Below are 72089 nucleotides of genomic sequence, written 5' to 3' on the forward strand. Positions count from 1 at the left end.
AGAGATTCAGAGACGTGTAAGGTACCGCCAGATATAAAACAGCGTGCTCTCTAAACGTATACTGCACTGGCTTTTCAGTTTTAAGCTAGTGCATCTACGCCACACTGAACTCTGCTCTCTTTTGAAGGGGAGAGATTCTGCGACTGCTGCGGAAAATCATTGCATAGTAGTAACTACAGTCTTGGGATAGTCATGCCGAAAACTTATCTTTATCATAAGAGATGGCTTCGTAATTTCTTTAAGAGAGTGCGTGTTTTTAAAAATGTCAAAGCGTTTCTCTCAACTTTACTACGTTCAGACGCAGGATCACACCAACAGTATGTCAGTCTAGGCATAAAGCTTGCTTTAAAAAAAAGTCCAAAGTTCATAGCCTCTCAGGAAGACGATTAAATTGGTCGTTGAGATACCTCGCACAAAACAGGTTCCTCAACCGGAGTGGAAATCCGAACACACATCATTCATCAAGGACGCCTAGAAAACAAACGAAATCCTGATTCTGGCAGTTTTTAGTATGATCAGGAAAATATGTTTTTCTTGACGCTTCAAGCATGACAAAAGCTTAATAATTTACGTGCCACTAAGGACACCTTCCCAAAGAAACAATAATATTAGAGTGGCAGTTTTGGGGAACTATCGTCAATGAAGTCCTTGGTTGTTGTTGTTGTGGTCTTCGGTCCAGAGACTGGTTTGATGCAGCTCTCCATGCCAATCTATCCTGTGCAAGCTTCTTCATCTCCCAGTACCTACTGCAACCTACATCGTTCTGAATCTGCCTAGTGTATTCATCTCTTGGTCTCCTTCTACGATTTTTACCCTCCACGCTGCATTCCAATACTAAACTGGTGATCCCTCAATGTCTCAGAGCATGTCCTACCAACAGATCCCTTCTTCTTGTCAAGTTGTGCCACAAGCTCCTCTTCTCCCCAATTCTATTCAAAACCTCCTCATTAGTTATGTGATCTACCCATCTAATTCGCTCAGCATCGCCCGACTAAATTCGACTACATTCCATTACCCTCGTTTTGAATTTGTTGATGTTCATCTTATACCCTCCTTTCAAGACACTGTCCATTCCGTTCAGCTGCTCTTCCAAGTCCTTTGCTGTCTCTGACAGAATTACAATGTCATCTGCGAACATCAAAGTTTTTCTTTCTTCTCCACTGATTTTAATACCTACACCGAACGTTTCTTTTGTTTCCTTTATTGCTTGCTCAATATACAGATTGAATAATATCGGGGATAGGGTACAACCCTGTCTCACTTCCTTCCAAACCACTGCTTCCCTTTCATACCCCTTGGCAGGTTCTGAATTTTCTTTCCTTCCATCATGTGATCACGTAACCGGCTGGCGCAATGTTTAACGGAACTGCCTAGTAAGCAGGAGATCTCGGGTTCGAGTCTCAGTCTATCACCGATTATTTGGGCAAAGCTAAGATCTCACATTTCTCGAACAGAATCAGATGTTATGTTAATGGAGTGCAGTGGCGAATTTAATACAGTTTAATGATTGAGACGAGAAACGAGCTGGGTTTACACTAATTTTAAACATCGAAAGGATACTTCAACCTAATTCCAGGGAAACACCAACGCAAGCTATGTGCCGAACCTCGCTCACTTAAAACTACCATACTCCTTTATTCATAAGACAGAACAGCGATACAAGGCGAAGTTTGCTACAGATATAGTTTTATTTCTGGTACGATGGGGATATTTTTGTTGCATTGGAACAAACTGGTCGATGGTATAATGTACCAAAGAGTTTTCGCATTACTTTAACGTTATCAACAGGTATTTAAGTTAGTGTATCTACACTACGACAATTTATTTGCAAAAAGGAAATTGTTTAAAGCCCTTCGTCATAGAAAATTGGCCCACAAATAAAGTAAAAGCAAGATACAGTTAGTAAAAATGGTTCAAATGGCTCTGAGCACTATGGGACTCAACATCTGAGGTCATCAGTCCACTAGAATTTAGAACAACTTAAACCTACCTGCCTGAGGCAGGATTCGAACCTGCGACCGTAGCAGTCACGCGGTTCCAGACTGAAGCGCCTAGAACCGCATGGGCACCGCGGCCGGCTACAGTTAGTAAACACATATTTGAAGAATATGCACGCTAGAGAGATACGTCATCCCAGTCGACTCCTATGGATATATTTGACTGTGGTAGAATGTGTGCTGATACTGGACTTCACAACATATTATATGACATTACAAGTTTTTGTTCAACATTTCAGAAAAACATGTATGGACAGTGGCATCTTTTGGTATGGTCTCATAGTGCGAGATGCCCCTTTGTACGATCATAGTAGATTTACATTTATTATTACAAGACAATCGAACTGGTCAAGTCGCGCGGAGTGGCCGCGCGGTTAGAGGAGCCATGTCATGGACTGCGAGGCCCCTCGCGCCGGCGGTTCGAGTCCTCCTCCTGGCGTGTGTGTGTGTGTGTGTGTTCTTATCATAAGTTAGTTTAAGTAGTGTGTAAGTCTAGGGACTGATGACCTCAGCAGTTTGGTCCCTTAGGATTTCACACACTTTTTTCGAACTCGTCGAGAGCGTTTTGTTATTGGTTATCGGTGGTGAGGAACATGCCAGTCACAGCCTCTATCTGAATCATAAAACTTAATAACCTATAACGATATGACGTAGAATACGAGCAGATTATATTATTATACAGAATAATTAACTCATCAGGCCATCAGTAGTGTAGAGTTGAGGCTGAGACACATTCTGTCACATCCAGTCCCCACCCGAAACAAAATTTAACGATACGGTATTTATCACAGAAGCATTCCCAGCCTACAGAAAAGTCGTGATAGTTATACGAATACTGTATTGCCTGGTGAGACGCTCCACAGCTGCTTATTAAGTAATGACAAGTTATGTCTTGAATCATTAATTTACTTTAGTTAAAAAAATTAAAGTATAACGATAAAAATCACTGCTGAAACAATAGCCGTTTCCTTACATTTAATCAGTTTGTTCAAGAACTTACTAATAAAATGATCAGAGTTCCTAAGTATTGATTTAACAAACAGTATGTGAAGTAGTCTGCACAAAATTCGTAAGCAGTGTCGCTGATCACGTTTGATTAGTTGCTGGAAGATGTCTACTTTAAAATGGACGAACGCTTACCTGCAAGTTCAGCACGCAGTAGTGACGGTGCTATTCTCTAAGAAATCTCGTAGTGCAGTTCAAAACAAAATTTTGTTACATAACAAGTGCTGATTTCTGAAATTAGGTTTTTTCCATTCAAACCACAACTATGATTTAGTTTCTGGCTCTTATTCATTGATAATTAGGTTCATGTAGGTTAGTAAGGTGAATAAGGATCACGAACAATGATCAAGCAAAGAACTTTGGAATAACACACAATGCGATAATAATTGTAATCTGCACATTAATTTGATAAAGTATTGAACGTGAATTAAAGTCCGCGCATGTTTCTAAATTCGTACAATCACTCGTTGAGTGTCGAATAGTAGTCTATTATTAATCATAATAATACCAAAAACACATGGCTCAATGATAGCAGTATTGTCAGAAAGCGAAACCATACTCGGCAGACAACGTCGAAGCTAATCTTCTGATCCAGGCAACCTCTTAGGGAATCCATGTATGCAGTTTATCATCCCAAACTGAACATAAAAATAATTCCTACATTTATCTAGCTCTAAGTCCGCTTACCACAGCACCAAAGAATAGAGCTTAACAGCTACGACTTAGCTCTTCTTGTCCACCTCTATTATTGTAGGTTATCTTCAGTGTCAACTTTTCCTTACGATTTAACTGCTAACTCTCCGCTAGTGAAACTATATTCTGTAAAACATTTACAAACTTATCATTATTCTTCAGTTTCTCCCGGTGTATTAGTTGATTGAACAGTCCCTGTTTTGGCAATCAGACGTATCGCCATCGTCAGATGCGCTGACGAACTGATCGTCAGCAGCACGTGACTATGGTGACATATCTGATCACCGAATTACTTTACCAACTGGACACTGAAGCGACGGTCCTCCCACAGATACTTCGATTTAGAATTGACAATAAATATTTGTACAAAGTTTAGTGGTAAAGTAACATGAAAGTATAACACAAAGTACCTGGAAACATATACAGGTGTATGATTACTGATTTTCCAGGAAGTACACACATAAAAAAGTTTTGCATCACCCCGATTCCCAGAACTCCTGAAGACAGAAGTTGACTGTGGATATTTTATCACAGACACAGTCCCTTTGACTGTTCAGAGATGTCAGATGTCACTAAACCTGGTCAAAGATGTAAACAACCCTGCATGAACAGCGTCTTTTAGACGGAGGGGTTCCGACAGCCAATCAGTTCCAGTCATTCCACCAGGAAGGAGGAACACGGATCGTGTTGTCTACAATGCAACCATGCCTAACCGGTCAACGCCGCGGTTCGATCGCGTCCGCATTGTTACTTCGTGCCAGGAAGGGCTCTCAACAAGGGAACTATCCAGGCATCTTGAAGTGAACCAAAGCGATGTTGTTCTGACATCGAGGAGATACAGAGAGACAGGAACTGTCGATGACATGCCTCGCTCAGGCCGCCCCAGGGCTGCTACTGCGGTGGATAACCGCTACCTACTGATTATGGTTCGGAGGAACCCTGACAGCAACGCCACAAATGTCGAATAATGCTTTTCGTGCACCCACAGGACATCGTGTTATGACTCAAACTGTGCGCAAAGGGCTGCATGATGCGCAACTTGACTCCCGACGTCCATGGCGAGGTCCATCTTTGCAACCACGACAACATGCAGCGCGGTACAGATGGGCCCAGTAACATGCCGAATGGACAGCTCATGACTGGCTTCACGTTCTTTTAACCGATGAGTGTCGAAGATGTCTTCAACCAGGCAATCGTCGGAGACGTGTTTCGAGACAACCCGGTCAGGCTGAACGCCTTAGACGTACTGTCCAGCGAGTGCAGCATTGGGGAGGTTCCCTGCTGTTTTGGGATGGCATTATGTGGGGTCGACGTACGCCGCTGGTGGTCATGGAAGGCGCCGTAGCGGCTGTACGATACGTGAATGCCATCATCCGGCCGATAGTGCAACCATATCGACAGCATATTGGCGAGGCATTCGTCTTCATGGACGACAGTGCAAACGTTGTGAATGACTTCCTTCCGGATAACGACATCGCTCGCCTAGGCATGAATCCTATCAAACACACCTAGGATAAAGTACCTGTCTATTCCTTGTGAAAAAGGCTGTTTACGGACGACGTGACCCACCAACCACTCTGAGGGATCTACGCCGTATCGCCGTTGAGGAGTGGGGCAATCTGGACCAACAGTGCCTTGTGGATAGTATGTCATGACCAATACAGGCATGCATCAATGCTACTGGATATTAGAGGTATCGCTGTGTACTGCAATCTGGACCACCACCTCTGAAGGTCTCAGTGTATGGTGGTACAACAAGCAATGTGTTGTTTTCATGAGCAATAAAAAGGGCAGAAATGATGTTTATGTTGATCTCTATTCCAATTTTCCGCAAGGGTTCCGGAACTCTCGGAACCAAAGTGCTGCAAAACATTTTTATTTGTGTATATTAACAAATTCTGCATCAAATGCGCACATTGGTGCACTGAGCTATGAATAAATGCAAAAATTGGCAGTAGCAGTAATGTGTACCAGACAATGAAAAGTTTCATATGCCATGGAACACCAATCCTACTGCATTCTCTGCGCAGGTCCTGACACCTCATAAGGCCGGGGATGCCGACGTCACCGCAGACGATATCGCAGCCAGCGACGTCGATGATGCTTCTCCAGCTGGTGCACCAGTGACCCTCTCTCCAGGCACCATCATCTTGGGCGATACCCCCGTTTGTCCAGGAGCACAAGTAGCTGCTGCGTACTCATCACGAAGCAGAATCTACATCAGGCTAACGCGCTTTCTGTTATGGGCGTATTTGGGGCGGCGGTTTTGATAACACTTTAGGCTACAAGGGTCTGTAAATTACACTGTTGTGCATCCAGAAGTAGCCTACAACATTTCACCTCACCTGAACTGAAACATAATGTGACAATTTCTACTTTGAAATGGAGTAAGAAAATGTCGATGATAAATTGAATGTTCACTGTGTTCAATAATAACGTATATTTAAAAATCACACGCATAAATTCTTATATAAAGTACATCAACTGCTATCACTCTAACTGCCACTTAGCATAGTTTAGAGCCCAACTGCCCTAATTACAATTCTGAAACTAATAGTTGTAATAATTCAAACTGATATTTGTTACACGTCTGCAAGAAATAAATTTCCGCTCCAATTGCCACACGCATTTAGAGCACTACGCGCAGGCCACAAACAATATAAGACCTAAACAGGCATTACAGATATGGCAAGTTCCACCATTTCTATAAACGGGCGATCCTGAAGTCTCTCAGTACCACTCTAAGGTGACTGTATATAGGCTTCCGATAACTCGCGTTCCCGATTACAGCTTACATCAGAATGCATGTGACCAACAGTCAAAGGCCTGAATAACCACCTTTCGCAGCGCGGGCGTGCAGGAAGAGAATCAACAACGTTCTTGAAGATACAGGCATGAGTCTGGAGCCATGGTAACTCCAGTGCCGCGGTCAACTGCGGTAGGATGCTCAGCTGCGAATCCATTGCGCGAACTGACCAATCGAGATGGTCTCATTGATTCTCAATTGGTTGATTTTAATTCTAATTTTAATAATCTACAGCCTCAGGTGCGCCGTTTACCTAGAATTTACCTAGGTTTCAATCGGAATAACCCAACCTTCTTCAGAATAAAAGTAACTACCGTTTTCCATAGAGGACATCGTCAAGCTAAAACAACAAATCCATAAATTATCGTCAGACTGTAAAACCTATCTGAAGCTGCCTCTGCCCCACTTCGCGACCGTGATGTGGCAGCCATGAGTGCTGCACTGGAACCCAGTGGCCAAGTATGGTAAACTCATCCTGGTGTTCTTCGAACAACCCTCGTACATTCGAACTGTGTGACACGTAGCATTGTCCTGCTGGAAGATGCCACTTCATGTGAGGGTGGACAGAGTCTACAAGGATAGATGCATACATGTCTTGGTACAGGCTGACAGTTATTGAACTAAATAAAAACATGCAAATTAGTCACAAACTACGGCGTGCACACGCTTTATTCAGCATGTAAACGTCACTACCAATATTCGGACTTAGATTTTGATATGTTCGATATGCCAGCCGTCAATGGCGTGATGTGAGGCAAACGAGTAGTGAAGTTCCGCGTGACCTGCTGAAGTGTCGGAACATTAATGATGTCGATGACTCCTGAATCGCTCACCAATGGTTTTGGGGTTGTTGCTGTACACCTTGTCTTTAATATGGCCCCACAAAAAGGAGTCTCATGTGTTCAGATCTGGAGAATGTGGCGGCCAATCGAGGGCCATGCCAGTGGCCTCTGGGCACCAGAGCCAGGATGCAGTCCCCAAAGTGCTCCTCCAGGACATCAGACACTCTCCTGCTTCGATGGGGGTCGAGCTCCGTCTTGGGTGAGCCACATCTGGTCGAAATTAGGGTTACTGTGGATAATGGGGATGACATCACCTTCCAAAAACTTCACGTATTGTTCAGGAGTCGCCGTGCGTCAAGGAACGTCGCACCGATTATTCTGTGAATGGACACTGCACACCACATAGTCACCATTTGAGGGTGAAGAGACTTCTTAATCACGAAATGCGGATTCTCAGTCACCCAAAACTACCATGTACATTTCTTGGTCATTAAATTATGTGTTTGTGTACTAGATTAACCACCAGTTACATACACATGATCGTATACGCTTGAATGAAGCGTGAACGTCGTATTTCAAACTATGATATTGTCTTTTAGTTAAGCAAGTCGTGCTTGGTCAGATTAAGTAAACATGCTACAAGTTCAAAATGTATAAGTGTCGTGTAATTGCGATGGTCAGTCTGTAAAAGTAAATTTTTCACAAGACTGTCTTATGGACGTTGCGTGGAAGGAGACAAAAATGTTAAAACGAGAACATAAGACTATATTTTCTTCATACAATATCCTTTTATCACATAAATGATCGAGGAAACATATTTAAACTACAAACAAGAAGTTTTGATTCAGCGAAGCAGCAGAAGACAACATTTACAGCACAGATATTTTCTTGCAAGAAACTGTTATCAGGACAACTGACTTCGTGATCTAATGGATTGTTGTGCTCCTTATTCACAGGTCTTTAGTTCGATACTTGATCATCATGTTGCAATTTTGCATGTCGGCGGAAATTCTGCAACAGAGACCACACCGTCTCGAAAACCCACACAAGAAAAGACTAATTTTGCATCCGACCTTTTGTCAAACCAAAACACCGGCGACAGGCTGAGAGACAAGAAACGTTACCTAAGAATATAATAATATTAGTTCCACATGCGTTTTTCACGTCGCATAAATTGGATTAAATAAGCGCATAATATTCAGGGGCTGAAAAGTTTTGTTTTAAGTCCAATAAACGCATTTTCGTTCACTACATAATACCACAAACCTCGATTACACAAATAAATGGAGCGTAGCACGTGAGAAATAAAAAATGAATAAGCTCCAAAGTCAAAATTAGACATTTACAACAGAATGTGGAAGAACACAAGGTCCGCAGCTCGTGGTCGTGCGGTAGCGTTCTCGCTTCCCACGCCCGGGTTCCCGGGTTCGATTCCCGGCGGGGTCAGGGATTTTCTCTGCCTTGTGATGACTGGGTGTTGTGTGCTGCCCTTAAGTTAGTTAGGTTTAAGAAGTTCTAAGTTCTAGGGGACTGATGGCCATAGATGTTAAGTCCCATAGTGCTCAGAGCCATTTGAGCCATTTGAAGCTTCCGTGTAGGAAGCTGACGATCACATTGTCGGTTGAATAGTCCTTAGAGCTACGATGAACATACAGTGATGACCCATTCTACAATGACGCTGATAGTCATGCATCAGCAAGTGATTGTATCACCACCAAATTAACTGTGTAATCCTACTAATATATATCCACAATATTATGTGAACTTTAGCATAACCAAATATTCCACTTTTAATAAACAAAGTATCACCAGTTGTTGTTTTTGATGTTACACAGCTAATGATTGATTGTTAAAACATATTTAATGAAATCACGTGAACTAAAAATAACTGGTAGATTCATACTTAACAAAAATAATATAAATATTGTGTTTACCAGTTTGAACAGTGCATTAAGAAGATAAAATTTTAGCTGCGTGATGGAATAATACAATGGCGCAGTATTAAGTCCGGTCCAGTCAATAACACAAGCTTTCTCTTACAATACTTCAAGCTGGATTTGTACTTTATGTATATGAAATTACTTTATAGGCAGCTATCTCGAGAATAAACAGTAAACAACATTTTGTTACGTTATTAGCTTGTTCTCCCTAAATTTACGCTCCTTTAATTAAAAAAAAATTAGAAAATTTCCAGTTTTAAAAGATGTTGCAACTTCAACGATAAATGTAGAACATTACAACAGCCCTCGAACAGAGCAGAATGTTTGTAACCACGCACATAAATATCGACTTATAATTGAACTAGGAAGTACTCGTTTATTATTGATCATATGAACGGATCTGAAAGTGCGGTGCTCTGGCGCAGCTGTCATTTGTACTCACAAGGGGAACCCCCTGTCGAACCCCCCCCCCCCCCCCCCCGTCGAACCCCCCCGCCCCCCTCCAGCCTCAGGTTTAGTGTTAAGATTGCCCGTGAAAAACCGAACCACGGATCATGCATGAAGACAGAGAGGTGTACCGAACTGTGAAAAAAGAAGCAAAATAAAAAGTGAGTGGTCCAAGCTTAAGAAGTGCAACATCGAGCGAGTTGTAAGAATCACGATGTCGTGATTGTGTGGTCACTGTGTTGGACTACAACGAGAGAGATCCTCGATCAAGTGTCCCTCTTGCCCCTAATTTTGTTTTTCACCAAATTATGAACTTCCGTCCGGTCACTGAAGTGTCTGTATTCCTTCTGTAGTCTCGAGAACTGTCATGCTATGCACTGATTATAGAATATGAGTCATGTGGTAAGAATATATTACCACCGCAAGTAAATGTCATGAATAGTGAGAGCAGGCTGGACGCCGCATAGATCCCTCACAGAAATAAAAACAAAAAATAAATTAGTGCAAACTATGTTACAACAAAGGAATTCAAGAGTAAACTTCCAGAACGAAACGCTAAAGTCATAACACGTGGTACTTGTGTAGCTCAAATACGACAAACGTACGTCTCGAGGTTTCTTCCTTACAATAAATGTGGTAAACGGAACGTTACATCATGACACAGACACAAATTTAAATACAATGATCAAAGACGTGAATAACCGGACGGGCAGTTAAAAATTTGTGAAAATAAAATTGTGGTATGAGGGAGATTTGATCTCCCCTTCTGGAATAAAATTCTGTGACCATATAACCACACTACTGTGGCCAGTGAAGTTCGCTCGATGTTGCAGATCTGGACCGTTCATTGCTTCAAATTTGCTTTTTTTTATAGTTCAGTGCACCTTCTTCCTGTTTTCATGCATGATCTGTGTTCAGTTTTTGATGGACTATTCACTAGGCCATCTTAGCACTAAATCTGAGTAGGATGCGATGGGGAGTTTCCCTTTTCAGGTGATTCATGTCAAAAGGTATCTGACGTGATTATGGCTGCAAGTTGGGATCAGCAGACTTCGAACGCGGATTGGTTGTTGGCGCTAGACACATGTTACATCCCATTTCGGAAATCGTTAGGGAGTTTAATATTCCGAGATCCACAGGCATTACCTCTCACCACGGACAACGCAGTGACCGAAGGCCTTCCCCTCACGAGCGAGAGTAGCAGCGTTTGCGTAAGGTTGTCAGCGCTAACAGAAAAGCAACACTGCGTGAAGTAATCGCAGAAATCAATGTGGGGCATTCGACGAACGTATACGTTACGACAGCGAGGTAAAATTTCGCGGTAATGGCCTATGGTAGCAGACGATGGACCCTAGTGCCTATGCTAACAGCACGACATCGACTGCACAATCTCTCCTGAGCTCGTATCCATACCGGTTGGACCCTAGACGGCTGGAAAACCGTGGTCCCGTTAGATGAGTCCATGTTTCAATTGGTACGATCGTCCACTGGAAATGGTTATTTTTGTCCACTTGAAGACCATTTGCAGCCATTCAGGTCCCCAAAAGACATTACATGAGTCCATGTTTCAATTGGTACGATCATGCACTGGAAAGGGTTATTTTCGTCCACTTAAAGACCATTTGCAGCCATTCATAGACTTCAGGTCCCCAAAAGACAACGGAAGTTTTATGGATGACAATGCGCAATGCCACAATTGTCCGGTATTGGTTTGAAGAACATTCTAGACAATTCGAGCGAATCATTTGGCCACCCACATGCCCCCACATGAATCTCATCGAACATTTTGGGACATGAGCGAGAGATCAACATTTCTGCAGGAAACTTCCAACGATTTGTTGAGTCCATGCCACGTCGAGTTGCTGCACTACTCCGGGCAAAAGATGGTCCGACATGATATTAGGAAGTATGCGACGACTCACCTCAGTGTAAGTAATCCTTTATAACCTACTTCTAAGTTACAGTAATATTCACAACTAAAGCACATGAGAGAAATTTTCTTCTTTACTTACCACTGCAGTTACCCGTGGCTCGTCAAGCGTTCCTACACCCAGCGCAAAAAATAAATCTAGGCTTTACGCGTCCTCCGCAGTCATCGTACTTTTTTTTTTGACATAACAAATACGATGACATTGTAATTCTGTCAGAGACAGCAAAGGATTTGGAAGAGCAGTTGAAAGGAATGTATAGTGTCTTGAAAGGAGGGTATAAGATGAACATCAACAAAAGCAAAACGAGAATAATGGAACGTAGTCGAATTAAGTCGGGTGATGCTGAGGGAATTAGATTAGGAAATGAGACACTTAAAGTAGTAAAGGAGTTTTGCTATTTGGGGAGCCAAATAACTGATGATGGTCGAAGTAGAGAGGATATAAAATGTAGACTGGCGATGCGAAGGAAAGAGTTTCTGAAGAAGAGAAATTTGTTAACATCGAGTATAGATTTAAGTGTCAGGAAGTCGTTTCTGAAAGTATTTGTATGGAATGTAGCCATGTATGGAAGTGAAACATGGACGATAAATAGTTTAGACAAGAAGAGAATAGAAGCTTTCGAAATGTGGTGCTACAGAAGAATGCTGAAGATTAGATGGGTAGATCACGTAAGTAATGAGGAGGTGCTGAATAGGATTGTGGAGAAGAGAAATTTGTGGCACAACTTGACTAGAAGAAGGGATCGGTTGGTAGGACATGTTCTGAGGCATCAAGGAATCACCAATTTAGTATTGGAGGACAGCGTGGAGGGTAAAAATTGTAGAGGGAGACCAAGAGATGAATACACCAAGCAGATTCAGAAGGATGTAGGTTGCAGTAGGTACTGGGAGATGAAGAAGCTGGCACAGTATAGAGTGGCATGGAGAGCTGCATCAAACCAGTCTCAGGACTGAAGACCACAACAACAACAACAACAACAACAACAACAAATACTTTGTCGCCAGAGTAGTGGGACCAGTGTGAGAAGCGAAAAAGATGTCTCTGTTATTCTACTGGCATGACTGAGTGAAGCTAAGAACTATCAGAGAAAAGATTAGTGTTTAACGTTCCATCAAAGGCGAGGTCATTGGAGCCAGAGCCGTAGATACGAGATAATTCTCGCAGCTTGCAGTGCATAGGGTTTATGGACAGCTTAATGATACTATGTCATGTACACTTGAATGAGAAGAACCTTGAAGCCACCACGTACAAGGGCAGCGTATTTAAAAATGTTTGTGAAGCTCTCGCTTGCTGTGTCGGCATGCTGTTTATAAACTCCCTTGCTAAACTCCAAGGACGTACAATATTTGTTGATGTTTCTACACAACACGCGCAGTACAGAATTTCGTGGCCATATAATTTCTACGCAGTTGGTTAAGTAGCTATGCCTGGACGTAAGATTACAGCTAACAGAATTATTAACCTTGTATTACGTCGTTTCAGATAAAGGACCGACAGTAAACTTTTCTGCCTGAGTCATTTCGCGTAACATCTGTGACGACTCTTTAAGGGTCATTGTAACTTTTCTTGATTACACGTTCTCTTGCGGTTCTTGTTCTAAATCATCAAAAGTTAGAGTGTGGTTAAATTTAAGCCATCTGGTGATCACTGAATATCGCAAGGTCTCACAAACTATCCCCTCGTTATACTTGGTGATTTTTACGTATGTTGCTGTCTTCAATGATGTGACACACACATTCGGACAAACTTGATTAAATCATGGTATGCATGTGGTCTAGAAAGACATAGTCCAAACGGAACATTGCTTTACGATACTAGAGGACTCTATAGCTATTGTAGTAACATGTTTGCGAAGCAAACAACTGGCACTAGCTGAGAAAACATTTATAGCCTGTTCAGCGAATTAATAGTCTCTACACACATATTTGAACACACTTACTCACACACGCGCACCCTGCACAACACACACACACACAGACACACACACACACACACACATATACACACACACACACACACACATACACACACACCTACATATATACACTCCTGGAAATTGAAATAAGAACACCGTGAATTCATTGTCCCAGGAAGGGGAAACTTTATTGACACATTCCTGGGGTCAGATACATCACATGATCACACTGACAGAACCACAGGCACATAGACACAGGCAACAGAGCATGCACAATGTCGGCACTAGTACAGTGTATATCCACCTTTCGCAGCAACGCAGGCTGCTATTCTCCCATGGAGACGATCGAAGAGATGCTGGATGTAGTCCTGTGGAACGGCTTGCCATGCCATTTCCACCTGGCGCCTCAGTTGGACCAGCGTTCGTGCTGGATGTGCAGACCGCGTGAGACGATGCTTCATCCAGTCCCAAACATGCTCAACGGGGGGACAGATCCGGAGATCTTGCTGGCCAGGGTAGTTGACTTACACCTTCTAGAGCACGTTGGGTGGCACGGGATACATGCGGACGTGCATTGTCCTGTTGGAACAGCAAGTTCCCTTGCCGGTCTAGGAATGGTAGAACGATGGGTTCGATGACGGTTTGGATGTACCGTGCACTATTCAGTGTCCCCTCGACGATTACCAGTGGTGTACGGCCAGTGTAGGAGATCGCTCCCCACACCATGATGCCGGGTGTTGGCCCTGTGTGCCTCGGTCGTATGCAGTCCTGATTGTGGCGCTGACCTGCACGGCGCCAAACACGCATACGACCGTCATTGGCACCAAGGCAGAAGCGACTCTCATCGCTGAAGACGACACGTCTCCACTCGTCCCTCCATTCACGCCTGTCGCGACACCACTGGAGGCGGGCTGCACGATGTTGGGGCGTGAGCGGAAGACGGCCTAACGGTGTGCGGGACCGTAGCCCAGCTTCATGGAGACGGTTGCGAATGGTCCTCGCCGATACCCCAGGAGCAACAGTGTACCTAATTTGCTGGGAAGTGGCGGTGCGGTCCCCTACGGCACTGCGTAGGATCCTACGGTCTTGGCGTGCATCCGTGCGTCGCTGAGGTCCGGTCCCAGGTCGACGGGCACGTGCACCTTCCGCCGACCACTGGCGACAACATCGATGTACTGTGGAGACCTCACGCCCCACGTGTTGAGCAATTCGGCGGTACGTCCACCCGGCCTCCCGCATGCCCACTATACGCCCTCGCTCAAAGTCCGTCAACTGCACATACGGTTCACGTCCACGCTGTCGCGGCATGCTACCAGTGTTAAAGACTGCGATGGAGCTCCGTATGCCACGGCAAAGTGGCTGACACTGACGGCGGCGGTGCACAAATGCTGCGCAGCTAGCGCCATTCGACGGCCAACACCGCGGTTCCTGGTGTGTCCGCTGTGCCGTGCGTGTGATCATTGCTTGTACAGCCCTCTCGCAGTGTCCGGAGCAAGTATGGTGGGTCTGACACACCGGTGTCAATGTGTTCTTTTTTCCATTTCCAGGAGTGTACATCCTAAATCACGTGAAGAGAAAACTGTCACCCAGCCGTCACTCATCTAACAATTATTTCCGCTGCATCATGTTGGTGAAGTGCAAGTCAGCAGAGGATTACATAGGTACTCTATCACGGCCTTGTAGTGTTTCCGGGTAACACAGAAGGTATTGATTTAATTTAAAGGAGAAAATATAGAAATCCTGTAAATGAAACAGACGAAAGGGAATACAGACGTGACTGGCAGAGAATGCAAAATGGCTTAGCAGGAAGGGATATAGAACAAACGCATCGCTGTAGAAGCACGTATAATTAGGAGAAAGGTAGATGCTGCCCATTGCAACATTAAAGAAAACTTTTGCGAAAAGAGGAGCAGCTGCATGAAAATCAAGAGCTCTGGAGGCAAACCAGTACTAACCAAAGAAGGGAAAGCTGAATGGTGGAAGATTTATATAAAGGAAATAACCACAAGGGCATTATTATAGAAAGAGAATAGGAAGTCGGTGAAGATGAGATGGGGATACGATACTGCGAGACGAATCTGATACAGCGCTGAAAGACCAAAGTAACAACAAGGCCCCTGGAGAGCACGACATTCTCACAGAATTATTGGGATCCATGGAAAAGCTGGTTATGAATTACAGTTCATGGAGAATAAAAAATTTCTAATGTTTACTGATGACATTGTCATTCTCTCACAGACAGCAAAGGACTCGAAAGGGCAACAGTACAGAATGGATAGTGTCTGGAAAATAGATTATCAGATGAACAAAAATAAAAGATAAACATAAGAGCATGTAGTCCAATTAAATCACACGAGGTTGCGGTAATTACATTACGAAATGAGACACTAAATCTGGTAGATGGGTTTTTCTATTTGAGCAGCAAAATATCAGATGAGGCCCGAAATAGCGAGGGGATCAAACGCAGACTGTCAATAACAAGGAAAGCATACACGAGGAACAGAAATTTGTCAACTTCGAGTATAAATCTAAGTGTTAGGATGTCTTTTCCGAACGTATTTGTCGCAGTGTAGGCTTTGGTGGATTTGAAACGTTAGCGATATGCTTTTCAAATGGAAAGAACATAAAAATTTTTGAAACAAGGTGCTGTTGGAGACTACTGAACATTAAACGGGTAGAAGTATAACAGATGAAAAGGTACTGAATCTAAATGGAAAAAAATGAAATTTAGACCACAACTTGATTAAGAGAAAAAACTGGTTTCTAGTACATACTCTGAAGCAGAGAAAGAAGGCAGATTATGGTTTGTTATTGGGGACGGACAACCACAGACTTGTCAGTTTGGTAATGGAAGCAAGTGTAGGAAGTCAAAATTGTAGAGTCAGATAAAGGCTTCAATACAGTAAGAAGATTAAAATAGTTTTAGGTTGTAATAGTCAGGGAGAGATGAAGAGGCATATGATTGACTAGCATGGACAACTACGCAAATCAGTCTTAGGACTAAAGACCTCAAGGGCAACATCGTCCACTGGTGCGTGCCACACACATGTAATTGGCTTTCTCACCACTTACAAATGAGACCACTATCATTCTGTATTGGAATATGTTGTATTTATCAGTCACATATAAATACATCCGATTCCGCACTATATTTGAACGCACATTAACAAATGGTTCAAATGGCTCTGAGCACTATGGGACTTAATATCTGAGGTCATCAGTCCCCTAGAACTTAGAACTACTTAAACCTAACTAAAGTAAGGACATCACACGCATCCATGCCCGAGGCAGGACTCGAACCTGCGACCGTAGCCGTCGCGCGGTTCCAGACTGAAGAACCAAGAACCACTCGGCCACAGCGGCCGGCGCATATTAACAGCTTACTGTGAAACACAGTCGCTATGCTCTGTGAAGTGGGGTTATACATCTCAACAATAATTTCAGTTTAACTCACACACGAGCATTTGGCTTAAATAAACTTTTTTGTTGAAAGCAATGTACTAGCTGACGGTCTCTGTTAATAACATGGCAAATATGAATGAACACACCGAACTCATTCACTAACACACACACACACACACACACACACACACACACACACACACGCACACATGCACATGCTCTCTCTCTCTCTCTCTATATCACACACACACACACACACACACACACACACACACACACACACATACCAAGTACTGTAAATTAAGCGTTCTGAGCAAACAATTACGGAAACGAAATTTTTGTGCTCAGTAAAAGATGGGAAGAAATGCAAGAACTGTTGAATAGAATGAACAGTTTATCAAGCACGCACTATGTATGGAGACTAATCCAAAGACTAAGGAAAATAATTCAGAATTGCAAGTATGAAATTAGCTATAAAATTAATATCAAAAGGCGTGAGCACAAAGTGGATTAGGTTAAGAAATTCAGTGAGTCTATAAAGCGTTAGCGCTAGTCAAAAATGGTTCAAATGGCTCTGAGCACTATGGGACTTAACAGCTATGGTCATCAGTCCCCTAGAACTTAAAACTACTTAAACCTAACTAACCTAAGGACATCACACAACACCCAGCCATCACGAGGCAGAGAAAATCCCTGACCCCGCCGGGAATCGAACCCGGGAACCCGGGCGTGTAGCGCTAGTCAATGTAATTGTCTATGTTGGTCAGTATCATATATGTACTTTCGTAAAAATACAGCTTAACACATTTTGACCACTATCACCGTTAGAACCTGTAAGATAAATAGAACAATAAGAAGTAATATTTCCAGAATGATCACTGTAATTCAATGTACAGAAACTAATTAAAGACATACCACATTTGAAAAAAGTCGAAGCAGTGTGTCTCTTCAGTTTAGATGTACAATTGTACCATGACTAGTGCTAGTCAGTGAAGCAACATGTCTTACATAACCCTCTGCGGCCGTTAGGTGGCGTTAAGGCCAATAGGATTTGTCAATGTTATGTTTCGGCTCACGTCTGAAAAAAAGGATACAATTATTTCATAAAAGTAAAAGTAAAGGAAATTCCAATGAGATTTTTTTTTCTTTTTGGTTTAGTACATGTGAACTGACGAGATACAATATCGATTTTTAAAAAAATATGATGTAACTTCATTTTCTTTCTGTACAATGCGCTATTATAATTATTATAATAGGGATATTACTTCTCATTTGTTCTGTTTATCGAAGGGATTCTGTGGTGTCACCGCCAGACACCACACTTGCTAGGTGGTAGCCTTTAAATCGACCGCGGTCCGTTAGTATACGTCGGACCCGCGTGTCGCCACTATCAGTGATTGCAGACCGGACGCCGCCACACGGCAGGTCTAGAGACTTCCTAGCACTCGCCCCAGTTGTACAACCGACTTTGCTAGCGATGGTTCACTGACAAAATACGCTCTCATTTGCCGAGACGATAGTTAGCATAGCCTTCAGCTACGTCATTTGCTACGACCTAGCAAGACGCCAGTACCAGTTACTATTGATACAGTGAATAATGTACCGTCCCGAGCGACGTTCACCATTAATGGATTAAAGTTAAGTATTCCACCAGCAACTTCCGTTTTTTTCTAAAGTCTAATTTCCTTGTCCTGTTCCAGACCTCACGCCAGCCTTCGTGAGCTAAAACGCGTGCCTTTCGGCTTCCTCTAGTAACCCGGTGTTGGCTCTCCTGCCAACCACAACAGATTCCGATAGTAGATGTGGCCGAAACGCATTGAGGCGTATTTTTAAAAGAAATTTAGATACAACAGCGACAATTATATTCAGTTCCGTTAGCTTGGAAGCAAAATAAGCCTGACGAATGAAGCAAAGACGACATAAAATTCAGACTAGCACAGATCAAGGGGGCACTCCGGGCTAAGAGAAGTCTGCGAGTATCTAACATTGTGGGTCCTATGAGGACGAAATTTATGAGAATTTATACTCTTAGAGCACTGCGTTGTACGGCGGTGAATCATGGATTGTGGAAAAATCGGAAAAGAAGAAAAGCGTTTGCGATATGGAACTATAGAAGGATGTTGGAGTTTAGGTGAACTGATAAGGTAAGGAATGAGTAGGTTCTCCACAGAATGGGACAAGAAAGCAGCATATCGTAAACACTGACAAGAGGGGGACGTTGATAGGACATACATTAAGACTTCAGGAAAGGCTTCCATAACACTAGAGAGAGCTGTAGAAGGTAATAACTATAGGACAAGACAGGAACTAGAATATACAGGGTGGTCCATTGATCGTGACCGGGCCAAATATCTCACGAAACAAGCGTCAAACGAAAAAACTTCAAACAACGAAACTTGTCTACCTTGGAGGAGGAAACCAGATGGCGCTATGGTTGGCCCGCTAGATGGCGCTGCCATAGGTCAAACGGATATCAACAGCGTTTTTTTAAATAGGATACCCAATTTTTATTATATATTCGTTTAGTACGTAAAGAAATAGGAATGTTTTAGTTGGACCACTTTTTTCGCTTTGTGACAGATGGCGCTGTAATAGTCACAAACGTATGAGTTGAAACGTCCACTTAGAAAAATTGTACATGACTGTGCTTAAACTTAATTTCTTTGCATTTGCTTTACCATGTAGTTTTCTCCTTTTGTCTGATGCAAATTTTATATTTTTAATAGCCAAATAAATTATGTCTTTGTGTCGAAGTTTACGTGTATTCGGGAATGGTACAAGCTTTCTGATTCTGTTCGGTGGTTCTTCATTCTTCAGTACAAGAGTAGGTGGTAAAGCAGTGGAGTCATGAAGCATTTCATTAAGCACATTTTGAAATAAGTGTAAATATCTGTCCCAATGCTGATGCTTTCTGTGACAATAAAGTCTGCAAAGCTTATTGATTTCTTTCATCCGTTCAGACGGGTTACAATGTGGTGAGTTCAATGAAATAAAAACAGGTTTGGTTTTATGGTTCCGAAGCATGCGTGACCTAACAGCAAATCTGAATTGCGGTCCGTTATCTGAATTGACTTTAGCAACGTGGCCAATTTCACGTAAGAAATTTTTAACAAAGGCGTTGGATACAGGCCGTCCAGTTGCCTTACGTAACGAAGTGAAAGAAACAAATTTTGAAGTAAGTTCAACAGCAACTAGCACGTACGAAAATCTATTCGATGTTCTGACAAGGGGTCCCAAGAGATCAACAGCAGCAAATTCTTTTAATTTAGAAGGAATGATAGGAAACAACGGAGCACGATGTGCGATAGTACATGGTTTCGCCTTTTGACAAAGTTTACAAATAGCTAAGACTCTTCGAATTCTCTTTTCCATATTGTTAAAATAACAAGTCGTCCGAAGAATTTTCGTGGACCAAAATGTGCGTAGCTGAAATGAATGTACCAAATGAGCTTATTAACAAAATCATCTGGAATGTAAAGTACCCATAGCTTGTCATCAACAGTGCAGCGTTCGAAGAGTATGTTGTTTCTAACCAGATAATAATGCCGAATCTGAATGTGTGTCTTTTCATGCCATTTACTTTTGATGTCATTCCAAATCGAATCTTTATCTTGTTCATGAGCAATGTCCTTTAAAGATGTGGTGATGAAATTTTCAAAGGCGACTTTCTGAATGTAAAGAATACTGAAATTTTTCTCGAGGTTGCCTTCTGTGTTACTTTTCTGAAGCCCAGCCGGTGCGTGTGACAGTGTGTCCGCAACAATGTTCTCCTTGCCGGGAATGTAGACTATTGTGAAGCGGAATTCTTGCAGAAACATTGCCCAACCTTTTAACCTGTCATGATTTAATTTTGAAGATATAAGAAATTGTAATGCACGATGATCACTGTATACTTTTACGTGCTTACCAGAAAGAAAGAAACGGAATTTGTTAAATGCCCAAACGATAGCTAAAGCTTCTAATTCAGTAACGGAATAATTTTTTTCAGATTTTGTTAGCACTCGGCTAGCAAAAGCAATGGCTTTCTGAACAGTTGTGTCCTTTTCTGTGACTTCTTGAAATAAATGGGCACCAAGACCGACTTTAGAAGAATCCGTGCTAAGGCAGAAATCTTGTGACACATCTGGATGAGCTAGTATTGGCGCGTTAAGTAGCGATTCTTTCAAAGAATTTAATTCCAACTGTGCTTGTTCGTCCCAGTTCCAAATAGTATTTTTTTCCAGTGAGAGAACTAAGTCTTGGTGTAACTAGAATTTGCATATTCAGAAAACGACGGTAAAAATTTACGAGATCTAGAAAACTGCGGACTTGTTTTTTTGTGGATGGAACTGGAATGGCTCTGATTGCTTCTAACTTTTCAGGATCCGGCTGAATGCCTTCAGAACAAATAATATGTCTCAAAAACTTCACCTTTGTCCTACCTAATACAGACTTTTCCAAGTTAATTGTAATTCCAGATTCTGCAAAAATATGTAACACGCTGTTGAGGATGCGATTATGTTGTTCCCATGAGGCTTCTGCTATCAGAATATCGTCCACATATAAGGTGATGTGACGTTTTAAGAACTCAGGTAATATGGAATTTAGCCCGCGAATGAATGCTGTCGAAGAAATGTTCAAACCAAAAGGAAGTTTCCAAAACTGATAACAAACGCCGAAACAAAGGAAATCTGTGTATTTTCTACATTCTGGATGAAGTTCGATCTGATAAAAGCTGGATCTGAGATCAATAGAAGACAACACTTTTATACCACTAAAATTTTGAAGATGTTCTTCCGTTTGCGGCCTGTCTGTTTCAGGAATGATGATAGTATTGATTTGTCTCGAATCTAAGACAAGCCTGATCGATCCATTTTCTCTTCTCAACAACATGTAATGGATTGTTGTATGAGATAACTGCAGGCTCAATAATGTCCTCGTCAACCATAGATAGTATTTCTGTTCTAACACGGTCCCTATAATGTGCCGGAATTACGTATGGTCTAAAAGAAAATTTAGTATGCTCACGAACACGAAATTGGTATTGAAATCCCTTGATTGTTCCTGTTTTGTGAGTAAGAATTGTGGAATGGGGTTCTAAAATTTCAAAAAGGTCCTGCCTATCAGTGTCATTACAGTCCTCAATTGTTTGAATTTTATTCTGAATTAACTCATTAGTATCAAATATGCCATCGATATCATCCCTGTCAGTACTTGCAGAGTGATTGTTAGTGTCTAGTTCCGTCGAAAATTCCGAACTGTTGTCTAACAGAAGGTAAAGCCGATTAATTTAGTCGTCATGGTTTGATAGCCAATCTTCAAATTTCAAAGCTATTGACTTACCTTCTTTCTCTAAACTTATTTCAGCATTGTGAAAGATTAAGATTGCTTTGTATTCATCCAAAAAGTTTACTCCCAATATAATATCCGTCGACAATAATGGAACAATAAGAAAGTTCATAGAGAAGCTGTGGCTCTGACAAAAGAATTCTAAGTTGGTTTGTTGCCGTACATCTACATTTTTTCCCACGATTGCACCTTGTAATTTAATCTTACGTAGCGGAAGTGTGGGGCAATCGTTCGATTTCTTGCATTTGCTAAAGGCTGTTTCACTAATTACTGAAATGGGACTGCCAGAGCCAAGTACTGTCGTAAATTTTACGTCATTTACTGTAATGTGAATCACAGGATATGCAATGTTGTTACGTATTACGTCGTGTTCCTGGAGTAAGATGTCCCTAATGTCTTCCATTTTTACGTAATTACTAGCCACGGCAGCTACGTCGTCAGCTTCATAAGTACGTTTTGTGGCTGCCAGAGGTGTGAGTCTTTGCCTATTGCTCTTTGATGTTGTGCGTCGTTATTTGGATTTGGAGACCTAACTTCTACAAATTCACCTTGTCGAGAGGGCCCTGCCCTGTTTGAATTCCGCCAGCTCTGATGCAATTCAGGTCTGTCGTTACGATCATATCGTCTGTCGTCATGTCGGTAGATTCCATAGTTTCTTTCTTATCAGTCACGTAGTGGAGAATTTCTCCCTGAATCGTAACTGCTCGCTGGACCGTTGCGTCTAAAGTTATTCTGTCTCCCTTGATAATAATTATTTTGGTTCCCGTATTATCTGTTTCTCTGTTTATCTCTGTCATATTCATTACTACGGAAATGCGAGCTTTGTAATTATTATTCTGCCAGCGGTTGCCATATGGGTGGTGTCTGTTTTGGTCACGATTTACGTTGTAAGAATAGCCTTGTCGTGTTCAGTTATTATTTCTGTCATCGCGGAATTGTGACGGATGTGACCTGTAATTCTTGTGCTCCTGTTTCCGTGTGCCGCGAATGTCAGTGTCAATTTCTAATTCTTGTAAGAGTCCCTGAAAAGCTTCAATGTCGTCTTTGCAACGTCCTGCCAAAATAATATGTCGTAAATGTTCAGGTAATTTTATTAAGCAAATGCGAATGAGTTCTGATGGGCTATATGGGTTTGAAAGATACTGATTCTTATGTAACATGTCTTCGAAATATTTGACAAGACTAGAAAATTCCGATTGTTCGAAGAGTTTCATCTTTATGATTCTATGTTTTCCTCGGTCTTGTGTAGCTTGAGACCAATATGTTGAGAGGGAGGCATGATAAAATTCTCCTTCACTGTGGCAATCGTGAATGACCGATCGCATTCTCACAGCTGGTTCATTCTCTAAGTAGCCACACATAAATTCTAATCTATGCTCTAATGACCAGTTGGGAGGAAAACAATGAGAGAATTGATGAAGCCACGCTTGTGGATGAATGTCGTTGCCAGAATTCTTAAATGTTTTGAATTTACGTATAGTAATGAACAGTTTATAGTCAAAATCATCGTGTCGGCGAGTCGCATATCGGTCATTGTTACGTCGTGTCGGCGCTTCCATTTCAAAATTCGGTGCACCTTGCCAATTTCTTTCATAATTTCCGAAATGCCCTGTGTTATTATTTTGTGGCTGTTCCGTATTTCTATGTCCCTCTTCCCGTATTGGAGCGCGAGTGTCCTCTGAAGTATGTAATCTTGTATTACCTGTGTCAGCTGATCTTGTACTTCCCGGATTTCTCTTTGGTGTTGCGTATTAATTTGATTCTGATTTTGTTTGAATTTCCTAATTTGTTCGCACTCTTCTGTGTCGTTAAAGACTACCGGTTTTGTGTCATTCAGATTATCATCTACCTTCGTAGATACATTATTTAGCTGATCCGAAAGTTCAACTTCTTTCTCTGATAATGAACTAATTTCCTCCATGTGTCTTTCTGAACCAATTTTCAGAGTATCTACTGTGTCCTTTAAGTTTTCCTGAGGTTTTGCAAGTTGCATAACCGAATCGGCAGATGCAACTGAGTCAATTTTAGCTTGCAAGGTCTCATGATTTTCATGAACAATAGTTTGCAGTTCTTTTGTGGCTGCTTCGTGATTCTGTAATGCATTTTCATGCCGCAAAAAAATAGGTTGGAAATGATCACAAATATGTGTTTTTACGTCATTACAGACTTTTTGACATTTCGATTCGATTTTATGTAACTCAGTAGTTAAATCTTCACGTGATTGTTCAAGTGTGGTGTCTAACTTTTGAAGATTTTGTTCCATTGCGTCTAACTGTTGCTGTGTTTGTTTCTGGTGTTGTTCCATTGTGTCTAACTTTTGAAGATTTTGTTCCATTGTGTCTAACTTTTGAAGCTTTTGCTGTGTTTGTCTCTGATTTTGTTCCATTTGTTGCATTAATTGCAATAATAATGTATTAGTGTCTGGAACCTGTTTCTCTATGCTTTTTGCCAGTGCATTTTCACCGGCAACATTCACATTTTGACAAGCAGAAAATGTGTCTTGACTCATTTGAGAAAACGGTGAGGACCCACAACCTGAGTCTACAGGATTTGCAATATTGTATTCTGTCATTTCGGATTCCTGAGGCGAGCTATTGCCGACCAATCGATCGTTAATGCTTCCCTGTACACTATTTGTTTCACTGTCTACGCCGATATTTGCCGCCCGCTCCATTTCCCTATGCACAATTAGCAAATTACTACTTCGAATGTCTGTTAATTCATTACACAGTGGTGCTGATAAGCTACGCTCGTCGTCACTATTATTTCTCAGTTTACTTTGGAGCCTAGTGTTACGTTTTTCACACGCCATTATTGTCACAATATTTCACACGATAACACAGAAAAGCACAATTTGAAGAGCAAAAATAAGAGAACACATTAACATAGCACTGAAAATAATATCTAGTTAATTGCAAGCGCAGCTGCGAAATACTTGGTGCAAATCTACATGCATGCCACAACTGTTTTACTGTACAACAATGAAAGACTGCAACTGCAAAGGAGATTCTCTCTACAGTTACGCGCTAGCAATAAACAAAAGCTACACTAACTACACAAACTACAAGAAAAAATCAGAAGATCCCAGTAAGGTATCCTCGGCAAAGGGTCGACATATGAAACGTCCCCTTAGAAAAATTATACATGACTGTGCTTAAACTGACACACAATATTTTTTAGCGCAACGCAATCTGACTTTCAATAATCCCTACAAGAGAATGGCCCTGACTAAATTAACCTATACGTTTCACAGATCACTTACCTCACAAAAATCTTCGTTACTCTAACTACTGCAATACAGCGAGCGCCACTACTGCCAGCTAAATAAAAGATTCAAACTACTGAAGGCACTAACTACTGATAGGCATAGTTAGCAAATGAAAGATTTTGATAGAGAACAAACAATGTATTTACCTTAAGAATGTTCAAAAGTCATAATATATATAGCAGTTCATGACATCCAGTCTTACAAATGTACTGTCTCTGATGGACACACGTCCAGATCATCCGCTCTCAAAAATCTGCCATCTCACTTCCCCACATCCACTACTGCTGGCGGCTCACCACCAACTGCGCAACGATACGCGCTGTTAACATTCAGCTGCCCAACACTACAATGGTCAACAACAATGCAAACCAGCCACAGACTGCACGCAGCACAGCCAGTGATTTTCATATAGAGGGCTACGTGGTGTTACCAATAAGAAAACCTAAACAGTTTACTCACAAAGTACATGGTATCACCTGTGCGGACGGTATTTGCTTAGTGATACATTACCCGTGTTAAAATGGACCATTTACAAATTGCGGAAAAGGTCGATATCGTGTTGATGTATGGATATTGTGATCAAAATGCCCAACGGGCGTGTGCTATGTATGCTGCTCGGTATCCTGGACGACATCATCCAAGTGTCCGGACCGTTCGCCGCATAATATGCACTATTGGACAACGGAAAATCCACGATGGCTGCGACAAGTGGTACATCAACGACCTTGGCGAGTTAATGTATGATGCGGCATTATGGGAGGAAGGATAATTGGCCCCCATTTTATCGATGGCAATCTAAATGGTGGAATGTATGCTGATTTCCTACGTAATGTTCTACCGATATTACTACAAGCTGTTTCACTGAATGGCAGAATGACGATGTAATTGCAACGTGATGGATGTCCGGCACATAGCTCGTGTGTGGTTGAAGCAGTACTGAATAGCATATTTCATGACAGGTGGATTGGTCGTCGAAGCACCATACGATGGCTCGCACGTTCACCGGATCTGACGTCCTCGTATTTCTTTCTGTGGGGAAAGTTGAAGGATATTTGCTATCATGATCCACCGACAACGCCTGACAACATACGTCAGAGCATTGTCAATGCATGTGCGAACACTACGGAAGGCGAAATACTATTTGTTGAGAGGACTGTCGATACACGTATTGCCAAATGCATTGAGGTTGACGGACATCATTTTGAGCATTTATTGCATTAATGTGGTATTTACAGGTAATCACGCTGTAACAGCATGCGTTCTCAGAAATGGTAAGTTCACAAAGGTACATGTGTCACATGGGAACAACCGAAATTAAATGTTCAAATGTACCTACGTTCTGTATTTTAATTTTAAAAATCTGCCTGTTACCAACTGTTCGTGTGCCATATGTTTGTGACTATTACAGTGCCATCTATCACAAAGTGAAAAAAGTGGTCCAATTAAAACATTGATATTTCTTTACGTAATACACGAATATGTAATAAAAATGGGGGTTGCTATTTTAAAAAACGCTGTTGATATCCGTTTGACCTATGGCGGCGCCATCTAGCAAGTCAACCATAGCGCCATCTGGTTTCCCTCTTCAAGCTAAACAAGTTCCGTTCTTTGAAGTTTTTTCGTTTGACTCTTATTTCGTGAGATATTTGGCCCGGTCACGATCAATGGACCACCCTCTATACAACAGATGATTGAAGTATTGTGGAAGTGTTCCTTTGAGATGAAGGGTTTAGCACAGGACTGGAATTCATGACTGTCTGCATCAGACCAGACAGAGAGAAGAAGAAGGAGGACAAAGATGTGGTGCAGTGATACAAGACAGGAATGAGGAGACTCAAGAGGGAAAAGAGAGGGAAACGTAAACGGAAGACAACCAATCTTAACAGTGTGACAATGGAATTACGATAATTACGCTGCCCTGAATAGGATGTGTCTACGTACCTGACCTCGAGTACCTCGGGTAGATGGCACTGCAGTTGCCGTGTGTGATGGCACGGCACGGAGTCACTTGTGACGGGGAGGGGCGAGCGGCGGATGCGCGTCTAGTGTCGCCTATTTAAGCCCTCACTTCCCTCTCGGCGGACGCGGTGGGGCGCGAAGGACGAAACGAGCACCGGCAGCGGCAAGCAGTCCGGCCGCGGCCACAGCCACGGACAGCCATGAAGACGATACTGGTGAGTAGCCGCGGGCACGCTAGGGTGTCAGGAGTCGCCACTCAGCTCATCCATTGTTTCTGCCGCCCACCGGCGGTGTCAGCTTTCTCGGCGCAGCTCGCCTCTCAATACAGTTGACTCTCGCTAATTCGAACCTCGATAAATCGAACGTCTCGATAAATCGGAAAAGTTGCGTGGTCTCTTGAAAAAATCTCAACAGTAGGAATAAATCATATGCATTTTCGTACATGCGATATAAATCGAAGCAATAGTCATAATCTACCGTCCACGAACACTGTATAAGTCCAAGTTGGCCGCTATCTATCACCGGCTAATAAGAATCGTTTTCTTTTTTTTTTTTTTTCGTCGTTCGGTTCTTTGTGACACTTCTTTCAAAATGTTCAAATGTGTGTAAATTCCTAAGGGACCAAACTGCCGAGACTTACAAACTACTTAAACTAACTTTTGCTAAGAACAACACACGCCCATTAACTTTTGCTAAGAACAACACACACCCATGCCCGAGGGAGGACTCGAACATCCGGCGGGAGGGGCCGCGCAATCAATGACATGACGCCTCTAACCGTGCGGCCACCTCGCCTGGCGATACTTCTTTGGTTACGCAACTCGCCATTTTTTCATACGATATCTTACGAACCATGGATGAAGGCTATCAGACGGATGCCATATTCCTTGACTTTCGGAAAGCGTTTGACTCGGTGCCCCACTGCAGACTCCTAACTAAGGAACGAGCATATGGGATTGGTTCCCAAGTATGTGAGTGGCTCAAAGACTTCTTAAGTAATAGAACCCAGTACGTTGTCCTCGATGGTGAGTGTTCATCGGAGGTGTGGGTATCGTCTGGAGTGCCCCAGGGAAGTGTGGTAGGTCTACTGTTGTTTTCTATCTACATAAATGATCTTTTGGATAGGGTGGATAGCAATGTGCGGTTGTTTGCTGATGATGCTGTGGTGTACGAGAAGGTGTCGTCGTTGAGTGACTGTAGGAGGATAAAAGACGACTTGGACAGGATTTGTGATTGGTGTAAAGAATGGCAGCTAACTCTAAATGTAGATAAATGTAAATTAATGCAGATGAATAGGAAAAAGAATCCTGTAATGTTTGAATACTCCATTAGTAGTGTAGCGCTTGACACAGTCACGTGGATGAAATATTTGGGCGTAACATTGGAGAGCGATATGAAGTTGGACAAGCATGTAATGGCAGTTGTGGGGAAGGCGGATAGTCGTCTTCGGTTCATTGGTAGAATTTTGGGAAATGTGGTTCATCTGTAAAGGACACCACTTATAGAACGCTGGTGTGACCTATTCTTGAGTACTGCTCGAGCGTTTGGGATCCCTATCAGGTCGGATTGAGGGAGGACATAGAAGCAAATCAGAGGCGGGCTGCTAGATTTGTTACTGGTAGGTTTGATCATCACGCGAGTGTTACGGAAATGCTTCAGGAATTCGTGTGGGAGTCTCTAGAGGGAAGGATGCGCTCTTTTCGTGAATCGCTACTGAAGAAATTTAGAGAACCAGCATTTGAGGCTGACTGCAGTACAATTTTACTGCCGCCAACTTACATTTCGCGGAAAGACCACAACGATAAGAGAGATTAGGGCTCGTACAGAGGCATATAGGCAGTCTGTTTGGGAGTGGAACAGGGAGCGAAGATGCTAGTTGTGGTACGATGTACCCTCCGCTACGCACCGTATGGTGGATTTCGGAGTATGTATGTAGATGTAGATGTAAAAATGCACAATCTACGACTGTACGTACATAAAACAGTTGCAAAAATGTCTTCATCGAAACACACGTTCTTGACTCTCGCAGTAAAGAAAAAGGCTGTTGATGAACTGGAATGTGAGGTGAAAATGGAAAGGTGTTGCGAAAACTTTCATGATTTCGCCACCCGCGCTGCTAGCAGTGCTGAAGCAGAGATATCAAACTAATTAAAACGTATCATTGGAAGGGAGGAAACGGATCCGGCTCGATCGCTTTTACGATAAAGAGGTATAAGAGCTGATTCCATCTGTGACTGTAAAACAGCAAAGAGTTGTCATTGCAAAATCTGTGCATGTACAGTCATGGACAAGACGAGCAAGACCTCTCGCCTTTTCGTTATGCTGATCCGCACAGCTTTACAGTCTGCGACACAGCATAACAGGCAAGGCGACGAAGTGCTACCAACATACTGTGCACAGGCGTGAAATTGAAAAACTATCCGAAATTTGTCAGATTGTTTTAAATCATGTGCAACACTATATTAATGCTGATTAGTATGTTAAACACAGCACTTAAATATAAGATATAAATGAAAGAAGAAAAGCAATTTTAAGAAATTATCGCTCCCCCATTACGCTTTATTGCTACCTTTATTCTGTACCAGCGCCCTGTGGATGACAGTATGAAACTTGTAGAATTTCATACTTGTTACTGCCTACTTTTTCCACTTCTGTCAATTACTGAATTGACTTAAGTGTGGCAATGAATTATTTTTAACTGAATTTCGTTATGAATCGTCACGCGTTACTAAGTTTGCACTCTTTCATGTTATGTCAGCAACAGTTATCCAGTACGATTGGTCCGAACGTTGACAAAGGCCGTTTCGTGGCCGAATGCGCATGATGTTTTGGTAATCCGTAACGATCTGGGGTACTTTGTCTTACCTAAACAGTTATGTTATTTCGATAAGCTGAAATTAATTTTTATTAGTACAATTCATATTAATTAGCGTTTCTTCTTTCAGTTATGTCTTATATTTACATGTTGTTCAAAATGGCTCTGAGCACTATGGGACTTAACTTCTGAGGTCATCAGTCCCCTAGAACTTAGAACTATTTAACCCTAACTAAGCTATGGCCATCACACACATCCATGCCCGAGGCAGGATTCGAACCTGCGACCGTAGCGGTCGCGCGGTTCCGGACTGAAGCGCCTAGAACCGCTCAGCTTACGTGTTGTGTTTAACACAGTAATCAGCATTAATATAGTCTTACATATGATTGAAAACAGTCTGACAAAGTTCGGATAGTTCTTCAATTTCACTCCTGTGCTTAGTATGCTGGTACACTTCGTCGCCTGGCTTGTTATGCTGTGTAGCCGACTTTAAAGCTTTGCGGATCAACGTAACGAAAAGGCGAGGGGTCTCGCTCGTTTTGTCCACTACTGTACATCTTCGGAACGCAAGTAGAGGATGACGTATTTTCGGGTAAGGTCACAACAGAAAACGGGCTTGGATAAGAAAGCTGGAAGTTATTCAAGCAGAAATAGTTCACTGATTTCTTTGTAAAATAAAATTGACATTTTCTTCAGTATTTTCGCCAATTTTATGTCCCATTGCCTTTCAGTGTCAAAATACATTAAATTTCATTAAACAAAAAAAGGAAACTTTAACTTAAACGGTAGTTCCAGCCTTGTAAGAGAGTACGAATGATATTGAAACTACATTAACATTTTTAACTCTATTTCGCGAAAGGGTTCGCGTAGTTTGTCTTCTTGATTTATATTTGATCAGCCACACCTTTTTTTTTTTTTTTTTTTTTTCAAATCGAACTCTCGATGATTCAAACTTTTTCGGAGGTCACTTGAAATTCTACACAACTGTACGTACCCCTCTGAGGCCCCATCCCACATCATCGTACTGTTACAGTCATAGGTTTCATATTGTATCCCTTCTGCATGGCATTTCGTCAGTCATATACTACAGTGTTATTACAGTAAGGACGTATATAGCCGTCCACTGTGGCCGAGTGGTTCTAGGCGCTTCAGTCCGGAACAGCGCTGCTGCTACGGTCGCAGGTTCGAATCCTGCCTCGGGCATGGATGTGTGTGTTGTCCTTAGGTTAGTTAGGTTTAAGTAGTTCTAAGTTCTAGGGGACTGATGACCTCAGATGTTAAGTCCCATAGTGCTTAGAGCCATTTGAACCATTTTTTTTATGTATATATTTTCTGGAGTAGCATGTAAGACTTCCAAATCACCACACTCGTACCTTCTGAAAAGGTTTCGGTTGTGTGTTCTCCTCCGCCTGTTTAGTTTCTCCTTCTACTGATGTACAGCACCATTTCTGTGTCGCTACGTCATTTGAAACTGCCTCCCTACTGTTTTTTCTACTTAAAGTGTGTAAATAAACTTTCTATTCAAGACCAGCTTTTGCTAGCAGGCCTCCATTTTAAATTTTCTTTCTTTTGCACATTATTACCACTGTTCTTTAGTCTTAGTACGCTCCTTATACGATTACTCCGTTAGTACTTACTAAATTAAATTGTGTAATACCATCATCTCGACGTTATTATTGTTACATATTTTTCAAATACTCCTAGGTATTATTTTTTATACAAAGTCGTGCTGGAAAGAAAACCCAGAAAATTTTTTTTTATGTGAAACCTTTTAAAGTTTCCTAAATAAAAACTTTATTTACGTTCCACATCCTTATTATTCCTGTTTACACATTTACTTCTGAACATATTTACCCTGGCGACGAAGAAACTTTATTTACGTTCCACATCCCTATTTTTCCTATTTACACATTTACTTCTCAACATATTTACCCTGGTGACGAAGAAAGTTCTCTCAATGAGACGCCAGTTTGTTGAAACTATCACTGTAGAACGTTTGATTCCGTTGAGGGAGCCACAGAACCATCTCTGCTCGCAATGCTTTATCGCTGTCGAAGTGAAGTCCTCGGGGGTGTTCTTCAAGTTTGGTAAACAGGTTGCAGTTGCATGGGACCAAGTCGGGACTCTATGGAGGATGATCGATGACAGTGAACACAAAGCGTCGGATTGTTGCAGCGCTCGTGCGCGTTGTGACATTCTCATGCTGAAGGAGACGGTGCCCCATGCATGGACGAACTCTCCGAATTCGAAACTCAATTACTGCACTCTGTTTTGTACGCACCGACACAGTTACGTTACACGTCGCCGTATTACATGCTACAATTCGGAGCCCTCTAACCGAAAGTGCAGCTTGCTTCAGTGAAGCGAGAGGTCCAACCGACTCATACGTGTGACTTGTAACACCTCAACCGATATTGAGAACAAAATAAAAGATTAGGAGGCATTACTTTTCAGCATGCCCTCGTAACCTGCACAGACCTGTTAAATCTATGTTTAAAATGACAACGTCACATTTAATGTAATGGGTCAGTTGTATTCATGTCTTTTCAGCCACTTTTGCTGACGTTTCTTATACTCAAATACGTGTTCTAAGTGCCTCCTTTACCAATGTTACCTTTTGCTTGCTGTACAAGATATATTTAATAAACCAGATTTAGCCACTTACCTACGTATAATTATTTCAGTTAGGTACTTCAAATTTGCCTTTAATTCACACACAAGATTATATTCAGTATTGAATGTTCTTGGTGTTAGTTTTACGGGCCTTTTTCGCACCCTCAGTCCATTATACAGGCTGTTTCAAGAAGGACTTTACAACTTTGAAAATTCATATAAATTAATTTATAGTACCTTCAGAGGTGACTGTAGTCTCAATTTGTAGGAAAATACATAAAGTTTCGTCTCGAGTACTTCGCTAGTGCCGAATCGCACCGTAAGGAGCGCTAGCGATAGTTCCGTTACCGATAGCTGCCTTTACTGTCTATAAATTCCTAAGGGACCAAAGTGCTGAGGTCATCGGTCCCTAGACTTACACGCTAATTAAACTAGCTTATGCTAAGAACAACACAAACACACCCATGTCCGAGGAAGGACTCGAACATCCGGCGGGAGGGGCCGCGCAGTTAGTGACATGACGCCACTAACCGCACGGCGACACTTCTTTGCCTACGCAAAAAGGTGACTGCAATGTTCCATGAACTGTTGACTACAGCCGCCGCGGTTCCGCCATCATTTGTCGAAGGCGTTATCATCCCAGTTCACAAGCCATCACAGTGGAATCTTGTTGCCCTTTACTGCCCACTTACCTTACTCAATGCCGACTACAAGATATTTGCACGTTTTTGGCCACGCAATGCCGTCGGATCCTTCCGAGTATACTATCCAAGGAACAAAAGACGTCAGATGGACTCGTCAGTGCCAAGACAGCCACTGGTGAATGTCGAGGTGTCATTGTTATAGCATCTACGTTAGATCTCCATGCAGCTTTAGCGGCTGTCGATTTTGACAACGGTTTTATCGGATGCGACATGGTTACCTCTTTGCTGTCATGGAGCAGATGGGCTTCCAGGCCCCCATCATTGGCACCATGCGACGTCTCTATGACACCACACACTCCCTTCTCCAGGTTAATGGCTGTATCGCCGATCCGGTACAGATCTGCTTTTCCTTACGTCACGGATGCCCGTAATCAGTGCACCTCTACTTCTCGCCTTGGAGCCACTTACTGGGAGTCTCGTGACGTATTTGTCAGGACTCACCCTACAGCAATACACATTCCACTGTTGTGCCTATGCAGACGACCTGTTGCTGCTGGTACGGTCATGGGAAGAGACCACAAGTGTACTGGATCTGATATCTATGTACGGGATGTCATACAGAGTGCTCTGGGTGTTGGCAAATCTACTGTGGTGCCAACTGGTCAAAGACGCACTCCAGAAGAACTGACACGTCTATCCTTGCGTCCAGAGATTACTATACCTTGGCACTGTCTTTATCCATCAGTTGTCGCACCACAGCAGTCAACTTCTGGTGCGCCCTCAATGTCCCCAGGAGGACCGTTCGTCAACGACGCCTCTTTGCCTTGATGCTTTGCAGTGTGTGGGATATCTGAATGTGCACGTAGTTTTCAAGCTGGTGCATAATAGATCAGGTCCTCTCGAGGTCGCCAGCAATTGGTCGCAGTCCACTGGTCGCGTTGGGTACTTCCTGATGGCTGGAAATATTTTCAAGTTAAAATATGAAGCACTCACCCTCCCCGAGATAGACGCGAGACTTGGACTCACCAACGTCCAGTGTCATGTCGCGGCCTTCTATCTGCACAGCATGAACAAACAGTGGTCTGGTAAAGGGAATTAACTCACGTGACAACTCTTGGACATTTACACGTCAGCCTCCATCTCACCACCCTTGTTAGTAGAATATGCTGCACCTCTATTTGCGCATCTGTCTGTCGTTTTTGTGGACCTTAGCTATGTCCACGCTGGCGTCCCATATACGCATCCCCCATGTCCAAAAGATTTCTACATGCAGTTACTACGTGGTATACCTTGCAACGTTGAGATTAAGCATCTATTAAAGAGGTGGACGGCTGTGCGGCGCAACTTTCATCAGCCACGCCTCCCACCACAGTCTGAGCGACATGGTATCACGTCGTCTGTGGAAAATTCGTTTAAATGCGATTGGTTTAAAGCACAGTCCTTCATGCTCAACCTGTCATTTGCTGGATGATGACACCAGTCGCCTGACCTGCGCTAGTGTTCTTGAAGACTGGACACTGGGACGGCAAATGGTCGCCTGTTTCATTCACGCCCCTCCATCCATGGTCCTACCGTACGCTTTCATTCGCCTGGAGGACGTGTGTTCCCCTGCAGCCAAGACTCATGCGGTAGTCTGGGTCAGAGGATGGACAGTCACCTACCTTCATGGAGTCGGGGACAATTCGCGGCTTGGTCTTTGGACGGTCCCACAGAATGAGCATACAGTGATTGAACGACGTCCACACTACCGCGGCTATCTCGTCAGATACCTTCGTGGGGTATTGCGCTACCCCACGCTCATGTTATTTGAAGCCCCAAGCTGGCGCCTCACCTGACATTGTACTGTCCTTCTTTTCCATTCACGTCTCCCCTGCCTACCACTAGTGTGTCACATAATGAAATTTTATAGCTACAGTTAAGTATATCCTTTCCTGACTGTCCCTTCTCGTCGTTTTCTGGTTGGTAGGTGGTGCTGGGAACGCTGTGGCAAGGCCTTGTGAGGTCGACCACTGCCCAATCCATGCCCCTGCCCAGTCATTGGTCATGATGATGATGATGTTTGGTTTGTAGGGTGCTCAACTGTGCGGTTAGCAGCGCCTGCAGAAATTCCCAACCTTTGCTCGGTCCAATCTCGCCACTTACATGAATGATGATGAAATGATGAGGACAACACAAACACCCAGTCATCTCGAGGCAGGTGAAAATCCATGACCCCACTAGGAATAGAACCCGGGACCCCGTGCTCAGGAAGCGAGAACGCGACTGCGAGACCACGAGCTGCGAACCCTGCCATTGAGCCACAAGTGACCTCCATCTATTTATATCCCGTCATCCCAGCCTTCTATATCCTTAACAGGAACAGGCAGTATTCCCCAATGCATTTTCTGATGTTATGCTGATTTGGTGTGTTGTTTGCTTATAAACAAAGTTTGTATTACCTTCTCATTTTTCAAAAAAATAACTAAATAAATAAACAAAAAAGAGTAAAAAGTGGTCAGAGATAAAAAATGAGAGCAGGAGACCTGGGTTCGAATCATGGCCTAGGTAGAAATTTTTATTCGCCACTTTAGTTTGCATCTCATGCACGTCATGTTCTGTGGAGAGTAATGTAGTGACCTGTTCTTGTGCAGGTGCTCCTGAGTGCAGTGATCACAGCTGCAGTGGCCAGGCCTGGCTCGCTGGAGGCTGTCCAAGGAACCATTCCAGACGCTGCATCCTCAAAGGCGCCAACAGTGAAGACAAACAACAATGCCATCCAAGAGGCAAATGTTGATGGCAAGAACATAGTTCGAATCCTCAGAAGTCTCCACAACCCTGTACGAGGCACTTTCAAAACGTCCAGGCTCGCCAATCCCATGCCACCTGACAGTTTTCCCATCAGTGACAGTAGCAATGACTCCACCGGCACTCGGTTCGTTGACAATCCCCACATCGGTCTTCCTTTTGGAACCCTGTTGCCTCTACCTGATCCTCTAAGTCGGTATCAAGACTCACCAACTACTAACACTGCAGATGCTTCAACTACATTTAAAATACGAATAGACAGCCCTCATGTTGGCCTTCCTGCTGACAGTCCCATTTCTGATTCACCTGCCAGTGCCACTATTGTCAGCAGTCCTATAACTAATTTCCAGACTGATACCTCATCTGAAGGAGCCTTTGGCAGTTCCCTTTACAATATTCTTACTGAGGTTTCTTCGAAGGATGATGGTACTAACAAACTTTCGACTGGTAGTTCTCCTGCCAGCTTAACTGTCAACAGCGGTGCTGTCCATTCCAGCAGCCAGCCCAAAAGTCAGTCTGTTGACGTCAGTCCAGATCTCCCAGATGCTTCTACTCCCAACAGTTTCCCCACTCATAGTACCCTTGTTTTCTTCCCTGTCAGTATCCCCACTTCAAATGCTCCTAGCACTGCTGGTTTACCTTTGAAAAGCGGCTCTGCTAATTTTCCCACCAACAACGGCAATACTGATTTTCTTGTAAGTAATCCCTTCAGCGAATTCCTCGCCAAAACTGTCAGTCCCAAATTCTTCTCTAAAAACCCGTTTTCGACTTTACCCTCCACTAGCAGCCAAGTAAAATTTTTTCAGAGTCTCCCAGTCAACAGTGTCACAGGCAATCCTCAAAGCCATATTCCCATTAACACTGTCTCGTCTGGTTTCCTCAACAGTAGCCCCAAAACTTGTCCTCTGAAAAATATTGCTTTCCTTATGAACAACCCTCCTCACAGCGTTCCTGCAAACATTCCCACTTCCGTAGCTCCAGTAACTAGCCGCTCCAACAGTGTTCTAGTCAATAGTGCCAGTGTACTCCTGTATAGCGATACTGTGCCACTTGGAAATGTCGTCAACACGGCTCAAGGTCCTGTCCTCGTTGGCGGACCCTCGAATTTCGCCATTTTTCCACAACAGCCATCACTGGATGACATCAGTCAGGTATTGCACTAACCTCTCACCTACCATAGTCAAATTGTAATTGCTTTGTCTTCTGCAGAGAATACACACGTAATCTATTTTCGAAAATAGTCAAAGAAGTTAACTTGTGATCTTAATTAGTCAATCGATAACATACTTAACATTTCAAAGACGTCTTTCTCTCTTAGAAGTCGCTATATATGATGACATGCTATTATTGTACTTCATCATTACGCAATTTTCAAGTGCTTTAAATACTGATATCGTAGCTACCATATGATTTTACTTTGTTCAGCAGCATTTTAATTCTGTATGCATACGAGCGACCAAGAGTAGAGAAGTTATCTGCTTGGTTAGTTGTGTCGTTTGCTACTTCTTCAGAAAGCGTTCATTCCCTCACTTTAATTGCCAGTCGTTGTTCTGAGCTGCTGTATGAATTGATGGAATGTAACGTATTTACTTATATCTATGCAACAGGATTTTTTTAAAAATTGGAACATAATGTACCGGGTGACTCAGATACAAAAGAACAGATTTCAGTTGTTTGTTACAGACAAACTATAAAAGATAGAAAGATACTGCACATGTCCACGAATAGAGAAAGGTTCAAAGTTTTGTCATAGCTGCGCTGTTGGTTGCGTATAGTATAGTGTCTGAAACTTGGATCCTTCCTCTGTACAGTGACGTGCGCAGTGTGTTTGTATCTTTAATAGTCTGCCGGTAATAAACAACTGAAATCGGTTCTTTCTTTCTGAATTACCCCGTACTTTCGTTCCTATCAATAACAAATTGATTTATAAAGTGCAATGATGGGAAACGATTAAAAGTACCTGCACGTTACCACAGTTGTAGTTTATGGCCTGCTGTTGTTTCGTGCTTTACTTTCTCGTGTATTCCGTATACGTTTGTACATTCCTATCTGCTTAAGTATTGAAGACTGCCAAAACTGAAATTACACATAGAGAATGGTAAACGGGAATATCGTCTTTCAAACAATGTCTTCAGGCTACGGCCTCATTTCGCTACACTTAATTGCTTTCATATTTCTGAATTGGTTATTGTGAGCCAGCTCTTAGTTGTGTTTACAGCAATCGGGAATTTTCAGTCACGGTCCTTCAAGAAATTATCTTAATTGGAGACTACCGATGCAAACGAACACATAAAAGTAACGTAGAGGACAGTGGCTTCGTACATAAAGTAAGTAACGCACAGTGGTACAGACAAAGTCTTTCTGAGGATCAGCGATAAGTGAAGTGGAAAACCACGGATATGATTGGCTATAACAAAGGGTAGTTCCTTCTTAGGCGCTGAATTTTTTTAAGAAACTTATGATTCTTATTATCTGTCTCTTCAGTGTCCTTTTTTTTAGTAATGTCGGAGGTTCTGAAGTATATAGACTTTCAGACAGGGTCATTGACAGGTAATATCTTAGATTGTTCTTAATTCAAATTGTTTTTGCATTAAAGTGTTCCTCATTAGGTCGAGTTTCAGCCCCACTTTCCTTACTCTTCTAGAGTTCCTTCTTCTGTTTAGTTTGGTTTATGAAGATGTTGATGGTCTAAATAAATAAATAACATAAAATAAATAAGAAAAACATGGTTCAAATGGCTCTGAGCACTATGGGACTTACCATCTGAGGTCATCAGTCCCCTAGAACGTAGAAATACTTAAACCTACCTAACCTAAGGACATCACACACATCCATGCCCGTGGCAAGATTCGAACCTGCGACCGTAGCGGTCGCGCGGTTCCGGACTGAAGCGCCTAGAACCGCTCGGCCACTCCGGCCGGCAATAAATAAGAAGAAAATAAAAACTATGGTAGTAGGGGAGACAGAAGAAAATGGTAAAGTTAATATTAAACCACAAGCTGATGTTCTAGAGCAGGTTAAGAACTTCTGTTATATGGGGAACACAGTCACTGACGACAATAAATGTATGATAGATATAAAGATAAGAACAGCATTGGCAAAGCAAGCTTTTCGAAATAAAAGGCATTGACTAACAGACAAACATATAGGCCTAGAAAGTAGGAGAAAGTTTGCCAAAACTTTTGTCTGGAGTGTCTTAACATACGGATGTGAAGCGTGGACTCTGGGAAAGGCAGAGAAAAAGAGACTGGAAGCAATGGAAATGTGGATATGGATAAGAATGACGAAAACAAGCTGGGCAGATAGAAAAAGTAATGAACAGTTCTTAAGAGAAGTGAATGAGAACATAACGCTGCTAAATTATATAGGTAGAAGAAAAGCAAAAATTATAGGGCACACAATGAGACACAATCAGTTCCTAAAGAATGTATTTGAAGGAAAAGTTTTAGGGAAAAAACCAAGGGGCAGGCCAAGGGCAACTTATTTTAATAACATCGAAGAAAATATGGGGATAAAATCGTATAAAGAATTGAAGAGGATGAGAATGGAGAGAGGGACGTGGCTAAATCGACAAGGCATAGCCTTTAGTTTATGGTGATGATGATGATGATGATGATGATGATGATGGTGATGAGGTATTTGCTGTCATTTTCTTTGAGAACTGATACCGGATTTTCACGCAATTCCGTTGACGTACTTTGTTGACTAAACGGTACTTGCAGACCGAACTCTGAATCATCCAGGATGTCAGCTTGTACGATTGCCCAGTCACTGCCGTTGCGTGATATCAGATAATTACAGAGAGCTTGACATATGAGAGTAATGTTCTCTTTATACACTCCTGGAAATGGAAAAAAGAACACATTGACACCGGTGTGTCAGACCCACCATACTTGCTCCGGACACTGCGAGAGGGCTGTACAAGCAATGATCACACGCACGGCACAGCGGACACACCAGGAACCGCGGTGTTGGCCGTCGAATGGCGCTAGCTGCGCAGCATTTGTGCACCGCCGCCGTCAGTGTCAGCCAGTTTGCCGTGGCATACGGAGCTCCATCGCAGTCTGTAACACTGGTAGCATGCCGCGACAGCGTGGACGTGAACCGTATGTGTTGACGGACTTTGAGCGAGGGCGTATAGTGGGCATGCGGGAGGCCGGGTGGACGTACCGCCGACTTGCTCAACACGTGGGGCGTGAGGTCTCCACAGTACATCGATGTTGTCGCCAGTGGTCGGCGGAAGGTGCACGTGCCCGTCGACCTGGGACCGGACCGCAGCGACGCACGGATGCACGCCAAGACCGTAGGATCCTACGCAGTGCCGTAGGGGACCGCACCGCCACTTCCCAGCAAATTAGGGACACTGTTGCTCCTGGGGTATCGGCGAGGACCATTCGCAACCGTCTCCATGAAGCTGGGCTACGGTCCCGCACACCGTTAGGCCGTCTTCCGCTCACGCCCCAACATCGTGCAGCCCGCCTCCAGTGGTGTCGCGACAGGCGTGAATGGAGGGACGAATGGAGACGTGTCGTCTTCAGCGATGAGAGTCGCTTCTGCCTTGGTGCCAATGATGGTCGTATGCGTGTTTGGCGCCGTGCAGGTGAGCGCCACAATCAGGACTGCATACGACCGAGACACACAGGGCCAACACCCGGCATCATGGTGTGGGGAGCGATCTCCTACACTGGCCGTACACCACTGGTGATCGTCGAGGGGACACTGAATAGTGCACGGTACATCCAAACCGTCATCGAACCCATCGTTCTGCCATTCCTAGACCGGCAAGGGAACTTGCTGTTCCAACAGGATAATGCACGTCCGCATGTATCCCGTGCCACCCAACGTGCTCTAGAAGGTGTACGTCAACTACCCTGGCCAGCAAGATCTCCGGATCTGTCCCCCATTGAGCATGTTTGGGACTGGATGAAGCGTCGTCTCATGCGGTCTGCACGTCCAGCACGAACGCTGGTCCAACTGAGGCGCCAGGTGGAAATGGCATGGCAAGCCGTTCCACAGGACTACATCCAGCATCTCTACGATCGTCTCCATGGGAGAATAGCAGCCTGCATTGCTGCGAAAGGTGGATATACACTGTACTAGTGCCGACATTGTGCATGCTCTGTTGCCTGTGTCTATGTGCCTGTGGTTCTGTCAGTGTGATCATGTGATGTATCTGACCCCAGGAATGTGTCAATAAAGTTTCCCCTTCCTGGGACAATGAATTCACGGTGTTCTTATTTCAATTTCCAGGAGTGTAGTAGATTACTTCAGTTTCGTGTTTTAAAAACTAGTTCAAGCACTGGTTTTTCCCATTCTTTGTCGGTTTTGTCCACAACCTAGCTGAGATGTGAAGATTTCATAGGGCTCTCTTGTAACAATTATTAATTTACAGCCCGGTAACACGACATTATAATGGCAGTTCTTTCTTCGTCGTAAGGTAGTGTGTTACTGTCATCTTCAAATGTTTCTTCTCATCTGTCACCTCGGAGCCTTCGCAGAATGAGTCTGTGTCCCGTACTTGGCCATGGCCAAAGCCCATGCAGTCTTAGCACATTGCAGGGTGTGAGAGAAATATTAGTGGGAAAAATGGTTGACTGGGCAGCAGGTACATAGACACAGTTCCTTGGCTGTTGTGGATTCATAAACTCAGTGGTAACTGCAACGTATTCAGTCAGCAGAATACATACAGTCGAAGCAGGCAGTGCCCCTGAAGTGCTGACCCTGAATGGCGGTGCTTGGCCAGCTCAGCATGTGACACTGGGTGACAGCCACCACTGCAAGGACGCCAGACTGGAGTGGAGTGGTGTGGCGTCAGCACATCTGGAGCTACAGAAAAAGAAGCAACGATAAATACAGGGCCCGCAACGAACTTGTGACGTCACACTAGTCGCCTGGCCCGCCATACATCGCGATCGCTCGGCTCCACGCATAGCCCACTAAATTTCTTACCTTTGTATTGCGTCATCTAATGCTTGCATGTAATGCACAATTAAAAATTATTAAATTTTTCTGAAATAGTAACTCTCCCAGCCACAGAGGACCACTTGCACTCATAAGACCTCTAGTGTCACGTACTGTGGCACAAGCCACATTTCCCATATACCTCGTTGGCCGCATGCAGAAAACAGGAGCGCAGTTCCAAAAGTCAAGCAGGTAGACCGGCTACGCTGTTAGGCCTAAGTGTAGCGGCCATCCAGCAACTGACAGTGGGATAGATGCAAGAGGAACACCAGTGCAGGCTGCACACCAAAGACACCCTTTACAGGAATGGATTCTAGGCGGTAAGGATCGGCTTCTGGCATGAGGTAACCACGCTCGCTGTAGTTCCAGTCCAGAGGCTTTTGCTAAGCTGGCTCAGCTTTTCTCTGTCCCAAGCATCAGAATTACACAGACAGGACACTGGCCCATCTGGGCACGGATTGTGAAGTCCACTAGACAACAGTCCTTCTCCTTTCAGTAGATCCAGTCCATTGTATTGCAGACTGCTATTAACTCTGTTAATTACTTAAACATTGAATTCTATATTTTTACATTTATGTACTCTTTTCGTCCCAGCGGATCTTACACTAATCCAGTCCAGTTTCCCATGTCTGATGGCTAGTTTCCTCAATAAGTACTTGCTTTCTAGGGTGACCCACTCTTTCAATATTCGGTGGACAGGTAGCCTAAAAGGGTGGGAGGTTTTGTGCGATAGACAGGTATAAGCCGCACAAATCAGAATCAGAACCAAGATGATACTTGAAGTGGATGTGCTTGTTACTGTGATTTTATGCTTGTAGCTGCTGTGACACTGGTGTGGTGTATGTGTAGCAGCATTTCCTGCGCACTAACATGCCCCTCCAACTCTGCTACGGCTTGTCCAGAGGACTGTATAAGTCGGGATCCATGATATTCAGAAAGCTCAGGTTTTTAGCAGGAAGTAACTCCAAGCGTCTGTCTGGCAACTGCATTAGCTGATACGCCAGGTTCAGAATTTTAGTCTTGATACGGTTGCTGGCACCTGAAATTTGACCTCGAAATGTCACACGTACCTTTCATATACCGCTGCTTCCTGGCTTTAACCATTCTGCTCCATTAAGTGGCCCTTGCTCGTAAGTATGTTCCATGCCCATCCTTCTGCTTTTGTTCCTTCTAAAAATACTTTCATTTCACACGTCGCTATGGCTGTGTGGATCGCCTGGGACGGGCATACAGTGACTTGTACTTAGTGCCTGCGTTGCAGATCATCGGTAGACCAACCGAATTTCCAGTATCTCGAACAAGCCCTGTATTGAACTAAAATTTTGGTTCACAGAACTGGAGGTCGTTGTTACATAATTTGCCTGCTCTACTGTTAACCCCCGCAGCATTATGGTATTATTCAATATTCCCTGTTCCAGGTTGTCTAGCTGAGTCGTGTGCCATTACGTCAGGGTTCTGGTACCCTCCGTATTAACGTGTCGTTGAGTCCCATACATGTCATCAGCATCTAATGTGCTGAATAACAACTTCAACAATCTACCGCCAGCAACTATCTACCTCAGCTTGCTGTAATTGGTCCTGGAGGCATTCACAAGAGAGACGCTGCACCAGGTATTAATTGTGTACCTCTCTTGACATTCCATTCTTCCCGGATGTCAAGTATAATTCCGAGGAAACCTTCATCCAGGTTTCGCACATCGTTTCTTACTTCCCAAGCATTATACGTTAATCCCAATAGCCACTGGTGATTGGTCAACACAATGTCCTCCTGCCTGGATAAAAGCACCTCTCCCTTCGTAAGTCGTTTCTGCAAGATGTTCACACCCTCGCCTGCAGAGGTGCAGCACTGCCTTGTGAAGTTCCAAACTGGCTCACTATTTTCTCCCACCAAAGGTTTCATTATCTGCAAAAGCAATTACATTTTGCGTCATGCACTACTTTGTATAGCGATAGACCTTTACTCTCACGGACTATTGAATTGTATGGTACAACAACGAATTACAATAAAGCTTTCCAATCACTGTGGTGATTATTCGATTGGTAATTTAGCAATTTTCCTATCGTTCATCATACCTGGCTGGTATGGAGGGATTCCAGTGTAAGCAGCAGTCGATAACAGGTACTGCATGGGCGAAGTGGCCATTGTTTATACGGGCTCGTTCCAGTGTAACTATCAAATATGGCATGTATCTTCACGTAAGGAGTCAAGGCAGCAAGCGCAAGGGCCAGGCATGTGGTAACCACAGTCGCTATAGTGCTGGTGCGAACGCTTCTGCCATAGCGGCTCATCCAATTTGTGCCCCTTACATCAGAATCATGCTGGTAGCAAGCCGTCCCAACTGCCTACAAATTGTTAGGTCAGCCAGGAAAGTCATGGCGGAACACAGATCACATGAGGTATTGCTCTGCTGACTTGTTCCAAAAAGTCTGTTAGTGGAGCGAGATTATTTCTAGGAAAGTGTTGACGTAACACAGTTCACATGAGGTATTACTCTGCTGACTTGTTCCACAAAGTCTGTTGGTGGAGCGAGATAATTTCCATGAAAGTGTTGGCGTAATACAGATCACATGAGGTATTGCCCCGCGCCCGGGTTCCCGGGGTCGATTCCCGGCGGGGTCAGGGATTTTCCCTGCCTCGTGATGACTGGGTGTTGTGTGCTGTCCTTAGGTTAGTTAGGTTTAAGTAGTTTTAAGTTCTAGGGGACTGATGACCATAGATGTTCAGTCCCATAGTGCTCAGAGCCATTTGATCCATTTGAGCCAGGAATTGCTCTGCTGACTTGTTCCAAAAAGTTTGTTGATGGAGCGAGACAATTTCCAGATAACATGAGTAACGTAGAGGTAAATATCCTCGGAGTAGTGAAGCAACTTAAATCACTTAATAAAAGCAAGTCTTCTGGCCCAGACTGTATACCAATTACGTTCCTTTCGGAGTATGCTGATGCATTAGCTCTATACTTATCATATACAACCAATCGCTGGACGAAAGATCCGTACCCAAAGACTGGAAAGTGGGGCACGTCACACCAATATTCAATAAAGGTAGTAGGAGTAATCCACTACATTACATGACCATATCGTTAACGTCGATATGCAGCAGGATTTTAGAACATATATTCTGTTCGAACGTAATGAATTACCTCGAAGAAAATGGTCTATAGACACACAGTCAACATGGGTTTAGAAAACATCGTTCCCGTGAAACACAACGAGCTCTTTATTCACATGAAGTGCTGAGTGCTACTGACAAGGGATTGCAGATCGATTCCGTATTTCTGGATATCCGGAAGGCTTTTGACACTGTACCACACAAGCGGCTCGTAGTGAAATTGCGTGCTTATGGAATTTCGTCTCAGTTATGCGACTGGATCTGTGATTTCCTGTCAGACAAATCACAGTTCGTAGTAATTGACGGAAAGTCACTGAGTAAAACAGAAGTCATTTCAGGCGTTCCCCAAGGTAGTGTTATAGGACCTTTGCTGTTCCTTATGTATATAAACGATTTAGGAGACAATCTGAGCAGCCGTCTTCCGTTGTTTGCAGACGACGCTTTCGTTTATCGACTAATAAAGTCATCATATGATCAAAACAAACTGAAAACGATTTAGAAGAAATACCAAAATGGTGCGTACAGTGGCAGTTGACCTTAAATAACGAAAAGTGTGAGGTCATCCACATGAGTGCTAAAAATAACGCGTTAAACTTCGGTTACACGATAAATCAGTCTAATCTAAAAGCTGCAAATTCAACTAAATACCTAGCAATTACAATTACGAACAATTTAAATTGGAAGGACCACATAGAAATTGTTATATGGAAGGCTAACCAAAGACTGCATTTCCTTGGCAGGACACTTAGAAAATGTAACAGACCTACTAAGGAGACTGCCTACATTACGCTTGTCCGTCCTCTTTCAGAATACTGTTGCGCGGTGTGGGATCCTTACCAGATAGGACTGACGGAGTACATGGAAAAAGTTCAAAGAAAGGCTGCATGTTTTGTATTATCGCGAAATATGGGAGAGAGTGTCACAAAAATGATACAGTATTTGGGGTGAACATCATTAAAAGAAAGGCGCTTTTCGTTGCGACGGAATCTTCTCAGGAAATTCCAGTCACCAACTTTCTCCTCTGAATGCGAAAATATTTTGTTGACACCAATTTACATAGGGAGGAACGATCACAAAGATAAAATAAGGGAAATCAGAGCTCGTACGGAAAGATATAGGTGTTCGTTCTTTCCACTCGCTGTACGAGATTGGAATAATAGAGAATTGTGAAGGTGGTTCGATGAACCCTTTGCCAGGCACTTAAATGTGATTTTCAGAATATCCATGTAGATGTAGATGTAGACGTGGGTGAAAATGGCGCAACACAGAACACATAAGCTATTGCTCTGCTGACTTGTTCTAAAAAGTCTGTTGGTGGAGCGAGATAGTTTCCATGAATTCTGCAACATCATGCAGTGAAATGGTTGCGAACCTTACTCTGGCCATAAAGACAGGGGTAAGGCATTCGCTTCTTCTATATCACTAACCAGTGCCCTGTACCAATTGCACTGTTTTCAAAAGGCCCAGATCCGACGACTGGATTGCAAAACGAGCACTCCAAACTGTCACTACACCGTCTACAACTGATTTATAGCATCTCTTTGGTAAACAAAGTTTAATAAGTCTGTAGTTAAAAGGGATGACACACACAGAAATAAAGGAATTTTTTTGTGTAAGATATCTTGCCAACACCCCTCACTGTTATAAAACGCCAATTTCAACTAAGCTGATATCTCCGTCTTTTAATTAGAGATCTTTATCCACCTAAATAATTCTTGTTTAGTCAGTGACCCACATTCTTGCAAATACTGGTGATGGACTATCTGACCATTGAGAAGCCTACACTCATGGCTTCCTATATGCAAAGCCGGCCGCTGTGGCCGAGAGGTTCTAGGCTCTTCAGTCCGGAACCGCGCTGCTGCTACAGTCGCGGGCTCGAATTCTGCCTCGGGCATGGATGTGTGTGATGTCCTTAGGTTAATTAGGTTTAAGTAGTTCTAAGTCTAGGGGACTGATGACCTCAGATGTTAATTCCCACAGTGCATGGAGACATTTGAACCTATTCGCAATTTCTTTTATAATCTCGTCTCCGACCCCAGGAACCTTTCCTAGGAAATACTAACCCTGAATGTCTTTCTGGTATATAACCCTCAGGTGTTCCAGGCAAAACGGAGAAAGACAAATACTTGTTACCTAGGCAATGAAACCCGAGATCACCTGACAGTAATCTCGAGTGATGGTCTCGCGCTTCTCAAACGACGACGGCATAGTACTTGTGTTGCGTTTTCCAACGCCGTACTCTGTAGAGAAACGTGCACCGTCTTGAACTTCCTAGCGGAGATTAAATCTTCAAGTTGTACCAGATCATTGTTCGCGAAAGACAGGAAGGCGGGTTGAGTTACTGGTCTGGCACACAGTTTTAAAGTACCCAAGATACTTCTTAGATCGTCGGGGCAACAACATATTAGGCATTTCCTAGTCCTGTTTCCATTCCGTTGTCTTAAACAATTTCGAATACGACTTATTGGGACATACTGTTTCTAATAACACTTCATTGTCTACTTTACATGGTCGATGTATGATATGTGACACAATACGATGCTATCACTGCAGATTATTAGAATGAATAGTTGTCTGTCCAGTATGTTGCGTTTTCTCTGTTCTCTTCCCGAGCGTTGTCATCGAGATGTTGTTTGAGTACTAAAGTCACCAACTAGTTGACTTGCGATTAGCGTTAGTGACTATTCCGAGGCCCCTGGCTCATTTCCGGCCGTGCCGGGAATCCTCTCCGCTCGGGACTGCGTGTGTGTGGTGTTTTCATCATCAAGTTGCCGAAGCGGGGTGAAATAAAAAAAGGGTGCACCAGGCGGTCGAAGTCCCTGGAAAAGGACTCCCGGCGGAAAACGACATACGCACTTTTTTTATGTACTGCACTACCAAAAAACCCCAAACCGATTGGGTAAGACGTTACGAATCGTTTTTAGTTGCACTGATCTGTAATAGTATCAGCCACGGAAGTAGCAAGTTCTCTGTTGTGTCTACTCAGCACACGATAGTTGACTATTAATGATTTGCAACTGTTTTCACAAAGAAAATTATTTGTTAGTCTCGTGCTCACTATGCAGTCCTTTCTGGTTCCAAGGCCCTGAAGATAATGTAGCCATTATCCAATCACGGCTCATTGTCGGACTCGCTGTGCTTGCGCTGTTGCCGTCGTGTGCTCACTTGATATAATGTTCGCTGGTGACAGCGCCGCTCTCTCCGTGTCACACTTGTCGACCATTAAATAATTATTTCAACCACTCTGCTTTCAGACCCACCCGTATAGTCGTGCGTGATAAAGTGCTGCTTCTGGGAGGGCAGTTGCGCCGGCGACAGGAGAGCATGCGGATGGCCTTTAAACTAATGTTTAAAAATCTGTAGTTAATAAAACCGACTCTGTAAGAGAGTTGTGTCTGTCTCTATGTTGGAACACGCTGATATCCAAAACTACTATAGCCTACAAATTTTCGTTGAGCTTTCCTAGGTTACTTGAGCTTAACTTGGGGAATCCTATACGTTTTCGTCATCAAAATCGTCATGTCTGTCTGTTTGTTTGAACACATTAATCTCAAAAATTACTAGACGAACTTGAGCGTATCTTGGGGCAACATACTGCCTTGATTTCATTCGACTCACGGAAAAAAGTTTTATCTTGTTAAAGTGCTAGGCAAGGTCCTAGTGGTGGTAGTTTGCCATTGCCTTCCTCCGACCGTAATGCGGATGAATAATGACGTCGGAAGTTCACTGAGGCTTTTTGCGGAATATGCTGTGGTATATCGAGAAGTAGTAACAACGGAAAATTGTACTGAAATGCGGGAGGATCTACAGCGAATTGGCGCATGGTGCACGGAATGGCAATTGAATCTCAATGTAGACAAGTGTAATGTGCTGCGAATACATAGAAAGAAAGATCCCTTATTATTTAGCTACAATATAGTAGGTCAGCAACTGGAAGCAGTTAATTCCATAAATTATATGGGAGTATGCATTAGGAGTGATTTAAAAAGGAATGATCATATAAAGTTGATCGTCGGTAAAGCAGATGCCAGACTGAGATTCATTGGAAGAATCCTAAGGAAATGCAATCCGAAAAAAAAGGAAGTAGGTTACAGTACGCTTGTTCGCCCACTGCTTGGATATTGCTCAACAGTGTGGGATCCGTACCAGATAGGGTTGATAGAAGAGGTAGAGAGCAGCAGGATCATTTAGTAATCGCGAAAGCGTTACAGAGATGATAGATAAACTCCAGAGGAAGACTCGGCAGGAGAGACGATCACTAGCCCAGTACGGGCTTTTGTTGAGGTTTCGCGAACGTACCTTCACCGAGGAGTCGAGCAGTGTATTGCTCCCTCCTACGTATATCTCGCGAAGAGACCATGAGGATAAAATCAGAGATATTAGAGCCCACACAGAGGCATACCGACAATCCTTCCTTCCACGAACAATACGAGACTGGAATAGAAGGGAGAACCGATAGAGGTACTCACGGTACCCTCTGCCACACACCGTCTGGTGGCTTGCGGAGTATGGACGTAGATGTAGATGTAGATGTAGATGACGTGATGATAATGAGGTCCCATACACCGAGGAGCGTAGGGGACGATGCGGGAGACTCGCACCGCCGTACTAGGCAAGGTCCTAGTGGAGGTGGTTTGACATTGCCTTCCTCCGACCGTAATGGGGATGAATGATGGTGATGAAGACGACACAACAACACCCAGTCATTCCCCGCCGGGAATCGAACCCGGGACCCCGTGCTCGCGAAGCGAGAACGCTACTTCAAGACCAAGAGCTGTGGACTAAAGTGCCATAGGGAAACACATTTACTATGTGGAAAAGCTGTTTGCTCTTTGACGTTGTGAAACTTCCCCTTTGTATGTAAAGAATGACAGTGCTGGAAAAAACCTTACGTTATTTGATACAGAAACAGCTGAGTAAAGCTCAAGTACTCAGACAGTCTTCTCTTTACTAATTCTGATCATCACTAAACTGACACACAATATTTTAGCGCAACGCAATCTGACTTTTCAATAATCCCTACACTGGAATGGCCCTGATTAATAACCTATACCTTTCATGAATCACTTACCTAACAAAAATCATCGTTACTCGAACTACGCCAAAACTGGTAGCTCAATAAAAATAAAAGATTCTAACTACTGAAGTTACTAACTACTCATAGGCATAGTTAGCAGGAAAGATTTTGATAGAGAACAAACAATGTTCAAAAGTCATTATATATATATTTTCATCCAGTCTTACAAATTTCCTTTTCCTGACGGACACACGTCAAGATCGTCCACTCATAGTAACCTCTCAAAACTCTGGCATCTCTCTCCCCACATCCACCACTGCTGGCGGCTCACCTCCAACTGCCCGACGCTACGCACTGTTTACATCCAGTATTTAGCTTCCAGTAGGTACTGGGAGATGAAGAAGCTTGCAGAGGATAGTGTAGCATGGAGAGCTGCATCAAACCAGTCTGTGGACTGAAGACCACAACAACAACAACGAGTCCAACCAGCCACAGACTGCACACAGCACAGTTAGTGATTTTCATACACAGTACTACGTGGCATTACCAACATAAAAACCTAAACAGCCTACTTATAGTTGGAACAGTATTACATTTGTGAAAATGCTTTTTCTGATTGATATGTTCTAGGTAATACGATTGTGTGTAATTGATACGATGTTTATGCACGGCCCAGTGATACTGAGCCTGAATAACCACAGTTTTCAGTGTGGACCTGCACGAAGAGAGTCAGTGAGGTTCGGGAAAGTTCGGGCAGGGATGTGGAGCGACGCCGATTATGGTGCCCTGGCCAGCTGTGGTATGTTTCTCGGTTGTGGATCCACGGCACGAACAGCCCGATCGAGGTGGTTCCACAGATTCACGATTGTGTTTAAATCCAGGGAGTCTGATAGGTAGGGGAGTACGATAAACTCACTGTGGTGCTCTTCAAAGCACGCACGTATATTGCGAACAGCGTGACACGTTGCGTTATCCTGCTCGTAGATGCCATCGCACTGAGAAAAAAAAATCAGAATGTAGAGGTGGACATGGTACCCAAGTGTAAATGCTTACGTGTGTCAAATGGTTCAAATGGCTCTGAGCACTATGGGACTTAACTTCTAAGGTCATCAGTCCCCTAGAACTTAGAACTACTGAAACCTAACTAACCTAAGGGCATCACACACATCCATGCCCGAGGCAGGATTCGAACCTGCGACCGTAGCGGTCGCGCGGTTCCAGACTGTAGCGCCTAGAACCGCTCGGTCACTCTGTCCGGCGCTTACATGTATCGATTCATTGTACCTTCCAGAACGACGAGACCACGAAAACATTCCCAAGACCATAAAGCTCCCTCCTCCAACGTGGACCATACCGCCGCTTGCTGCAGGCCAACACTCCAACGGCCTTCTGTACGATGGAGCAGAAATAGTGATTAATCTGGAAAAGCCGCCTGTGACCGCTCAGTTGACGTCCAATAGAGGTATTGTCGTGCAAATCGCAGCCTTCATCTCCGAACAGCAGTGAGCATGTGTTCATGACTGAGGCGCCTAGTGTGGAGGCCGATAAACGGCAACATTCGCCGAACTGTCGTTGAGGAGACACTGTTGCTAACCTCTTAGTCCATCTGGGTTGTCAGTTGCTCAATAGTTGGACGTCTATTCGCACGTACACATCTGCACACGTCGTCATTCACCCCTGTCGCCGTCGGCGCCATGTTTGTATTTCCCAGTTTTGCCGTGCACGGTACATTGTAACCACGGCGGCACGCGAATGGCTTACAAACCTAACCGTTGCGGAAACGCTTTCACCTTTTGCCCGAAAACCAAAGATCATGTCCTTTTCGACTTCAGGTAAAGCGCTCTGTTTCCGCATTACGACGACGACTGCGCTGTTTTCCGAGCCCCCGACAGGCTTTGTATACTCTTCTTGTTAGTGAATGTAATTCCATCCTCTGGTGGAATTTGGGACTACGGCTGTTCAATGTTCAATAAAAACAATACCAATCGCCATTATATAGCTTTATTTCTAGGCAGCCAGTTTATACGCTACACTACGTCATCTTCAGGCCAAAACCGCTGCAATCTAGTAACCTTCGTGTTACAAATATAGCAGTGACTGGTCTCGTAGGTTTGGAATGTATGGAGTGACAATTGCTGACTCTTGTCCAACGAGCACGTATGCCCCTAATAGCTATTACGAGACCAGTTAAAGGCACTGCTACATTTATAACACAAAGGTTACTGGCTTGGAGCAGTTTTGGCCTGAAGAAGACGTAGTGTAGCGTCGAAACTGGTTGTCTAGAAATAAACCCATATAACGGTAACTGGTGTTATTTTTATTGAACCTTCTTGTTAGTGTTGCCCACTTCCGTTTGTAAGGGGTTATTGCATGTTGACGTCCAAGAAAGTCCGTGGTGCCGCGCGGGATTAGCCGACCGGTCTCAGGCGCTGCAGTCATACACTGTGCGGCTGGTCCCGGCGGAGGTTCGAGTCCTCCCTCGGGCATGGGTGTATGTGTTTGCCCTTAGGATAATTTAGGTTAAGTAGTGTGTAAGCTTAGGGACTGATGACCTTAGCAGTTAAGTCCCATAAGATTTCACACATACACAAAGTCGGTGGTCAGATTAATATTACTGGACTGTGTGCAATCCTAAAATATTTAGTCCGCACTTCCATGCCAAAGTTACTCGTATTGAATGTGGAAGTAACTCATTCAGTGTAACGCTTTCTATGAAATTTGCTATAGAGATAGCTTGAACCATGAGGAAGGGCACAGGTTACATGTTAAAGAAAAAGAAAGAGAGGAATGGTGTTCATGCAGTTGCATCTTGCATTGGGGCAGTGGGGTAGCAGGGGGATGGGTGGTGTTCATGACTAGCCATACTTACCGGAACAGGCAGACTCATGAGGGCAGCTGACGTTATTGCAAGTACACCAGCTTTCTTACTCACCATCACTCATCATAAACTAGTGATATCAAAGCGCCGTCGTCAGTAACAGCTGGTCTAGTAGTAAGACTTGAAACACAGTAATGAGACGGTACATTATAATCACTGCCAATGGCGAGACTGGATGCTGCCTGGTGGCTGTGCAGGCATGTGACATAGTAAGGAAAGTATAAAGGCGAAACAGCACTACACTGACTAACTTTCAGTGCTTGTCCAGGGGTAACTTTTGTGTATTTGGATATAATGGACCCATAATCTCCGGCGGCTGTTTACAAGGTGATTGCATTTCGTTTGCGTTTTTGCTTGAATTACTTTGTGTCTGCACTGTACTGCAAATAATCAACTACAGCAAATGCTGACTGTATGAACTGTGTATCAGTTCTCGGACTAACCTTGTTCCATCCACTCACAATACTTGCTGTGCACAAAAATAATGTCCACTTTATTCTTCTCCATCAAGATTACATTGACTTCTGCTCGGTTATGTCACCGTTTGCTTTTTCATCTGTATTAGCTATTCGTTAACAGTGGTACATAGCAGAATGGTTCGGTTCACTGATAAAGAATTGGTCAATTTGCACGTCATAATAGAGTGCATTGAGTGCAACAGAAGACTTGTCGAAGGACGCTGCGCTAGCTTTTCCCAGAAGGGTAGAACAAATTAACATCTGACTGAGGTTTGTTGTGTTTTACATTTATGTTGCAAGTTTCGTTGATTGCGTATTATAGGATTTTTCACTATTTTGAACGTATTTTCACATAAACAAAGGTAGTTTGTTAACAAACAGGTAATTCCTTACACCAAATAAGGTTTTCCGTGAACAACATCTGAAAGTTTGTCAGTGGAGTTTTGGTTCACACTGCACAACGTACTGTCGATACGAGCAGCGTATGAGGAAATCCAGTGGTATAAGCGACTTTCAAAAAGTGCTGATTTTTATGGTGGGACACCTGAAAGCGAGAATCTCAGAAACGGTCGAGCTATCAAATGCTAGTGTTGTGAGCCTCTACGGAAAGTCGTATTAGAGTTGTGGTATCAAGAGTAGGCGAATAGGTCCAAGGTCCATCACAGAACGTGGAGTTCAGTGGCTTTCCCACTCTGAAAACGTGGTGTAGCTGCCGATCTCTGTCAGATCTGAACACAGAATATAATGGTGGTTCAGGTGTAAGAGTTGGCAGCACACTGTTCAGCCGTCATTGTTGAACGTGGGGATCCACAGAAGATGACCGCTAAGTGTTCATATGTTTACTAAACTACGTCCTCAGTTATGATTGTAGTGAGCACTAAATCATCGAGACTGGACCGTAGATCAAGGTAAACGTGCGGTCTGGTCGGGTTAATCACGTTTCTTGTTACACCAGGCCGATGGGCATGTCCAGATACACCGTCCAGGCATAGGGCTGCTCGAAACACGCACCACACCACGAGCGGACGCAAGTTGGGACTAGACCACAGTGTCAGTTACAACTATAGCACTGATCCAAGGCACCATGATGTGCGGAATGCAAAGATATCTTCTCCGACCACAATGATATCCTCCAGAAAGATAACAGTCCGTGTTACCAGGTCAAATGAGTGCGACAGTGTTTTCAGGAGCACAGTAGCCACCAAATTCGCTGATCTGATTCCTGCGAAATACATCTGATGTGCTGTTGATGACCGATCCGCGGCATATACCAAATAAGCTGACAGCGAATCTTACTCTGACACGAGTTTAAGTGCCTATGTTGTTAAGATACGATGCAATGTTCCCGCACAGATGCATGCAAGTCAGTTGGAGTATTGCATCATAAAGTGGGGACTCTCAGTTCGAGTCCCAGTCTGACACAAATTTTCATTGTAGTCATTCCATTATACAGATGTTGGTAGTCCGTATTTGTAACTGTGAATTTATTTTATGTAATTGATCAATCTTACTTCGATATAGACGGGGTTAACAGTGCACTCTCTGATGGCAGTCAGTGCGCCAACAGCAGTTGTTCCAAAGGCTGAGCCGTCCGCTGTGGCCGAGCGGTTCTAGGCGTTCCAGTCCGGAACCGCGCTGCTGCTACGGTCGGAGGTTCTTATCCTGCCTCGGCATGGATGTGTGTGTTGTCCTTAGGTTAGTTAGGTTTAAGTAGTTCTAAATCTAGGGGACGGATGACCTCAGATCTTAAGTCCCATAGTGCTTAGAGCCATTTGAACCATTTTTCCAAAGGCTGTATATAGGAACGAGCTATCACTAAACAGTGTCTCTAAAGCCAAAATTCGAAAGAGAAAGGCGCCAATGTGATCGAAAGAAGGGATCATTTACAATTACGCCCCAGAACGAACTCCCGGGGTTACCGAGCTTGCAGTGCCAAGTGACATTACTGATTCCCTGTTTCTCTGTGCAGGTACTGGCAGCGCACAAGGCCCCGGGGGCAAACGCAGCCACTGCAGCTGCGGGCCCAACCTTCAGCAGCATCTTCGTCGCTGGACAGCCAGTGAACCTCGACAACTCTCGTTCCCACTAGCAAGCACTTCTGTGGCTCTCCCCAGCTCTGCAGACGCCAACAATGAGGCGGTAATGTTCGCCTGCGACCAGCGAGCAAAGCCACTCTGCGGAATACGGAATACGCGCCTGATGCCGTCACAGTAACAACGATGGAGACGTGAAAGAACGACGTGGAAAACATCTCTGTTATAGTCATGATGAACAAAATGTATTTTACCTTTACTGTAATGTCTAATTTACATGTGACAGATTATATTTATATTATTATATATTACCTACACAGAAATTTCTGTTGCCTGACCTTCATACGTTTTCTTTCATAAATCTAGCTTTTCTGCAACAATTTCGGCACCCATTTATTTGTTGAAGACAGAAATGTCAAAAACTGGTGTAAATACATTGAGAGCACAAATGACCAGAAGAAAAAAGCGCAACATTTAGCAGCCTCTATCAGTTTAATGATGGTGGTAACTCGGCAGTAAAAAGAAAGGAAATGAGTAGCCATGATCATATATCACGAAGAGACAGCTGTACTCTGCTACCAATGACCAAACGTATCCACCTTGACTTTGGGGATATGTTTAGTAGCACAGACTAGGTGACTGAAAAACCCGCATCTACCTATGCCACTTCGATAATGACTGCAGGTGTGGAGCCCATGCTGGTTAAAACCTTTAGGTCGCTGTGGGATGTGAGACAGCTGAAGTAGAGAGTATCAAGTACACTTACACAGGGTAAACTCGAGCGTCACAAAAAAAAAAAAAAAAAAAAAAAAAAAAAAAAAAAAAAAAAAAAAAAAAAAAAAAAAACCTCGAGTTCTGAGATAATTTGTACAACTTTTTTATAGTGATGCATCATACGCACATATAATTTCATCTTTCGCGAACGCTGTCGGAGGCCTTACACATTCGGTAAAATAAAGTTCTGAACTCAGTGTGACTTACATGGCGACACTACTACTGCTTCTGCCGACATATCTTCACTGAGAACGACCAGCAGTGTCTGATAAGAAATTTTTTAGTCGAACACTTTGCGTGTATAATGAATCAAAACCATCACCTGCGTTATCAATAGACAGTTTCCACTGCCAGTCCACGTGACATTTCCCCACACTTTGAATTTACAATGGCGACTCTACAGCTCCCATTTTTAAATCTGACTCGTGACTTTTTTAATCCCTTCAGAGTGCAGTGGTCTCCATGGCAGAACCTATTTTCATTCGTTGTACGCAGTAGTGAATTGAGTAGGTTTCACGTCTATGAATTTTAACCAACCGAAAGCATCCTCGTCTATCGAATTTCGTTGGCCGCAGCAGTTCACTTAAACTAATGTACTTTCAACACAGAGCGATATTGTGGCGCGTAAAAAAAAACCATTGCATATAAATAATCATGGAGATGGCCACCATTAAAACAGTTGAAATCTCATCTGCTAGACTGTCACTCAGGCAGTCCTCAGAAACGCTGACAACCTCACATTCACCTGGAAGACTGAATCAAAACTTTTTCAACATGGCGATTGTAATTCTTCATTAGTTGGTTAAGAAAGCAGTAACAAAATTCAAGTTAGCTTGGTTTTTTCCAATTCGAGACTTCCTGAACCGATTCCTTCAGAGTTTTGGTTATCACAGTCAATAGACTTGTCGTTTTCAAAATCAGCAAAAAGCGGAAAAGAATCTGTAATATGTTATTATAGAAGAATGCAGAAAATTAAGTGGACTGATAAATGAGGATCTCCGTAGAATCGCAGAGAAAAGATAGACAGGGTGTGAGGGTTATAGGTAATGTGATCATTGGTATTTTAATATGTACCGAATTCAGTGTGTCAGTTGTTTTTTTCTCTGTGACTAACAGCAATGTGGGCTATGACTGCCGGTATAGACTATCCATTTTGCTTCCACATATCTACACTTTCATACCTGACCTGCTGCCCAGGGAAAAGCAAATATTAATGGCTTGTTTGTGGCACACATACTTGGAAGCTGTGACGTAACTAGCTAGTCACATGCCACTAAGTGATCATATACATAGTAATTGCTGTCGTATTATCTAAAAATTTCTGGATGGAGGAACACGGTTTGTGAAGTCTCGATTATAAAGCTGGTACGTGGTGAGAAAGGGCAAACGCAAGCTGAGGACTTTTGGTCGCCGGGGAGCGAATTTTCGTAAGGTTTCTCTAAATTCCTCCAAGGACACTACAGCCACATGAGAAGGCTGTTGGAGGTAATGGTGCTCCCAGGCCACCGTAAGGCGCCTTCTCAGGCCTGTGCGAAGTCAAGTGATCCCAGGGAATGATGATGGCGGAGGGGGGGGGGGGAGGCGGGGAGAGGATGGAGCCAGAAACGCCGTTGGCCTTTCCTACGCAGAGAAGGAGCCACCGTCGTGTTGCATGGGAACGAGATGCCCAGACGAATTTTCAACCAATTAGGATGAAAGTCTGTCCAGTACCAACTTGTAGTCAGTTTATGAAAATATAGCCAGTGTTCTGAATTATGTGGGCTTATCCTGCAGTGTTGAGTATGAGAAGACTTTCTCGGCCTTCACGGTGGCAAAACTCGGGATTCCTTCCCTCCCCCGCTAACATAGAGGAGCGGTGAGGAACACAGGAGAGGGCAGTCGGATGGATTCAGGGACATGGTGTCCACGTCTCGTCACTGAGATACCACACAGCGTCTGGTCCAGCCTGGCGCTTCCTTCACCGTTCCTTTTCGCCGGCCGGTGTGACCAAGCGGTTCTAGGCGCTTCAGTCCGGAACCACGCGGCTACTTCGGTCGCAGGTTCAAATCCTGCCTCGGGCATGGATGTGTGTGACGCCCTTTGGTTAGTTAGGTTTAAGTAGTTCTAAGTCTAGGGGAATGATGACCTCAGACATTAAGTCCCATAGTGCTTAGAGCCATTTAAACCATTTTTTCGTTCCTTTTGAGTAAGTGTCGCGATAAGCATTGCACTGATTTTCCTCTGACCAACTCACAATTTGTTTGTTTATTTCACGACCAGCGTTTCCTATTTACAGTGGCTTTCTTGTAGCGGGATCGTGAGTCGATCTTCTCCAGTATTATTGCATTTGAAAGATGCAATCTGAACGGTCATTGGCTTCTTGAGAGAGCATTGAGATGCCTTCAGCTTTTATTCAGAGCAAGAAATATAGACAGGAATGTTATCTCGTGACTGGGTAGTTTCATGCTGTTTGTAATTCCATGCGCAGTAATTAAATTATCTATGACATGGTGCATTGTGTCGATAGTTTCCATGGATTTGTTAATCGCATTATTTTTGAATCAGTATCGCAAAGATTAAGTTTAATGAATGTAATTGTTTTTTTTTTCTGTCCTGCAACGATTTGATGACGCAGTGCTTTTTTTTCTAAATAGATGCCTTCTTTCGGTTCTATTTGCCTAAATTGAACATTAGCGGTGTCGGTATTCCCGTGTACAACAGGTGCCTTACCTGTAACATTTTTGATTATCCAGGAAAGATAAATTTCTCATTCCCTTTATTTATGGGTTTCTGGAGGTTTATTTATTGCTAATTATACTTCACCTGCATATGCACTGAGCAGCGTGAGTGGTTTTCATTGACAGTACGGTATAGTTCCGCGGTGGTGTAAACCTACAAAGTGTCGAATAGCGGGGACAGTTAATCGTGTTTTCAGTCCGCAAGTGTAGCAGGCAGTTCGGTCTCACTACCGCCAAAAGCCAGGCAGCTTGGTCTCACTACTGTCGAACGCCAGGCAGCGCACACGAACCTCGGAGCACAAAACACACACATACACACACACGCATACACCTTAACATTACAATTTACTATCCAAACCAAAAACATACTACTCATGATAGCTATAATTATTAATCTGTAGATGAAGTAAGACTAGTGTAAGCTTTGAGGCGCAGCGCTTTCCATCGCGCCTATGTAAGTAAAAGAAGGAAACGAGCAGATAGATACAATGAGTCATGGTTATTGTTTGACAGATGCGCTACTCCTGTAGCTACGTACAAGTAGTTACGACTGTTGTCGAAGGGTATCAGCTCCTAAGGGGCTATGTAATTATCAAATAATTAAAAGATATTTTGGTAACAAAACTTTGCTGATTCTGACTATTACGACTACCACCAATTATTGCTAATTTTTTTTATAATGTGAATGTTCATGTGAATGGAATGTGAGATAATAAAAGGATATTGTTACGTCTAGTAACCGAGTACGCATTAGGTTTGAGAAATGTCCACAGAGGAAGAGAACCATACTCAGCAGAAATTGTAAAGTGCAGCAAGTCAGGTTATGGGACTGAGGAAACAAGAAACATTTTACGATGATTTATTTATTTGAAGAGAGAGTTATTTCGATATTTGTGGAGTTTCTAAATTTTTTCAGCTAGTAAATTGTTCGTAAAAGCTATAAAGCTGAGATTGGTCAAATGTAAAAACACAGGATAGCGCGGTCTAATACTAACATTGAATTGGCTCTTACGTGTATCACCCAATCAGAGGGTACGTTCGCGAGTATATTGTGGGCTAAAGAATTGCTTTGTGACGTCTAAACAGGGGTTCGAAGATCAGCCATCAACATGCTGGGATGCGAATATAAGGAACTCTGAAGAAGTGTGATATTTTTGCAGAATAATGATTGAAACTTACCGTGGAGCGCCGGCCGTTGTGGCCGAGCGGTTCTAGGCGCTTCAGTCTGGAACCGCGTGACCGCTACGGTCGCAGGTTCGAATCCTGCCTCGGGCATGGATGAGTGTGGTGATGTCCTTAGGTTAGTTAGGTTTAAGTAGTTCTACGTTCTAGGGGGACTGATGACCTCAGATGTTAAGTCCCATAGTGTTCAGAGCCATGTCAACCATTTTACCGTGGAGCACCGCAAAGTGGATCCGAACGTATGATAATAACTGACATGCGAAATTTTTATCTTAGTATGCAGATTTTGAATAACCAAAATCCGAGTGACCGCAAAATGAACATGCGTAGTGGACGGCTTGTACAATACTTCAGCGAGCATTCTATCACAGATAATCCGTTTTGAAATACTTTCTCATATTAGGTTTTGTTCGATACCACAAGCTGGCTATTAGGAGTCACTATGATTCCATCTGAATACTAAAATGGGCTTCGCAGTGGTTTTGTATCAAACAAGCGCCAATATATCGAAGTTTTCACTCTCAAACCTTTCAGTTAATCGGTCAGTTAACCGGGTACTGAAAAACATTTGTTGTAGTCGTTGGATTGGTACAGTGTTACTAGTTCTACTACAGTTTCCTTAATAGAAGAACTTTATTCGCTTTTAACAGGAAAGGCGTGTGGAGAGGACTGCAGAGAAAGAAATTCCCCACAAGGTGAGTGGACACTTTCTGTAGGAGGAGGAAAAACTGTAGGGTAAGACCGATATATCGAACAAATAAGCAAGCACGCAGGGTGTAAATTGTGACATCAGGAAACTGATGACCCACAAAAACAAAATAACAAATACAAAAATTAAATCGAATTAAGAAAAGAATAAGTAACTATACCTATTCGAATTCGTAGTCATAACTGACACCGCCCACCTGCCAAGTGGTCTGTAAGAAATCCATAGACGATTCAGTTACTAGATAAGTATTTATTAACGTTCAGTTTTTGTTCGTGTATTTTCTCGAATGTTAACGTTCCCCGCACTTGCCTGTCTATTCAGTTTGTTGTTCTTGTGGTATTCAGTCCAGAGACTGGTTTGATGCAGCTCTCCATGCCACTCTATCCTGTGAAGCTTATTCATCTCCCAGTATCTACTGCAACTTACATCCTTCTGAATATGTTTAGTGTATTCATCTGTTGGTCTCCCTCTACGATTTCTACCCTCCACGCTGCCCTCCAATACTAAATTGGTCATCCCTTGATTCCTCAGAATATGTCCTATCAACCGATCCCTTCTTCTAGTCAAGGGGATGGGTTGTTTGGGGGAAGAGACCAAACAGCGAGGTCATCGGTCTCATCGGATTAGGGAAGGACGGGGAAGGAAGTCAGCCGTGCCCTATCAAAGGGACCATCCCGGCATTTGCCTGGAGCGTTTTAGGGAAATCGCGGAAAACCTAAATCAGGATGGCCGGACGCGGGATTCAAGTCAAATTGTGCCACAAATTTCTCTTCTCCCCAATTCTATTTAATAACTCCTTATTAGTTATGTGATCTACCCATCCAATCTTCAGCATTCTTCTGTAGCACCACATTTCGAAAGCTTCTATTCTCTTCTTGTGCAAACTATTTATCGCTCACGTTTCACTTCCATACATGGCTACACTCCATACAAATACTATGAGAAACGACTTCCTGAAACTTAAATCTATGCTCGATGTTAACGAATTTCTATTCTTCAGAAACGCTTCCCTTCAGAAACGCTTCCCTTCAGAAACGCTTCCCTTGCCAGTTTACATTTTATATCCTCTCTACTTGGACCATCATCAGTTATTTTGCTCCCCAAACTGCAAAACTCATTTACTACTTTAAGCGTCTCATTTGCTAATATCCTCAGCGTCACCCGATGTAATTCGACTACATTCCATTATCCCCGTTTTGCTTTTGTTGATGTTCATCTTATATCCTCCTTTCAAGACACCGTCCATTCCGTTCAGCTGCTCTTCCAGGTCCTGTGTTGTCTCTGACAGAATTACAATGTCATCGGCGAACCTTAAAGTTTTTATTTCTTCTCCATGGATTTTAATTCCCACTCCGAATTTTTCTTTTGTTTCCTTTACTGCTTGCTCAATATACAGATTGAACAACATCGGGGAGAGGCTACAACCCTGTCTCATTCCCTTCCCAACCACTGTTTCCCTTTCCTGCCCCTCGACTCTTATTACTGCCATCTGGTTTCTGTACCAATTGTAAATGGCCTTCGCTCACTGTATTTTACCGCTGACGCCTTCAGAATTTGAAAAAGAGTATTCCAGTCAATATTGTCAAAAGCTTTCTCTAAGTCTACAAACGCTAGAAGCGTAGGTTTCACTTTCCTTAATCATTCTTCTAAGATAAGTCGTAGAATCAGTATTGCCCCACGTGTTCCAATATTTCTACGGAATCCAAACTGATCTTCCCCGAGGTCGGCTTCTACCAGTTTTTCCATTCGTCTGTAAGGATCTTGCGTTAGCATTTTGCAGCTGTGACTTATTAAGCTGATAGTTCGGTAATTCTCACATCTGTCAACATCTGCTTTCTTTGGAATTGCAATTATTATACTCTTCTTGAAGTCTGAGGGTATTTCGCCTGTCTCATACATCTTGCTCACCAGATGGTAGAGTTTTGTCAGGACTGGCCCTCCCAAGGCTGTCAGTAGTTCTAATGGAATCTTGTCTACTGCCGGTGCCTTGTTTCGACCCAGGTCTTTCAGTGCTCTGTCAAACTCTTCACGCAGTACCATATCTCCCGTTTCATCTTCATCTACATCCTCTTCCATTTCCATAATATTGTCCTCAAGTACATCGCCCTTGTATAGACCCTCTATATACTCATTCCAACTTTCTGCTTTCCCTTCTTTGCTTAGAACTGAGTTTCCATCTGAGCTTCTGATATTCATACAAGAGATTCTCTTTTCTCCAAAGGTCTCTTTAATTTTCCTGTAGGCAGTACCTATCTTACCCCTAGTGAGATAAGCCTCTACAGCCTTACATTTGTCCTCTAGCCATGCCTGCTTAGCCATTTTGCACTTCCTGTCGATCTCATTTTTGAGACGCTTGTATTCCTTTTTGCATGCTTCATTTACTGTATTTTTATATTTTCTCCTTTCATCAATTAAATTCAATATTTCTTCGGTTACCCAAGGATTTCTACTAGGCCTCGTCTTTTTACCTACTTGATCCTCTGCTGCCTTTACTACTTCATCCCTCAAAGCTACCCATTCTTCTTCTACTTCTACTGTATTTCTTTCCTCCATTCTTGTCAATCGTTCCCTAATGCTCTCCCTGGAACTCTCTACAACCTCTGGTTTAGTCAGTTTATCCAAGTCCCATCTCCTTAAATTGCCACCTTTTTCAGTTTCTTCAGTTTTAATCTACAGTTCATAACCAATAGATTGTGGTGAGAGTCGACATCTGCCCCTGGAAATGTCTTACAATTTAAAACTTGGTTCCTAAATATCTGTCTTACCATTATATAATGTGTCTGAAACCTTCTGGTATCTCCAGGGTTCTTCCATGTATACAATCTTCTTTCATGATTCCTGAACCAAGTGTAAAAAAATTAAATCAAATTAAGGAAAGAATAGGTAACTATACCTATTCGAAATCGAGGTCATAGCTTACACCTCCCATCAGCCAAGTGGTCTGTAAGAAATCCACAGACGATTCAGTGTCTGTAAGTGTTCAGTTTGTGTCTATATATTTTCTGGAATGTTAACGTTCTCCGCACATGCCCGTCTATTGAGGTAAGGAGGTAGAAATGAGCCATTGTGACACTGGCAACAAATATATCACGACGTAAACCTTGGACATGTCTGAGTGAACACGCTCCCGGATGAAATGAAACACTGTTCGACATGGACGGACATAAACAACTACCTCGGCTAGTGCCAGGTGTTTGTGTGAGCTGGTGGACCTATTTACTACGGCGCGGCTGACGTGCGCCATGCATCGTTTTGATGCGGGTCGTTCGGCGATTGTTTACGGCCCGGCCAGGGGCCGCACGGCCGTGTCCGGCGTGGCTCACGTTTCAGTGGGGTTGCGTGCGGCGGATTAACGAGCGTGAAAATCACAGCCCGACACGGCGGGCGTGGCGCGCGCTGCGTGTCTAAGGGCCGATATCGCGCGCATTAGTCACGGCGTCTGGGCGGGACCGCCTCCACACGCAACGACGGCTACCGGCGCGTGTAGCTGTTGTGTCTGCTAAACAGATATGTAATTGAGACCGATTGACTGCTCAGTATTTATAGTCGCCCCCTTCGCGATGCTGCCACGGGCTCCACTTGTGGAATAAGATCCCTAAAAGCTCTGACAAAGTTAAAGTTCAACTGATAAAGTGCTACGTGTGTAATTTTTATTTCCCCAGTTTACTTACTGTAATTCGATCTGTATGACACCCCTTTATGTTAATAATAACGCGAAATTAAAATGGTTTAATTTCACGTTTATTTCCTTTATAATTCTCCCCTTGTATCGATGTAAGCAAAGCACGCATATGCACCAGCGCTGGTGACGAGTCCGTACCAGTATTTCTTGAAAGACTTTGTAGAATGTCTTTATTTTGATATTGTTTTATTAGGCAACCAGTCGACGTTCCTATAACGTCATCTTCAGGCCATACAATAAAAGACAGAAGATATACACATAATGGTTTGCCACCCATAGCATTGCATAGACAAAACAAAAGACACTTATAAATGAACGTTGTTGTTGTTGTTGTGGTCTTCAGTCCTGAGACTGGTTTGATGCAGCTCTCCATGCTGCTCTATCCTGTGCAAGCGTCTTCATCTCCCAGTACCTACTGCAACTTACATCCTTCTGAATCTGCTTAGTGTATTCATCTCTTGGTCTCCCTCTACGATTTCTAGCCTCCACACTGCTCTCCAATGATAACTTTGTGGTCCCTTGATGCCTCAGAACATGTCCCACCAACCGGTGCCTTCTTCTTGTCAATTTGTGCCACGAACTCCTCCCCAATCCTATTCAGTACCTCCTCATTAGTTATGTGATCTACCCGTCTAATCTTCAGCATTCTTCTGTAGCACCACATTTCGAAAGCTTCTATTTTCGTCTTCTCCAAACTATTTATCGTCCATGTTTCACTTCCATACATTGCTACTAATACTTTCAGAAACGACTTCCTGACACTTAAATCTATACTCGATGTTAACGAATTTCTCTTCTTCAGAAACGCTTTCCTTGCCATTGCCAGTCTACATTTTATATCCTCTCTACTTCGACCATCATCAATTATTTTGCTCCCCAAGTTGCAAAACTCCTTTACTACTTCAAGTGTCTCATTTCCTAATCTAATTCCCTCAGCATCACCCGACTTCATTCGACTACATTCCATCATCCTCGTTTTGCTTTTGTTGATGTTCATCTTATATCCTCCTTTGAAGACACTATCCATTCCGTTCAACTGCTCTTCCAAGTCCTTTGCTGTCTCTGACAGAATTACAATGTCATCGGCAAACCCCGAAGTTTTTATTTCTTCTCCATGGATCTTCATACCTACTCCGAATTTTTCTTTTGTTTCCTTCACTGCTTGCTCAATATACAGATTGAATAATATCGGGGAGAGGCTACAACCCTGTCTCACTCCCTTCCCAACCACTGTTTCCCTATCATGCCCCTCGACTCTTATAACTGCCATCAGGTTTCTGTACAAATTGTAAATGGCCTTCGCTCACTGTATTTTACCGCTGACGCCTTCAGAATTTGAAAAAGAGTATTCCAGTCAATATTGTCAAAAGCTTTCTCTAAGTCTACAAATGCGTAGGTTTGACTTTCCTTAATCATTCTTCTAAGGTAAGTCGTAGAGTCAGTATTGCCTCATGTGTTCCAATATTTCTACAGAATCCGAACTGATCTTCCCCGAGGTCAGCTTTTACCAGTTTTTCCATTCGTCTGTAAAGAATTCGCGTTAGTATTTTGCAGCCGTGACTAATTAAACTGATAGTTCGGTAATTTTCACATCTGTCAACAGCTACATTCTTTGGGGCTGGAATTATAATATTCTTGAAGTCTGAAGGTATTTCGCCTGTCTCCTACATCTTGCTCACCAGATGGTAGAGTTTTGTCAGGACTGGCCCTCCCAAGGCTATCAGTAGTTCTAATGGAATCTTGTCTACTGCCGGTGCCTTGTTTCGACCCAGGTCTTTCAGTGCTCTGTCAAACTCTTCACGCAGTATCATATCTCCCGTTTCATCTTTATCTACATTCTCTTCCATTAACATAATATTGTCCTCAAGTACATCGCCCTTGTATAGACCCTCTATATACTCCTTCCAACTTTCTGCTTTCCCTTCTTTGCTTAGAACTGAGTTTCCATCGGAGCTCTTGATATTCATACAAGAGGTTCTCTTTTCTCCAAAGGTCTCTTTAATTTTCCTGTGGGCGGTATCTATCTTACCCCCAGTGAGATAAGCCTCTACAGCCTTACACTTGTCCTCTAGCCATCCCTGCATAGCCATTTTGCACTTCCTCTCGATCTCATTTTTGAGACGCTTGTGTTCCTTTTTGCCTGCTTCATTTACTGCGTTTTTTGTATTTTCCCCTTTCATCAATTAAATTCAATATTTCTTCGGTTACCCAAGGATTTCTACTAGCCCTCGTCTTTTTACCTACTTGATCCTCTGCTGCCTTCACTACTTCATCCCTCAAAGCTACCCATTCTATTTCTACTGCTACTGTATTTGTTTCCTCAATTATTGTCAATCGTTCCCTAATGCTCTCCCTGGAACTCTCTACAACCTCTGGTTTAGTCAGTTTATCCAAGTCCCATCTCCTTAAATTCCCACCATTTTCAGTTTCCTCAGTTTTAATCTACAGTTTATAACCAATAGATTGTGGTGAGAGTCGACATCGTCCCCTGGTAAATGTGTTACAATTTAAAACTTGGTTCCTAAATATCTGTCTTACCATTATATAATCTATCTGAAACCTTCTATTATCTCCAGGGTTCTTCCATGTATACAACCTTCTTTCATGATTCTTGAACCAAGTGTTAGCTATGTTTAAGTTATGCTCTGTGCAATATTCTACCAGGCGGCTTCCTCTTGCATTTCTTAGCCCCAATCCATATTCACCTACTACGTTTCCTTCTCTTCCTTTTCCTACTGCCGAATTCCAGTCACCCATGACTATTAAATTTTCGTCTCCCTTCACTGCCTGAATAATTACTTTTATCTTATCTTACATTTAATCAGTTTCTTCATCATCTGCAGAGCCAGTTGGCATATAAACTTGTATTACTGTGGTAGGCGTGGGCTTCGTGTCTATCTTGGCCACAATAATGCGTTCACCATGCTCTTTGTAGTAGCTTACCCGCACTCTTATTTTTTTATTCATTATTAAACCTACTCCTGCAATTCCCCTATTTGATTTTGTATTTATAACCCTGTACTTACCTGACCAGAAGTCTTGTTCCTCCTGCCACCGAACTTCACTAATTCCCACTATATCTAACGTTAACCAATCCATTTCCCTTTTTAAATTTTCTAACCTACCAGACCCGACTAAGGGATCTGACATTCCAAGCTCCGATCCGTAGAACGCCAGTTTTCTTTCTCCTGATAACGACGTCCTCTTGAGTAGTCCCCGCCCGGAGATCCGAATGGGGGACTATTTTACCTCCTGAATATTTTACCCAAGAGGACGCCATCATCATTTAATCATACAGTAAAGCTGCATGCCCTCGGGAAAAATTACGGTCCTAGTTTCCCCTTGCTTTCAGCCGTTCGTAGTACCACCACAGCAAGGCCGTTTTGGTTATTGTTACAGGGCCAGATCAGTCAATCATCCAGACTGTTGGCCTTGCAACTACTGAAAAGGCTGCTGCCCCTCTTCAGGAACTACACGTTTGTCTGGCCTCTCAACAGATACCCCTCCGTTGTGGTTGCACCTACGGTACGGCCATCTGTATCGCTGAGGCACGCAAGCCTCCCCACCAACGGCAAGGTCCATGGTTCATGGGGGGATAAATGCACGTAAGTAGAATAAACCAGTAATGAAGTAAAATGTTCACGTTGCAGCGGAAGATATACTGAGAACTTACAAAACGATTTGCATCCTTAAAACAAGGACATCAGTCACTTAATATAAATCTGCTTGTTTTACCGTATTGTAAGTTCACAATATATCTTTCATTATAACCTGTGTATATTACTTCATAACTGGTTTCTTTTACTTGTATATTGTCTTGTCTATGTAACACTGTGTGTGCCTACTCATTATGAGTTTATCAGCTGTCTTGAAACTTTATTGTATCGGCCTGAAGATGAAGTGTTTTGAACGTCGAAACTGGTTGCCTAAAAAACATTATGAAAATAACTTCTGTTGGTAAAACATTATTGCATTTCATTGACCAGCCGCCATGTATGGTCCTTTCGTACTATGGGTAAATAGTCTTAGGACAGAAACCGACCTGGCTCACGCCGGTCCGAACTCAGATCATGTAAGAATTTAAAGATCAAACAGTTTCCTACGTTCCTGAACCACGGATGGTGTTACATTATCTCATTATAAGTATTTTGGCGGCAAGTCGACGTGGAAGAGGAAGGATAGGGGTCTCTACCGTCTCATCACCAAACAAAAAGTCCCGTAGGTGTCGGGTCTTCCGTCGGATATCAGCGCCGCCCAAATAAGTCACCGGACCCGCAGCGTGTTCCACTGTTGGGACGTAAACGCGACCAGAAGCTGGAGACAGTGCGCAACAAGACTCATCCGACCAAATGACTTTCTTCTGTTGCTCCAAAGTCCAAATTTGGTGGCTGCGGTACACGTTTTCAGTCAAGGGGATTTGAATAACTGTAATTCCAGTTCGGTCTGCTGTTCCCTGCTTATAGAGTTCCGTTCGTGTTGCTTTGGTATTGACACGACGCGTGAGTGGAACATTTGTTTCTGCAGCGACTTTTGCAGCCATAGTCCTCTTTACCTTCCGTTAGCACCGTCTTCAATGACCGTCCGTCACTATAACTCAACACACACTTTTGCCGGAATTGTATCTTAGTAGACGATGTTTTTACTCTTTTCCTGTACACGGTCTAACTCTTCAACATAGTGCCTTTTGAAACACCTTTGTCACGGAAGCCCCCAACATGCGAGCACCAAAAATTTTCCCACGTTCAAATTCACTTATCTTACACATAATACACTTCCGACTACACTTTAATGTTCTGACCACGTCTGATACTTGCATCGTGTTGAAGATACTGTGCAAATGTCCTTCGTGTTCAAATACACTAACGGAATCTGCAGGCTTGGTTAGCATCTCTGTTTATGTGCAACCACGCATTTTCACATTTTTTCCCCATACCATGCATGGATGGGTATTTTTGAGACATAAAATGGTGATATCAGTAAAGCAACAGTAAGCCATAAGCTAAAGGGCAATAAATACCTTGAAGAACAAACGAGATGTTTAATTCACTTGACGAAAGAAGCAAACATGAAAATATGGTAAATGAAATAGACAAAAAGGAGTAAAGATGTCTAACACATACGACTGACTGACAAGGCAAAATGACAAATTAGGACTGTGTGGAGGAGAATTGCAACTACGTAGAAGCTTGCAAGGCAATGGTAAAGATATGTGCTGAGCATAGGACAATAAAAGAAAGGCAGCTACATGAATATCAAGAACTCAATGACAAATTGAGGAAAGCAAGAGTCAAAGGTAGAAGAAATACACAGAAAGAGTATGTAAAGGAATGAAACTTAAAGGCATTGTTATGGAAAGGGAAGAGGAAAATGAAACGGGAGATACGATACTGCGAGAGAAATATGGCAATAATTAAAACGCAAAACAGGGAACCTGCAGTAGACGAAATTCTCTCAGTACGATAATTCTCTCAGTACGACAAATCTCTCGGTAACAGAAATGTCCTTTTCAGAATCAACCATGAAAAAATTATTTCTGCAGTGATTCAGGTGAAACACCCTCCCACTTCCAGTACCAAAGAGGACAGGTGCCCGCAATGAGACGAGGCAAGCTCCCACGAGCACACGGCGCGTCCGACAGTATAGGGGGCGTGGAACAGCCATTCTGAGCTCTCATGGCGAAGCCGACGAGGCGCCTCGCGAGGCGGCCATACCGCAGTGTCGAACTTCGGCGTGACTGGAACTTCCACCGTATTGATCATCTGGTCGCCTCTGATGCAAGTTTTCAAAGTGTGTTACTTACCTGATTCTATTGCCGCAATTTTCTGGGTGCTGAGAAGCATGGTTTATCTTAACCACTTAAGGTGCTGAGCCATTGGAGACCGTATAGCTATCAGTACTACACCTTCGAGTCACAATAACATGACCACCTGTGAAAAGCGTTGCGATAGGAGAAAGGCTGTGGAGGGGTTCGTTGTGTAACATTTCCCATTTCTGGCAGCGTAAATATTCTCGCACTGCATGAGACCTCCTCGGGGCACGCCGGCATCTGTAAGGAGAGCTTTAATATTCGGCATTTTTTAATTCTTCAGGCTTTCCCCGGGACCTTTCGACATCTTGAGGTATCCTATATTCTACCGAGCATAGGCGTCGCCCGTGAATAATGTTTCGACAACTTGACTCGTTGTCTTCATCAGGTACTACCTGAGACGGCTAGTTGTGCGCAATGAGTCTAGTATTTATGCCTACTATCTCGCCTCTCCATAGTCGGTTGTGGGCGTTCCGCATGCGGTCCGTACCCACTAGAAGAGTCCAGGGATATTGCGCATTAGGTCCGGTGAGCCTCCATGATCGGTTCTAGGCGTTACGACTGTGGTCAGTTCACAGTAGGAACGTCCTTTACTTATGTAAAAAAAAAAAAAAAAAAAAGGAGAGAGAGAGAGAGAGAGAAAACGATGGTCTGGTACAGGGCCATGGTACTGGGACAATGTTGTAAGAGAGACGGTAGAGATAATGGTGGCGGGAAACCTCATGAACCTTGATCGTGGGTACCAACTCAGCAAAGCATGCTTTCGTGCAGTGCAGTTACTAAAAATGCAACAGTGGCAGCAGCTGGACTGTGAACCGTGCATTTACTTTCAAAACCTTTTCTTAAATAATTTACTTTATTTACTAGCGATTCATCAAGAACATTAACACATTTAATCACACTAGGTGAGCGTGGAAGTAGTTGCCAGGGAGTAACTGATGAAAATGAAATTACCTTCAACAAATGGGAATTTTATTCATAAAAGCCTTTTCAAAAACAGATTTAAAATCTATAAGCAGAAACGCATCCTCGAAATATCAAGTTACAATTTTATTAGAGGCAGAAAGAACAGTATTGACAGTATGAGCCTTCGGGCTGAGAAGCTTGCCGCTCCCTTTCAACACGGCCGTAGTCACGACCGCTCACAACAACCTCTGAAAGACTACTCTGGTGCAAATCTGCAACACATCAGATTACTTTAAACTAAAAATTTTAACAACTCACACAAACAAATTAACTATTCACCCCGTAAGAAGGATGGAAATGGTACAAACACTCACACTAAGAAATTATTTGCCACCGAAAGTGCAATTTGTTGTTGAAAGGACTCTTACGGTGGAATGGTGGCAACTTTATAAAAATTACTATTTAAATAAAACCCATGAAATTAAGACTTACATAATATGTACAACATGCTCTACAATGCAACTATAC

At 43.2% G+C, this 72089-nt stretch overlaps 1 protein-coding gene across 1 annotated transcript; it reads left to right on the plus strand.

Annotated features, from left to right (window-relative positions):
- The first annotated feature begins 27594 nt into the window (after positions 1–27594).
- On the plus strand, positions 27595–56082 carry LOC126473697 (probable serine/threonine-protein kinase nek3). The gene is made up of 3 exons (XM_050100936.1): positions 27595–27688; positions 36176–37480; positions 55722–56082. Exons 1-3 carry the CDS (start codon positions 27674–27676, stop codon positions 55839–55841), a joined length of 1440 nt encoding a protein of 479 aa, XP_049956893.1. The 5' UTR covers positions 27595–27673; the 3' UTR covers positions 55842–56082.
- The last annotated feature ends 16007 nt before the right edge of the window (positions 56083–72089 follow it).

The sequence above is a fragment of the Schistocerca serialis genome, chromosome 4 (assembly GCF_023864345.2).
Source record: "Schistocerca serialis cubense isolate TAMUIC-IGC-003099 chromosome 4, iqSchSeri2.2, whole genome shotgun sequence".
In the NCBI taxonomy this organism is placed as follows: domain Eukaryota; kingdom Metazoa; phylum Arthropoda; class Insecta; order Orthoptera; family Acrididae; genus Schistocerca; species Schistocerca serialis.

Bases quoted from the DNA above. Each gene is read 5' to 3' on its own strand.
- LOC126473697 (XM_050100936.1), top strand. The intron at 37,481-55,721 runs GTATTGCACTAA...TTCTCTGTGCAG, and splicing joins CACTGGATGACATCAGTCAG to GTACTGGCAGCGCACAAGGC.